Here is a 60,948-nt window from a genome sequence, read left to right on the forward strand (position 1 = left end):
AAACTGGTATACAAATTATACCTAGAGGTTAATTTAAATGCGGCCACCTCTGAGGTGACATTCGTAGCTGGTAAACATCACACAAGAATACCTAACATGAAGTGAAATGCAAAAAATACATCCCACATCCAATTGAATCTATAGAATAAATTTGTGGTAGGCAGGATGGTGATATCTTAATTGGAATCTGGCCAGAGGACTAAGACTCACGCCCCTGCTCTGGCAAAATGACCATTAGCCCAAACCTCTAATCAAGGCATCTTAATGACCATGAGTGGTTAGGACCTCCATTTGGAATTTCTGAAATTCAGTATCTCCAGCTATAGTGTTGCTTGTTACAATGCTGGGTCTTTGGTACAATACTGACTCAGATTTCCCCATTTCACATGTAACAATGTCATTTATAATCTCCTAGTTTTTCCAAAATTTGGGAGTGTTTGTAGTCTAGTTATTTGACTAGCATCTCTTAGATCCAAAGTCTCCTGTGTTGCATTGTTACAATGCCATTGATTAACGTCTGTAAACTTCACTGAGACCCTCAGGGGGATGGAGGTGTTATTATTAATTATTACATCATGTCAAAATAAGTGGATGAAGGGAAAGTAGTTGTAGCAGGTTCTGATTATAATAAAGCATATGATGCTGTGTCTCATATGAAAATTCATAGATTCCAAGGCCAGAAGGTACCATTGTAATCATTTACTTCAGGGGTCGGCAACCTTCGGCATGTGGCCCATCAGGGTAATCCGTTGGTGGGCCGCGAGACATTTTGTTTACATTGACTGTCTGCAGGCACGTCCCCTCACAGCTCCCATTGGCCAGGAACGGTGAACTGCGGCCACTGGGAGCTGCGGGAAGTGGCACGGGCTGCAGGGATATGCTGGCCACCACTTTCCGCAGCTCCCTTTGGCCGGGAACAGCGAACCACAGCCACTAAGAGCTTGGAGGGGCCATGCCTGCGGATGGTCAACATAAACAAAATGTCTTGCAGCCCGCCAATGGATTACCCTGATGGGCCGCGTGCCGAAGGTTGCTGACCCCGATTTAGTTCTATATAACACAGGCCAGAGAACTACCCCCAAATAATTCCTAGAGCTGATCTTTTAGAAAAACATCCAATCTTGATTTAAAAATTGTCAGTGATGGAGAATCCACCACCACCCTTGGTAAATTCTTCCAATTATTAATTACCCTACCTGTTAAAAATTATGCCTTATTTCCAGTCTGGATTTGTCTAGCTTCACTTTCCAGCCATTGGATCATGTCATATCTTTCTCTGCCACATTGAAGAAACCATTATTAAATATTTTCCCCATGTAGATACTTATAGATTATAATCAAGTTACCCCTTAACCTTCTCTTGGTTAAGCTAAATAGATTGAGCTCCTGGAGTCTGTCACTATAAGGCAGGTTTTCTAATCCTTTAATCATTCTCATGGCTTTTCTCTGAACCCTCTTCAGTTTATCAACATCCGGTTTGAATTGTGGGCACCAGAACTGGACACAGGATTCCAGCAGTGGTTACACCAGTGCCAAATACAGAGGTAAAATAACCTCGCTGCTCCTACTCGAGATTCCCCTGTTTATGCCTCCCAGCATGCCATTTGCTTGTTTGGACACACAGTCACCCTGGGAGCTCATGTTCAGCTGATTATCCACCACAACCCCCGAATCTTTTTCAGAGTCACTGCTTCCCAGGATAGAGTCCTCATGGTGGAAGTGTGGCCTGCATCCTTTGTTCCTAGATACATACATTTACGATTTAGCTGTATTGTAATGCATATTGTGTGCTCGCTCCCAGTTTACCAGATTGATTCAATTCCGTTTGGAGATGTAATGACAAGGACTGATAACTGACGGAATGATTGTAAACAAACTATAGTACAATGGTTATGTATTCATCTGCTACTTCTTCCCATTGCCCAGCTTGAGAAAGGCACATCACACACTAAGGTAGGGTCTTCTTCTGGCCCCTGACTGACAATCAATCATTCTATGCATGTCCTTGATTGCAAAACTGAATGACCCAAAACTCTGCCTACGCCATATGATGGGGGATACACACTCAGGACGCCGTCAAAGAGAAATGGAAATGTAGCCATATTGCACGGCACAGACTAACTCTGCAATGAAAGGCCACTGCCCTTCCCTTCAGCCCAAGACTGGCTGAGAGGCCTAGAAAATCCTGAGGCCCTTCAACCAACAGCTCCTTGGGAAGAGCACGCTCAGTGAGTAAAGGGGAAAGGACCAGGGTTTGAATGGGAAGAGTGTACTGAGTGTTATGGGTCTGATTCTTCAGCGCTGCCTTGCACCATGTGTAGTCGTCTCTCCTGTGCCAAGTGGGGGTGAATCACTAGCGGATGCAACTGGGAGCATTTGACACCCACAGCTTTGCCAACTCTCATGATTTTATCCCCGCGAGTGACACCATCTTGCCTGGGGCTAGAGCCAGTTTGGCCATGATCGAGAAGCCCCAGCCCTCTAGCAAATTTGAGCCCTCTGATTGGTTGCCCACCCTATTTGCCCTCCTCGTGGGGCAGAATAACCAATCAGAACTGGCACAGGTGCCAGTCTCTCTCCTCCCCATAGCAACCTGAAGGAGGGAGCAAAAATGCCCAGCAACTCAAGCCGGCTCCTCTCCCTGCTTCTCCATCGCCTCCTATGAGCAATGGGGACAGGACAGTGCCAGGAAGGAGCAGAGAGGGGTGAGGAGCTCCTGGAGCTGCCCCCACCCCAGACCTGGGAGAAGGGGGTGAAGAACCTAGGAGGAACACAAGGGAGGATGTTGGAGGCCGAACTGATGTGGGGAGAGAGCTGAGGGGGGGTTGAACTGATGGGGGGGGTCAGAACTGATGTGATGGGGCCTGGGTAGGGGTTACATGAAGTGCTGTGCGGGGGATGAGCAGATGTGGGGGAGAAAGAGCTCCTGCCGCAGAGGCCAAAAAGTAAATTTGGGAGAGCGGGCAACAGTAATTGTCAGCAGTGCATGGGGTACAGCAGTTCCACTGCAGTATTCAAGTGTAGACAGTCCCTGAGATCAATGCCCCTGAGAATGAGGGGCGATCAGCAGGTTCTCTCAAGTGCTTATATACGAATGCACAAAGCCTTGGAAACAAGCAGGGAGAACTGGAGGTCCTGGTGATGTCAGGGAATTATGACGTGATTGGAATAACAGAGACTTGGTGGGATAACTCACATGACTGGAGTACTGTCATGGATGGTTATAAACTGTTCAGGAAGGACAGGCAGGGCAGAAAAGGTGGGGGAGTAGCACTGTATGTAAGGGAGCAGTATGACTGCTCAGAGCTCCGGTACGAAACTGCAGAAAAACCTGAGTGTCTCTGGATTAAGTTTAGAAGTGTGAGCAACAAGAGTGATGTAGTGGTGGGAGTCTGCTATAGACCACCGGACCAGGGGGATGAGGTGGACAAGGCTTTCTTCCGGCAAGTCGCAGAAGATACTAGATCGCAAGCCCTGGTTCTCATGGGTGACTTCAGTCATCCTGATATCTGCTGGGAAAGCAATACAGCGGTGCACAGACAAGCCAGGAAGTTTTTGGAAAGCGTAGGGGACAATTTCCTGGTGCAAGTGCTAGACGAGCCAACTGGGGGGGAGCTTTTCTTGACCTCCTGCTCACAAACAGGGAAGAATTAGTGGGGGAAGCAAAAGTGGATGGGAATCTGGGAGGCAGTGACCATGAGATGGTCGAGTTCAGGATCCTGACACAGGGAAGAAAGGTAAGCAGCAGGATACGGACCCTGGACTTCAGGAAAGCAGACTTTGACTCCCTCAGGGAGCGGATGGGTAAGATCCCTTGGGGGACTAACATGAAGGGGAAAGGAGTCCAGGAGAGCTGGCTGTATTTCAAGGAATCCCTGTTGAGGTTACAGGGACAAACCATCCCGATGAGTCGAAAGAATAGTAAATATGGCAGGCGACCAGCTTGGCTTAATGGTGAAATCCTAGCAGATCTTAAACATAAAAAAGAAGCTTACAAGAAGTGGAAGGTTGGACATATGACCAGGGAAGAGTATAAAAATATTGCTCGGGCATGTAGGAATGAAATCAGGAGGGCCAAATCGCACCTGGAGCTGCAGCTAGCAAGAGATGTCAAGAGTAACAAGAAGGGTTTCTTCAGGTATGTTGGCAACAAGAAGAAAGCCAAGGAAAGTGTGGGCCCCTTACTGAATGAGGGAGGCAACCTAGTGACAGAGGATGTGGAAAAAGCTAATGTACTCAATGCTTTTTTTGCCTCTGTCTTCACTAACAAGGACAGCTCCCAGACTGTTGCGCTGGGCATCGCAACATGGGGAGTAGATGGCCAGCCCTCTGTGGAGAAAGAGGTGGTTAGGGACTATTTAGAAAAGCTGGACGTGCACAAGTCCATGGGGCCGGACGAGTTGCATCCGAGAGTGCTAAAGGAATTGGCGGATGTGATTGCAGAGCCCTTGGCCATTATCTTTGAAAACTCGTGGCGAACGGGGGAAGTCCCAGATGACTGGAAAAAGGCTAATGTAGTGCCAATCTTTAAAAAAGGGAAGAAGGAGGATCCTGGGAACTACAGGCCAGTCAGCCTCACCTCAGTCCCCGGAAAAATCATGGAGCAGGTCCTCAAGGAATCAATCCTGAAGCACTTACACGAGAGGAAAGTGATCAGGAACAGTCAGCATGGATTCACCAAGGGAAGGTCATGCCTGACTAATCTAATCGCCTTCTATGATGAGATTACTGATTCTGTGGATGAAGGGAAAGCAATGGATGTATTGTTTCTTGACTTTAGCAAAGCTTTTGACACTGTCTCCCACAGTATTCTTGTCGGCAAGTTAAAGAAGTATGGGCTGGATGAATGTACTATAAGGTGGGTAGAAAGTTGGCTAGATTGTCGAGCTCAACGGGTAGTGATCAATGGCTCCATGTCTAGTTGGCAGCCGGTGTCAAGTGGAGTGCCCCAGGGGTCGGTCCTGGGGCCGGTTTTGTTCAATATCTTCATAAATGATCTGGAGGATGGTGTGGATTGCACTCTTAGCAAATTTGCGGATGATACTAAACTGGGAGGAGTGGTAGATACATTGGAGGGCAGAGATAGGATACAGAGGGACCTAGACAAATTGGAGGATTGGGCCAAAAGAAACCTGATGAGGTTCAATAAGGATAAATGCAGGGTCCTGCACTTAGGACGGAAGAACCCAATGCACAGCTACAGACTAGGGACCGAATGGCTAGGCAGCAGTTCTGCGGAAAAGGACCTAGGGGTTACAGTGGACGAGAAGCTGGATATGAGTCAGCAGTGTGCCCTTGTTGCCAAGAAGGCCAATGGCATTTTGGGATGTATAAGTAGGGGCATAGCGAGCAGATCGAGGGACGTGATCGTTCCCCTCTATTCGACATTGGTGAGGCCTCATCTGGAGTACTGTGTCCAGTTTTGGGCCCCACACTACAAGAAGGATGTGGATAAATTGGAGAGAGTCCAGCGAAGGGCAGCAAAAATGATTAGGGGTCTGGAACACATGACTTATGAGGAGAGGCTGAGGGAAATGGGATTGTTTAGTCTGCGGAAGAGAAGAATGAGGGGGGATTTGATAGCTGCTTTCAACTACCTCAGAGGTGGTTCCAAAGAGGATGGTTCTAGACTATTCTCAGTGGTAGAAGATGACAGAACAAGGAGTAATGGTCTCAAGTTGCAGAGGGGGAGGTTTAGGTTGGATATTAGGAAAAACTTTTTCACTAGGAGGGTGGTGAAACACTGGAATGCGTTACCTAGGGAGGTGGTAGAATCTCCTTCCTTAGAAGTTTTTAAGGTCAGGCTTGACAAAGCCCTGGCTGGGATGATTTAATTGGGGATTGGTCCTGCTTTGAGCAGGGGGTTGGACTAGATGACCTCCTGAGGTCCCTTCCAACCCTGATATTCTATGATTCTATGATTCTATGAATGCGTGCAGCAACTCACAAGCACTTCATAGAGTCTAAACGCTAAACACGTTCTGATTGTTCTCATATCTCTTTTAATAATCCTAACGCACAGGTTGGCCAGACGGGTTCCAGCCACGTAGTTGTCAGCGTTCATTTGAGACATAGAGGCCTTGGCATGAGCTGGCACCTGGTCTGCCAACGTCATAATGGCATCTGCAAGAAACCAGCCAATCGACGATGGCTAGTTGTGGAGATAGCTATTATTCATTTACTGATAGGTTACCAAAAACCATTATAAAAACTAGGGGTGGGCAGGAAACATTTTTCCCAGCCTGCAAGAATTTTTGATATTTAAAAAAGAAAAAATCCCACCCCAAAGCGGTTTGAAAAGTCAAAATCTCAGAAATTTTCATGAATCAACAAACCAAAAACCCTTTGGTATTGGTCAATAGAGGTTCGTGGACTTTGGAGAAAGTCATAGAAACCTTTCCATTTGATCATTTCAGAATGTTTCATTTCAGTGTTGACTTTTTTCTTTTTTTATTAACCTATCTTAGTATAAAATAAGTTAGAGTTTGAAATGAATAGCTGGTTTGAACCAAACAAAGAGAAATTTTTCTTTTAGAAAATATCAGAATTGATCATTTCAAATATTTTGAACTTTTTTTTTTAATTTTGAGAGGGGAAATTTGTCAAAACCATCTTTTTCCCAAAAATAGCTTTGGTTTTGACAGATCAGCAATTTATGGTGAAAAAAATATTTCATTGAAAACTTTCAGACCAGGTCTAACAAAACCTCTTTTCACATAATTCAAAACTGTCAAGCTATATAATAACCTATGATCTCATGACTGTTACTTTCCTCTTCCCTTCTCTATTCCTTATTTCTGTGGCCTGGTCTACACTTAACATTTAGATTGTCATAAGAACATAAGAATGGCCATACTGGGTCAGACCAAAGGTCCATCCAGCCCAGTATCCTGTCTTCCAACAGTGGCCAATGCCAGGTGCCCCAGACATGTCATAGTTATGTCTCTCGGGGATGTGAAAAATTCACACCCCTGAGTACTGTAGCTATTCCAACCTAACCCCTGGTGTAGATGCAGCTAGAGCCAGTGGAATAATGCTTTTGTTGATCTACGTTCTGCTGATCAGGGAGGTGGATCACCCAGAGGGACAGAAAAACCCCTCTGTCACTGTAGGAAGCATCTGCACTACAGTGCTACATTGGCATAGTGCTATGGTCCGCTGTAGCGCCCGTGGTGTAGACATGGCCGCATAATCCCTTGTTGCATCTATTTTAAAATTAAATTGTTAGCTTGTTGGGGCAGGCACTATATTGTCCTATCTATTTGTACAGCACCTAGAACAATGGAGCAGTGATTCTGTTTTGCATATTTTGGCACTTCATAGTATCTCAGGGTTGGAAGGGACCTCAAGAAGTCATCTAGTCCAACCCCCTGCTCAAAGCACCCAATTTTTGCCCCAGATCCCTAAATGGCCCCCTCAAGGATTGAACTCACAGCCCTGGATTTAGCAGGCTAATGCTCACACCACTGAGCTATCCCTTCCCCCACTTGTGTACTAGAAATTAATAAATATAAGGATTTATAACCTACTAAGCGAGACTCTTCCCTGAATGTTTAAAAACTTTCTTTTTAGCACGTCCAGTGCAATACCTACCAACAGATGATTTCCTTGCTTCATATACAAGCATGGCTGCTTTTTCAGCTCTGATCGCTACCATTTGAGTCTGGCAAGCATTCCCACAAGCTCTTCCAGGATCGTGGTAGCATTCATACTCCCACTGTTTCTGCTCTGCCTGCCAGTTAAACTTGATTAATCAAATGCTGCCTTTATCCACTTGTAGCTATTGGTGTAGTGGGAAACCCAAGTTGTGTCTGTACAAGACTGACTATCTGCATTGTATTTTTGGTGCAGGCTGGCTTAGTCCTTTCTGTTGCACTGGGCACAGTATTTGTGCTATATTTCAAAAGAGATTGACATTAGCGGACCCTCCCCTCACTCACTTGCTTCATACCCAGCAGCGTTGTAACACAAACACAGGCGTCCTCATTACTGGCATTAATTGGGGATTGCTCCCATGTGTTTGGTGAGGGCTCAGCTGCTTGCTCTGGATTTTTTTATTTTGGTGTTTTGCATTGTTATTGTGTGGCCCTTAGGTGTCGGGCAATCAATGCCCGTCCCAGGGCAGCACTGGCCCTTTATGAAGGCAGAGGCCAGGGCTCATGTGACTGGTCAGCTGACCTTCACTTCGGCTTAAAAGAGGGCCCAAGAGGGAGGAGATTGGCAGGTGCTGTCTGAAACCAGGAGAGGCAGAGACCTGGAGAGTCAGACCCTGAGAGGACTCTGAGAGAGAGCAAGGCAGGGGCAGGGGCAGGGGCAGGGGCAGGGGCAGGGGCAGGGGCAGGGGCAGGGGCAGGGGCAGGGGCAGGGGCAGGGGCAGGGGCAGGGGCAGGGGGGAGCTGGCAGGTGTTGCTTGGGCATGAGCTGAGTTTGGAAGGAGTTTGGAAGTAAATGTGAGTTGCCAGTGAGGAGCTAGGAGGAAAGTTATGGAGGCAGTTCTCTGACCTGTGTTATACAGGAGGTCAGACTAGATGATCAAAATGAGCCCTTCCGGCCTTGGAATCTATGAATAAACAGCAGCTGGGGAGACTGGTCTGATGAATGGAAGGCTTGGGCAGTGATCTCTGGTAAAAGTGGAAGATCCTGCTTGGTCACGGGAAGCCAAGCCCGGAAGCAAGAGGTTGGATCCTGGTGGGACCTGCCCTGAGCAGCTGTAGACTCAAGGCAGGGAGGCAGGGGGAGTGGACCACTCTGGGGAGCATTCTTGCGGGAGCCCTTACTTGGGGGCTGAGATAAGAGTCAGGAGGGTCCTGGCCAGTGATGAGCTGCCAAAATCTTAACAACTGGTTCCCTATGAAGAGTTCTGATGTAAGGGATGTGCCACAGTATGGCGCAGGGCTGGCTGCGTGCAGAGGGTATGGGGATGGCTGGAGACGGGCTGGCTGCGGGCAGGGCAGGGGGTGCGGCAGGGGCTGGAGACATGGCAAGGGGTGCGGGGGTGGCTGGAGACAGGCTGGTGCGGGCAGGGGGTGGCTGGAGACAGGCTGGCTGCGGGCAGGGTGTGCAAGGGTGGCTGGAGACGGGCTGACTGCGGGCAGGGGGTGTGGGGGTGGAGTCACTCCACTGAACTCAGTGGAGTTACACCGAGAAGAACTGGATCCAATGCATACATGGTGTTAGTGACAATATGCATTGTTGGGGTGGGGGTTAGGGTTTGTGAGCTCTGCAAAAGAAGTTAGGTCGATAGGAGGGATTTAAACAAGGAGAGAGTGAGGACACTGGGATTGGGAAGTCAATCCGAGCCACAGAGGACAGCATGGAAGAAGGAATGGAGATGAGGATGAGGAAAGAAAGAAATAAAGGAAGCAGTGAAGCAAATCAGGTTGCTGGAGAGGTATGGGTTAGGAGGGATGATAGAGCAGAGATATGGACAGGAATGGAGCTGTGTAGGGCCCTGAAGAAGTGAATGAGAAGAAACCAGTGGAGCTAGTCAAAATGGAGAGTGACTTGGCCCAAGTAGCAGATGAGGAGGTGGATTTTAGCCACTTCAGTCAAGATCAGTGCTTCATTTGTGCTGGGGCTCATCCCCGGCACCTCTAGGCTTGGCAGTTCGTAGCCTCAGCACCTCTGGGTTTGCTGCATCAGTTATGAAAGTAAAAAGATGGTTTGCACCCCGGCACCTCTCCCATTGCAAATTAGGCACTGGTCCAGATAGACTGGAGCAGAGCGAGATGGGAATGGAAGGTAGGTGTGGCAGTACCTAACGAAAGACAGGATGGAGTCTTGAGATGTTATGGAGGAACAACTGGCAGGGTTTAGTGATGGGCCTGTATATTTGGGGTGAAGAGGGAGAGGAGTCCAAAATGCCACTGAGGCTACAAGTCTGGCTGAGTGGGATGAGTGGGCTACTGTCTAATACAATAGAGAAAGGCGAAAGGGAGGAGGACCTCAGAGGAAAGATGACAAGCTCAGGTTTTGCCATGTTTCACCAGGCACGTAGAGCCTCCACTTAATCAAGGAACTACATCTCAAAAACTCCTCAGCCTGGCAGGAAAGAAGTTGCTGGGGATATCCTTTAACAGAGTATGGATCATAGAATATCAGGGTTGGAAGGGACCTCAGGAGGTCATCTAGTCCAACCCCCTGCTCAAAGCAGGACCAATCCCCAATTTTTGCCCCAATCCCTAAATGGCCCCTTCAAGGATTGAACTCACAACCCTGGGTTTAGCAGGCCAATGCTCAAACCACTGAGCTATCCCTCCCCCCGATCACCACCCTGAAAGTAATCTCCGTGGCTGGATTAAGAGTCTGGCTCCTGGGAAGTCTAAGATGGCTGTGGTGCTGCTTTCCTTATCCTCCCGGGCCACTCTCAGAGAAACCGAACCCCTGCCTGAGGCAGCCACCACCCCGTAACCATACAGAAGTCACTGCTGTACAAAGACAGCTGTCCGTTCTTGCTGGGACATCCCCTTACGGCTACGTGTTGGAACAATGACCTCCGGTGCCACGAACTCGGTGCATGTGGCCCAGTGGTGAGCATTCCGAGCACAGCGGTTGCTTGCAGGGGAAATGAATTGCCTAATTGCAATAGCCTGCACTAGCATGTCTGGCCTCGGCAGAGGGGAAACTCATGCCAATCAGGAGCGAGAGCATTTAGTCTCTTCCGCTGATCCTGTAAATATCTCGGCGGGAGAGCATCCTGCGCATTTTCTCCATAGATTTTTTTTTTTTTGGTCATTATCAAGGAGCAACATAACAGGGAAAAAATGATGGTAACCCAGTGTAGACTGAGGTCTGATGAGTCCTCTTATTCAAACACAGAGCAACACAGCCGATCAGACTCAAGCTTCTAAATTGCTTCTCCTTGCCTCTTTCCCGCCATATGCATTAACAGCTACAGGTGTCTAATGTTGTCTCTAAGAGGTCTGCAAGGGTTTCCTTGGGGAGAAAAGTGAAAAAGGAGAAGAGTAAATAAGACTGAGGCCAAGACCCTTAGTTGGTGTAAACTGAAGTCGCACTGTTGACTTCAGTGGAGTTATTCCTGTTTGCTGCAGCTGGGAAGCTGGTCCTTAGTATTATACTTATTAGCTCATTAATCCTCACAACCCCCAGTGCAGTAGGGGGAGAGTTAATTCTCCCCATTTTACAGATGGGGTCACCAAGGTCAAGAGGCTCTAGTGACTTGCCCAAGAACAGAGATGAGATTAGAACTCTGGCATTTCCCAGCCACACCTCTTTCTTCTGTTCCAGGGGACAGAAAACCGTGCTGCAGGTAAGAAATGTCCCTTATTTGGTGCCTAATGTTCTCTAATTCCCTACTGATGGGATCAAGAGGCTGCTTTCAAGCAATAAACATGCAAATGACCAGATACTGATTTTCTATTCTGAAGAAAACACAGTGGGCTGATGTCCCTTAAAAGCAAGCTTTGCCGTAGATTTTTTTTTTTAGACAGGTGGTCGCCCTAATCTAGAGTGAAGACTCCTAATGAGATTTCCAATGCCCTTTTCTGCAGGTAGACCAACTGAATATCCTCTCTGGCACTTTGGAGCAACTATTGCAGATGACTCATCCCAATTCCCACACAAAGACCTCCCGGGACAGCACGCTTTGGGAGGAGTCAGTTCACTGAGTTCAACGTGTTCAATCCAAGCTGCTGGTTCTTTACCTTAAAAATGAGTCTTCGTGCACTAATACCAGACCCCTCCCCAAGGATATACAACAGTGGGCTGCTGGTGACCCTGGGGAAAGCTGTCAAAGCTACAGAACTGCACTGGCAGAAAGTTTGGCGGATGTCTCCTGTCAGGCCTGATGTTCTGCCATTCCCACTGTCTTTCAGTGAAGAGCTAGAGGCCTGCACCGTGTGTGGTGTAATGTACCAGCCAATGGGTGTATTTGCCATGTGCTTTACCAGCATAGCACAACCGTTTGTGATTGTGTGGCCCTCTAGCCAAAGACAAAATGATAAAAGCCTTAGCACTTGCAGCAGCTAGCAGTGAATCTACTTTAGCTCATATGTTTTGGGTTGCTAATCCTAACTAATTCCTCCCATGGAGGGTAGGACTCTGCCGCCTGTGTCCATTTGTAGCCACAGATTTGTTGCGTTGTCTCTCTGTGCTGCTGTAATTTTGGCACTAAACTGCACAGAAAACAGGGCTTACAAACACCCAATTTTCCATCACTGCTCAGAGAGAGGAAGAGAGGTTGGGATGTTATTTTTTGGGGTGATATAAAGTGAGTGGTGGAGGGAGAGGAAAGGCTCCTGGCTTGATGTCAGGTCTCAGAAGAAAGTATAATGCAAAGTCTGTATAAAATTTCCTTTTAAAATAAATATATATGTAACGGGTTCTGTCACAGAGCCCCTCTTGGGACTGTCACCTGATGTGCTCAAATTACCGCTGAGCCCATTTTCCCTGCCAGCCTGGGACTTGCAGAACCCTGTCTTGTTGAGCCAGACATACTAGCCTGCTGCAACATAGACCCAGGGTCTGGACCATGCCCCCAAAGCTGCAGGCTTTAAGTGAAAACAGCTCAGCAGGTTACCTGCCTCCAGCACCCTGACATCCAGCCCCCCAATGGGATCCAAACTCCAAATAAATCCGTTTTACTCTGTATAAAGCTTATACAGAGTAAATTCATAAATTTTCTGCCCTCTATAACACTGATAGAGAGATATGCACAGCTGTTTGATCCCCCAGGTATTAATCACTTACTCTGGGTTTACTAATAAACAAAGGTAATGTTATTAAGTGTAAAAAGTAGGATTTAAGTGGTTTCAAGTAATAACAGCCAGAACAAAGTAAGTCACCAAGCAAGATAAAACAAAACACGCAAGTCTAAGCCTAATACATTAAGAAACTGATTAAAGGTAATATCTCACCCTCAGAGATGTTCAAATAAGCTTCTTTCACAGACTAGACTCCTTCCTAGTCTGGGCCCAATCCTTTCCCCTGGTACAGTCCTTTTTAGCTCCAGCAGACATCTTAGGTGGTAAGCAGGGGTTTTCTCATGGCTGGGGCCCATTTGTCCTGCTCCACCCCCTTTTATAGCTTTGGAACAAGGCAGGAATCTTTTATCTTTCTGAGTCCCCACTCCTCCTTCTAAATGGAAAAGTACCAGATTGAAGATGGATTCCAGTATCAGGTTACCTGATCACATGTCCTGTGAGACCCCAGCCTCCATTCTTCCCTGGTTGGCCCACTCGTACCCAGGAAGGTTTGCAAGTTAACAGAGTCATTGACTCCGAAGCACCCTTAATGGCTTCCACTTAATATGTTCACATCAGTAATACGAGTTTATATCTTCTTCTCCTAACTCTGGACCTGGAAATAACACATGCAAACAAATCAGATGAACACACTCAGTAGATTATAAGCTTTGTAACGATACCTTACAAGAGACCTTTTGCATAAAGCATATTCCAGTTACATCATATTCATAAGAATATTTTCATAAAGCATATGGAGTGCACTGTCACAATATATCTTTGTTCTCTGACCAGAAAAGGCCCTAAAAACCTGTTCCTGCAAAGCTCAGGCAGATTTCACAGCCAAAGCAAGGTCATTCGGAGACCGCTGCCAGGTCCAGCTTTTTACTTTGAACATTTTCACTATTTAAACTCGTCCTCGCTTCAACTATGAGAGGCAAAGAAGAGAGAGAGAGGTGTGGGAGAGGGGAGGGGCGTTCCCTCTTTTTGGTAATTTGTTTACCCAGGAAAACTCAGCTTCTGGGGTTTTGGTAAGGATCCTATTTATTTCCCCAAATCTCCAGCTCTGCAGAGCTCAGGCGAGTCAAGTGACTTGTCCAAGATCCTAGAATGAGTCGGTGGCTCTGGAGAGATTAGAACCAGGATCCTCTTGTCTGCTCGTTCTTTGAACTCACCCTGGCTAAACTGCACAGTGTCCTCTATTTTAAAATACATTTCAACCCACGGCTCAAGACCCAGGTGAAACAGAATAGTTTCCAGGCTAAAACTTTGGTGGAGCTTTAAGATGGACATGGTCAAAATGCAACTTACAATAGTTCTTATTGGATTTTTTTTTAATTTCTTCTCACTGTTGTTCATAACAGCCACCGGGGACTCACGAGACTGAAATCTATTTAATTACGAAAGGTGTCATCTCCATTGTGTGTACACAGCTGGTTTGTTGTTATTATAGGGATGCTTGTGAGAAGTGGGTCCTGTGCATTGGTTGTCATTTTAGGGATGCTCATGGCTGCACTGGGGGGAGGAGTTACTCCACGCAGGCAATGGAAGGGTTAAGGTAGACCCGAGAGGTCGGTTATGTTACTTGGCTGCTGTTACCTGGAGGGTGGGCCAGACTTAATTAAAAATGAAGCGCAGCCGGGGAAGGGAAATGCACATTAGAAGGCTTCTAGAGAAAGGGAGAGCACATTAGAAGGCTGCTGGGAACAGAGAGTGGAGACACCAGGAAGAAGCCTAGGCAAAGAGTTGGCCCTTGTGGGTGGAGAAGTCTGGCAGGAGGCCAGGGGAAACACAGAGCAACCACTGGGGGTGGAACAGGTGCTGGTGGTGAACCCTGATAGAGGGGCAGGATCTGGCTGTACAGGGAGAGAGCTCTGGGAGAGATGGAAGGTCAAACCCAATGAAAGCAGAAGGTTGTTGAAGTCTATAGATTTGGTTTAGGATTTCCGGTTCCAGGGCAGGCCCTGAGAGAAGGGTGGACATAGACAGGCTATGGGAGAGATCTGCTGGCGGGCTAGGGTAGGAAGAAGTCCAGGAAGGCAGCAGCGAGGGGTCTGAAGGAGCAGAGCTTGGTAGTTGGTTATAGCATCTGTCAGGGTACATCCGCCCAAATCTGAACTCTGGGGTACAGATGTGGGGACCCACATGAAGGACCCCCTAAGCTTATCTTCTACCAGCTTAGGGTAAAACTCTTCCAAGGCGCAGTCTTCTGCCTTGGACAGATATTCCTGCCACCGCCAAGAGGTTTTCACAAATATTCAGGGAAGGGTCACTTGGAATCCCTATCCCCCCAAAATATCCCCCCAAACCTGTTCACCCCCTTTCCTGGGGAGGCTTGAGAATAAATTACCAACCGGTTGCCTTAGCAATGTGAGCACAGACCAACCCCTTGTCTAAGGACTTTGGAATCAAAGGATTCTTTAAAAGAAAAGTAAATTTTATTTAAAAAGAAAGAAACACATCTGAGAACCCAGGCTTTAGGGATTAAACACCAAAAATAACTTTATTGGGGTTCAGCTTAAAGCTTACAAGCAAAACAGAAGCACCTGGGGTTAGCACAGAGGAATCCACAAACCAAAACAACCAAAAGAGTTCCTAATCGCATCTGTCTGAACTTTTCCTGTGCTACTTACAAATCTGGGGTTCCAAATGAGGAGTTTCTAGGTATGATGCTGATGATTTCCCAAACCTGGCTTAAAGCTTTCAGCTTGTTGCTGCCTTCCCCTCTCTCCAGCCCGAGAGAGAAAGCGAAACCCCCCCACACACACACCTGGCAGTTTTTCCGATTTGAAAGGGTACAGCCTCCCTATTGGTTCCCTGGGCAGGTGCCTGTCTGGGTACAGCCTGCAATTCTTACTGATTTGTTCATCCTTCAAAATGGTTCAACGGCTGTTTCATAGACCGACTTCTCAGCCGACGTTACGCTCAGGTGTTTCCGCTGAGTCATCCTCGAGTATTCACTCTTCAGTATTTGCTATGTGAGCTGTCATCACTCACCTGAGTTCCTGGCTCATGCTTCTGCCTCCAACTGGGTGACCCGACCTTTCTAGAATGATCTCCACCTCCTCTCTAAATTAATTCCATGCAGTGATTATATCACTCTCGCTTCTGGGCATGAGATTCCTTCCACAAACAACACCCCCACTCGCACGGTTTTTCAGGAGAAGGAAATACAAATGGCTGTGAACATGATCAAAGCAAGATTCTGTTTAGAAACTGCTTTACATGTTTGCAAAATATTTTTCTCACTATCTAGAGACATAGATTTTAAGGCCATAAGGTACCACTGTGATCACCTAGTCTGAGCTCCTGCATAACACAGACCACAGGATTTATCTATATTAATTCCTGCTTCAGGTCCAATAGCTATGCTTGTACTAAACCATATCTTTCAGAAAAACAACCACTCTGTCCAGGTCTGTATTTTGGTTTATTTTGGTAGGGTCGCTCATGAGCACTGGGCTGCGTGCACTGGTCGGTTGTTGCAAAGTTGTTCATGGATGGTGAGGTCTTTGCAGTCATTTATTAGAAGTTTCAGAGTAGCAGCCGTGTTAGTCTGTATTCGCAAAAAGAAAAGGAGGACTTGTGGCACCTTAGAGACTAACCAATTTATCTGAGCATAAGCTTTCGTGAGCTACAGCTTATGCTCAAATAAATTGGTTAGTCTCTAAGGTGCCACAAGTACTCCTTTTCTTTTTATTTATTAGAAGGTTGCTCATGAATGCAGCTCTGAACAGAATGAATTATTATTGTAGGGTTTCTTATTAGCACTAAGTAGCTCTTTCTAGTTAGACACTGTAGCATTGTTTGTAAATGGTGGGTTTTGTGTGCTGACTCGTACAGGATATTCATGGGCACTCGGATACATACATAATGGTTTGTTGTTGGGCTGGAGTTTGCTGAGCTGCTAATATTTATGTGTGTGTTTGGGTGGGTGGATTTAGTTTATTTAGAAAAAAAGAGAATGAAGCTTTTGGTTTGGGGGGCAAAATATCACACACAAAAGAAAGAGACCAACCATGCAAATGCTTCTGTCAGAGCAAACGAGAAGGAGATCCCATTTTGGTTCTCACCAACCTTTTAAATAATAAACCAAAGGAAGCAAAATGATCAGCAGGGCTCTTCTCGCCAGAGTCCAAGGAGCCACGTTCTGTAAAACAACAGAAGCCTGTTAAAGAAATAATCTCAGTGTCCTGACCTCTTATCCTTTCACGGGAGTTGTTTTGGAGAACTCTGCCATATGACCCGGTGTAACCCACACACTTCTTGAGTGTGTGTGTGTGCGGGGAGAGAGAGAAAGGCCGATAACCGGGGTCTGTCGATGTTACAAGTAGGGGCTCATCCGAGATTTCAACTGGGAAGTCTGGCCTCTGTTTGCCAGAAGCTGGGAATGAGCGACAGGGGATGGATCACTTGAGGGGGGGAAGGGATAGTTCAGTGGTTTGAGCATTGGCCTGCTAAACCCAGGCTTGTGAGTTCAATCCTTGAGGGGGCCATTTAGGGATCTGGGGCAAAAATTGGGGATTGGTCCTGCTTTGAGCAGGGGGTTGGACTAGATGACCTCCTAAGGGTCCCTTCCAACCCTGATATTCTATGATTACCTGTTCTGTTCATTCCCTCTGAAGCACCTGGCACTGGCCACTGTCAGAAGACAGGATACTGGGCTAGATAGACCCTAGGTCTGACCCAGTAGGGCCATTCTTATATCTCTGAAGCTTGAGACGTTCTTCCTCAGCTAGGGGAAGTATGTAACCCATATACCTTCTGGGTGTGGTGTTCTGTCCCATCTAGTGGCACTAAGACCACTTAGAGAGAGAGAGAGATTAATGAGTTTGCTCTACAGCCTTAGCTAACAGCCAGTTGGCTTTTATCTCATCTGGTAGAGGCTCATGCACTGAGGTCCCAGGTTTGATCCCGCCCGCCAACGACTGGGATCTGTCTGTTTTACACTGGTATTCTGGAAATGTCTTCGTTAAACAGATCTAAGGCCCGCTCTCAGTTCCACTGATACAATCCCATTGACTTCAGTGGAACTGCACTCACAGAACTAAGAGTAGAGTGTGAACCCCTTCCTCTCACATCTGGTCCCACTTCTATTGTATTTCACGTTGTGGTGCACATTGGAATTTTATTCTTTTAATAGTTTGTGCCGTTATGTGGAGTTCCTTTAGAAGGGGGTCAGGCCTGTGGGGAATCAGTATGTGTGAGCTCTTTGATCTCTTAACTCGTCTATTTCCTTAAATGAGGTTCTCAGTTAGCCTCAGTGTGCTCATGGAAATTGCTCCTGCTGGAGGAGAAAGAAGCTATGAATTTTAACTCTGCAGCCGGATGTGCGGTGAATATCTTAAACCACATAAAGTTTTGTCTCTGTCACCAGCAGAAGTTGGTCCAATAAAATATATTACCTCATACACCTTGTGTTTCTAAACCACGTGCAGGCTGCCTCGGGAATATAGCTAATGAGTCATGAGTCACCAAAACCACAGCCCAGCTACCCCCGGGGCTAACGAAGAAATCTTTCTTACTACAGCCGGTCGGGGATTTTTCAACCAAACGTTATTCCATCAAAAATGCTGATTTGCCAAAACTGAATCTTTTTACAGGAAAGGGTCGTTTGGGTGACTTTCCCATTTTGAAAAAGTTTTGGGGAAAAAGGTCAAAATTGTTGAAACAAAGTTCCATTTCTCCGTTCAAAGTGCCTTTACATTTCAAAATGTAATTGACAGTATTTTTTTAATTTTAAGAGGTCACAAACAAAACATTTCAAAATTATCTAAACAAAATGTTTTGACTGACCTCAGATGCATTATTTTTAGGATTTCTGATTTGGAAAATATTTTGAGATTTTGACTTTTTGTCCCAATTCTTCAGGACTGGAAAACGTTTTGCAATCTTGAAAATTTTCCCAAGACAGAAAAAGCATTCCCCTGCCTGCTTTATTTCTGAGTCTCCTACTAGAGGGAACTAATATTTCCATGAGCAAGTCTAAAACATTTTGCTCAGCAGAGGCACGCATTCCCCTGAAGCACTGGAGGAACTCAGGGATCATCTAGATGACTGGATGAGCAGATGAAACATGTAGACATATTGGTATGTGATTTAATTAATCTGAGAGGAAGGATCCTAGCTCAGGAGCATGTGATGAAAGAAATGATCGCCATCCAGCGATACTGCCCAAGGAAAGAAAATGGGTGAGATAGGGAAGAAATCACTGAAACCTTCGCTCAGTGCACACCTTCAGTAAAATAAGGCAAACAAGGTACCAGGTTGTGTTGGAAGAGGGGCTGAATTCAGAACAAAAGATGAGATGTTGTGACTTTACAGTACAAGGCACTTGTTGGGCCCTGTCTGGACTTCTGTGTGCAGTCCCACAAGAAGGAAGTTTCTGATTTGTAAAAGGTTCCCTGGAGAGCAAAATACACAATACCAGGTCTGAAGAATCTATGTTCTGTGATGTTCAGAAGGTTTTGCTTATCGTTCGAAAAGATGAGACTTGTCGAGACTTTTCAGATTAAGGCAAGAAATGGAATAAGTGAACAGAAGTGTTGTTATCATTGAACGGGCCACAAACTAAGGGGCATCATTTAAAAACTGAGATGCTAGCAGTAAATGGAAACTGCGGGCAGACCTATATCATAGAGAGTACAGACAGGAACCTGTTACCTTGGAAGCCAGTTGAAACAGAATATAAATTAGATCAGGATGGCTTGAGGGATTTCTGTAGAAGACGGAGTGAAGGGGGGCTGGTGAAAAATCAGGAAGGGGGAATTAAAATGAACCATAGAAATGAAGGCAGATTGGGGTGTATGAACGTGCTCTTTGCCTAAAATTGCGTACGGCCTTATGATCAGCAAGAAAGCTTCATTCTCAATTATATAAATTACAGGAAAGCAGCATAGTCCTGAAGATCTCCTGGGGTACTTGCTCAGTCTGCAATGTTCCCAAAGTGCAGTTTCACTACAGAGTAGGGGCTCTCCAGCTTTCTCCTTCCACAAGCCATTTTGAAAGAAAAAGATCATCTCATGAACATGCTTCCCCTCCCAGCACTGAAATCTTGCACTGCCTGGTTCTCAGTGTATTTCATTCTAAGGATTCCTGGTGACCAGGGGTCAGTGTATGAGAACCATTGCTCTAGAGAAGCTCTCTTGAAATCCCTTTCCTGGAGAAGGGTTTAATGTCGTAAACCCTAGTCATCCCTCCTCTTCTCTGACCAAATCAGTCAAAGAGAGACCTCCAGAGACACAGACCTCCCTTACCAGTTGAGCAAACTCACAGTTAATTTTTCCCCAAATGTTGTGAATCACAAATCTGGGATGGCCACCTGCCCTGATCTTCTTGGGGTGAGACTCACTTTTCATGGGTAGATTGTGAATGCTGCAAGGCTATTTTGCTGGGCATAAAAACAAATACATGGTTAATTTAGTTCGTCTAGGGAGGAAAACACCTCTGCTTTCTTCCCAGCGTTGTAATGTTGCATCGTATTGGGATGCTCATGCAATGTCTTTATGTTGTGGCATCACTTTTGTTATGTGCTGTGGGAGAAATCTCCACAGTAGCAGGCTTCATAAATGTTTTGTGTCAACAGAAGTGAGAACTCCATTTTTGTCAGACCTTTTGGGGTCCCTTAGTAATAACAATACAATAATAACTCTGGCAGAGCAGTTTTCTTGAGTAGCTGTTAAAGTGCTTTACAAAGGAAGTCAATATCATTATCCCTGTTTTACAGATGGGGAAACTGAGGCACAGAGAGGGGACATGACTTGCCCAAGGTCACCTAGCAGGCGCGTGGGGGAACCTGTTAAAGAACCTAGGGCTCCAGAGTTCCAGTCCAGGGCACTAGCCTCTAAGCAACACTGCCTCCTTGGGAAATGCACCCTTTGTGAACCGTCCCCTGAAAATACCGTCAGGGCCTGTACTGAAGTGCTCTCAGTCTCTCTGGCATCCTGCAGGACCAGCTTGGTGGGAAGGTAAAGAATCCTGAATTAATTTCAGCTGTTGGTATATTGCATCCCTACATGCACAGTGCCATGAGGATGCAAAGCTGCCCTGCACTGACCCAGCTCAGGGACACAACATCGCAAGAATTGCAGTGGTCTCTTGATGCAAATGCACAAAGCTGACGGCCTTGCCTGAAAGCACCATGTGCTCCCTTCACCCCACCAGCGGCTTCAGCAAAGTCAGTACTGTTAACACCAGGCATCAACTTGTCCCCCTCCCTCACCATGAGTTTCTCTCAGGGCCCATCATAGCTCTGAAAGCAAAGGAGAAAAGTTGAGAGAGAGCAAAGCGCCTGCCCCCAGGTTGTGAAACTTTTCTCATGGGCCTAGGGAAAAAAACAAACAAAAAACCATGGCTTGGACCCAATTCGGGCCTTTGATGTGCGCTCTGAGTCTTGGAAGCTTAGAGACGATTGTATGTTTAATGCCCCACTGTTTTGGTGCTTGGCACAGGCTCCTTCTTCCCTCCCTGCCTCTTGGATTGCCTTTCAGTTCATTACTTCTCCGGGGAGGGGGCGCGTATTTGGTTTTATTTTATTTTATCAAATGAAGCAATGAGATATTTTAGGGGCCAATCTCAATTTTTTTCCAGACTGGTGCACTCCGGGGGTTGCTTGGATCAGGGTCTCTATAGTCTCAGTGCTGCTGAAGCTGCAAGGCATTAGCTGGTGCCCCGATGAACAATGCAACCCACTACAGTGTGCGGTGGGAGCACTCCTCCTACACACTACCGTACATGGCTTCAGAGAGGGACCAGGCTCAAGCTAAGGAGAGAAGGGAGACTTCACAGCGAGAGCAGGCAAGTCCCTGGGGAGGAAGCGGAGAATTCTGTGTACATGGGGTAGCACAGATGAAACAATGACTTATTCAGCTCCATGAATGAGTCCTGCCTCCTGCTCCCCCCCCACACACACATTTTGCACACTTACTGTACCTGGAGAAAGGGCCAAATTCTGTCCTGACTTAACACCCCCATGAAATTGCCATTGAAGTCAGTGGGATTGTACAGGGGTTTGATGCAGGTCACTCCTCTGACCCTACTCGCACCCTCCCACACACACACCTACCTCATCTCATCCCAATGGTTGAGTCCCCTGAGCTTGCCCAGTCTGGAGATCATGGTTTCCCCTGAACCCTGCCCACCCTTCCAGACATCATTCCTGTCATTTCAATCATGTCCCTTTGCTCACCTGAATGTCAAATCCACAGACTCCTTGAGAAGCGCGAGACCTCGGACATATGTATTAACTTGCAAAAGGATCCAGCTGTGGCAGAAGTTATGGCCGGATGGCAGAGACCTCGTGGTAGGCTTACAGTAAAGAAAAACTGTGACTGTAAAAGGTTTTGCGACAGGTTGATAAGACAAGTGTCTGACTCCTTATTTAATCTTTCCAAGGCCCATATGAACCCACAATGCAATGCAGGGTCAAACCGAGCAAGCACAGCATAAAAATCAAACATTGAACCTGCCATAGGGTCACACAAATCCTCCCTCCCTAAGACCCTGGCTGTGTTGCAACTTTTAACTGAGTTTTTAACCAGTTAGCAAGACACTGATAGGCTCTAAAGTTGGCTTGTGCCTATATATAATGCAGTTAATACTCACCATGGCAGCCAGCTATGTCACGCCTAACACCAGCCTGGGCGTGTGAAGAACCTGAGAGCTATTTGCATTATTTTCGTTAATATCATGTGTGCCTCTGTTTATTTGTTGTTATGCTGTTTGCTACCTGGTTGCAAAGGGTTAACTCCTGCAGGAGCTCACCTCACAACCACAGGAAGGCAGACGATGGCTTTAGATATCCCAGTCACCAGTACAAAACTGACAACGCACGTGTCAACGCCTTCGAAATGTTGCTTCTGACCATGCTGGGCCCAAAGCCCCTGGCTTGGGACAGGGGAGGAGGCCTTCAGAAGGGAAACATGAAACAAAGAACCCTAAAGGAGATAAAAACCTGGGTCTTGAGCCTGGGCAGAGAGAGTAGGTTGTCAGGGACCTGCTCAAGGAGGAGAGAAGACTAACGCACAGAGACAGACTCTGAAAACTGGATCTTAAATAGCTGTCCCTGCCTAGGCTTTGAGGGAAATGCTAAATGTTCAGTAGGATGTATGCATGTAGGCGATTTATTGTTTGACACATTTTCTCTGAATGACATGTTCCTATGGTTAAATAAACACTACTTTGTTTGGAGGAAGCCATTCAGAGTCACCGTATCACGGGCTGGTCACTGCTTCCACACAGAATCCGTGCAGATGGCCAAACACCGTCAGGCGTGAGGAGCAATCACAGTCGAAACACTGGGGTGCTGCAGGCCCAGTCTAACAGTAGGGTGAATTGTGGGATTCCACCAAGGTAGAAATGAAGGCATGGGGCCTGTCATCTGAAACGATGCACTTGAGAGAAATCTGAGAGGGGTCAAAGGGAAAGCTAGCCCAGTAACTATGAGAGAGTGTTTTCCTGTCACCCATTCAGCACTCTGGTTTTTTTGTTGTTCATAGAATCATAGAATATCAGGGTAGGAAGGGACCTCAGGAGGTCATCTAGTTCAACCCCCTGCTCAAAGCAGGACCAATCCCCAATTTTTGCCCCAGATCCCTAAATGACCCCCTCAAGGATTGAACTCACAGCCCTGGGTTTAGCAGGCCAGTGCTCAAACCACTGTTTTTTTGTAGTGTGGGAAATCTTTCCGCCTATGCCTGTGGAACGTTTTTGGCCCGTCCTCGTTCCATCCAGCTCCCTGGACATCCCAGAATACATTGCTGGTGCTCTTTTTGAATATTCTCCAGGCACTGTATTCCCTTGCTGAAGCACTATAGGATAGCAGCCCAGAATGCAGTGTGACAAATACCGTCAAGCAGTGTGGAAGATGCAGACACACACAAGTGGTCATGTTGGGGGGGACCGCTGCTACATGGGTACATCTAAATAGCATTTGCTTTAACCCAGTCAGGTGAGGGTGTCATGAACAGGTTAATGAAATGTGGCAGCATGTATAGCAGATGAGGAAAAGAAAATGCATAGTTTAGAGTATATAGCTAGGGCCTATCTGTACTTCCTAGTCATGATGCATATTAGGTGATAACATTCTCCCGCTCCGGGACATCTGCATTATTGATTCCAGCGAGGCTGCAGAAGCAGATGGAGAAATGGTAGCAACCCCTCCCAAGTGTAGTGTCAACTGTGTGTTCTGAGATTTTAATCTTTGAAACAAAGGAAAAGCACAGCTACAAAGGCAGATTTCTAGGCATGGGTGAACCCTCCAAATTGTCAACCTCCCAGCTGGCTGGAAAACTGTGACTATTATAAATTTAATTCATAGTAATCTTGGAAAATTATAACTTTTTTTTTTTTGGTTTAGCTTTTTTGGCAACCAAGAAAGGTAACTCAGTGAAAACGCTGGCCAGAAATCCAGCAGAGCTTGAAATGCTTCAAATGAGGAGGGGGAAAGAAGGGGCGTGGGGTAATTGCTTAACAACGGCTCTTGGAAAAATACCATAGTCATATTTTCATTACTCGGGAGAGGAAGGAAACAAGAAAGAAAATAAGTGGCAGGATTGTCGTTAGAAAATAATTGTGATGAATGTTAGAGATGTGGGGCGTGGAGGTTTCTGGGAAATAGTTAAAGGGCCCGCACCCAGCCTGTGTTAGTAGGGACTGAAAGGAGTTAGTATCTGACAGTTGCTCCATGTCCCATTTGGAATGAGTTGGTAGGTCTCAATCTAATTCCAAGTGGGCATGTGTCCACATCACAGAAGCCAGCATTAAGGTTGGTGCTAACTGGACCTATGATGACAGTCTCAGCAGACTGGCCAGGATTTGAATGGGCCATGAGGACTAAACACCGTTCTTTCTCCTTGTTGGTAAACGTAGGTGGACATTCCATGCCCACTGCCAATGTTGTACTTGAGAGACAAGATGGGTGAGGTAATATTTTTTATTGGACCAACGTCTGTTGGTAAAAGAAACGAGCTTTTGAAATTACACAAGGCTCTTCTTCAGGACGTGAAGCTCTGTGTAGCTCAAAACCCTTGTCTCTTTCACCAACAGACGTTGGTCCAATAAAAGATATTACCACACCCACATTGTCTCGCTAATATCTTGGGACCAACACGGTGAAGGCATTCTGTACTTGTACAAAGGACTTTTCCCTTTCGGGCTTTCAAGCCATGTCATTCACCATGGCAACATTTCACAAAGTGCTCTACCAATAATTAAGCCTCACAGCTGCTTTTTGAGGTGGGGAAACATTATTCCCACTTTAGAGACAGGGAAACTGAGGGTCACAAAGTGGATCCATGACACAGGCTGGAACAGAACACTGCTTTCCTGATTTCCACTCATGTGCTTTAACCACTAGACAGCACTCCTCCTCTTTTACACTTAATAAAGGATGGATTAAGAGATGCTATGAAGCAGCACTTAGATCCTATAGAAAACTCTAAGAGAAAGTGATTAAATAGAGCAATAGATAAGAAAGAAAGGAAATAAGCATATTTGCTTGCAGGACAAAATTGTAACCTAACGTAATGTTTCTCCTAATGGACATTTTTATTTTAAAAAGTCAAATCCACTGTCACGCTGTTGCAGAATATTTCAAAGCAGACTGACCACTGGTTACCATGGACCCACAGTATTTAGGCACCGGTGCTACACAGCCAGGCAGGTGGCTATCAAAGGAAGCACAAATTAACTAGCAAAACCTGGCCCCAGAATCATGCTGACATCTCTGAGAACTTCAGCAGCCATCCTAAAAAATTGACTGGCTGGATTTCAAGCAAGGTTGCTCTTCTGCAGTCACATACCTCAATGGACATGTCTCCTACTCAGTGCAACCTACTTATTCATGCCTCTATTTAGTGCACACAAAAACCCACGCACCTTTCTTCTGTAGGGAGATCTCTACTCTCAGTGACCTGAAGTACTGCTCCGATATGCTCCGGAGAGTGGAGGCTGGTGGTGGAGTTGATACTTCAAAGTTGTGCCCAGCCAGGTCTTTGACATGACCAATGGGAATGCTCTCCGCACCCCACCCGCACAAAGCCAGTCCACCCCAATCATGCTACAAGCAACAAGGAAGTAAAGCAGGCAAAGCCATGTCAGCTGACGCGCCATGATGACCCAAGATGGCAGAGGAAGGATCCATGTTTGTTAAATGGTAAATGACCAAATCAGTAAGGGAAGAGAAGTTATTTTCAAACTTCTCAGGGGTTATGAAATGACATTGCACAACAGTCTGGCATATGGGATGGTATATGAAATTCATGGCCAAAATCAGCAAATGGACATAAAAAGGAGCCATCACTTAGAGAGAGAGCTGGATGCTTATTAGTGAGACAAGGGAGACTCAGTACAGTGCAGGAGTATTCCCTGGATTCAGGAGATCAGCACTCTTCTTCTCTCTTGACTCCTAATGTGCCCTCTCTTGCTTACATTACTACGACACATCTCAGAATCTGTAAAAATGTATAGGAATGGTAAGGAAAACCCAGAAGGTGCCAAGATCCTTTAAGGAAGCTTGCTTATCCAGAAGCTGCTCTCTGATTCCATCTACTGTAACTATCTGGCGTATTACTGGTGCACCCATCGCCATGGTATCTAGAAGCTGCAAAGGCACCATGCTTTGTAACAGTTGGCACGACAAACCCTCTGTATTTCATTGCTCCACAAGGTAAATAATTGCATAACACCTATAGAATGCAGCAGGCTGGGGCATCTGTTCAAGTTTCCCAGAGACAGCTTGAATTTATACTCCTTTTATTTATACTCTTTGCTGGATGTTGATGATGTTTCTCTTTGTTTTTATTAGACGCAGGTGTTTTCTACACTTCAGCTGGGAGCACTTTCACTTTGCAGCCAACTCCAGCCTTGCGTTAGCGTCTTGGTCACCTTTTGAATGTGATACTGAGAGAGCAACCGATCTTTTTTTTTTTCTTTTTGCTGCCTCAGCAGATGCTTGCACCCCCACCTTTTCACCATTAAACTTCAGGAGAGAGACAGTCCGTGCCTCTGGCTGGGGCCAAAGAGGCATTGTTTGAATCTAAAACGAACCGCAGTGAACGGCTGGCCTGCAGGGAGGGAGGGAGAGGGAGAAGAGAAAGAATATTAAAAAAAAAAATTTTTTTTTAAACTCCCTGAGCACACTTTTTGAGGCACTCCGAGCACTTTCAAAGATGTTCGTTAGTTAAGCCTCACGGCTCCCTATGATGTAGGTCAGTTTTGTTAGCCCTGTTTTGCCGATAAGGAAACTGACACCCGGAGCAGTGAGATGACATGGCCAAAGTCGTACAGCGAGTTCTGGGAAGAGCAGGTAACCCGTGGTCTTGTTCTCCACCACGTGACTCCCACTCGGGTCTGATGGGGTGTTGCCTCATGTCCTACCAAGAGAGAATTGGCTCCTGCTTCTCAGTCCCATGCACTAAGCAAAGGAAAGAAAAATCTCTATAGCCCTTTAATTATGAAATAACTGTCAGTCAATCCAAGAAACTTGGGCCAAGTTCTCTGGTCACCAATCAACTTAGATTGTGGAATGTTGCCCCTTAGCGGTTTCTGCCCATGGAATTTAAGCACCCTTGTTAGACTTAAATTTGGGCAAGATTTTCAAGTGACTAGTGATTTTGGATGCCTCTGTTTTTTGGGGTGCCCCATTAGAGACTGCTTACATGGGCCTGATTTTCAGAGGCTGGGTACTTGGCATTTTCTGAAAATCATTCCTTTTTACTAAAACCGAGGTACCCATAACCGCCAGGCACTTGAAAATCTGGGCCAAAGATCTTACATAATACAAAACTCAGGTAGCGTAGCACCTCCAACGACCAATGCCTTGAGCTGGTGTGGTTTAAAATTAATACTCCCAAGAATCATGTTAGGAACCAAAACACTGATGCTGTCTTCACTTAAAGCACTGAAGTATTTAAGTTTTTTTAGTGAGAGAGAAAACTGCTTGCAAAGAGATCATTTCATTCATCGGTGCCCAAACCGTGTGTGAAAGGATGTCCCTGGAGGTAAACATCCAATGTATCCACTATGCCACCTAGTCCTCACAACCGCTATTACACTCACCACTCCAAGAATGCTCTGCCATTGTGTTTTGTGTACTGGTATAGAGCTGGTTTTAAAGTTGCTCCGTGCACAGAACTGCAGTGGTTTCTTAAATTATTGTTATGATTACAAATCAGAATGCTGTTTAAAGGGACACTGTCGAGAGAAAAATAACGTATTTGGAAAGAAAAAAAAAAGAATGTTTTACACAAGATACAAAAAATACCTTACAGTCAATAGGAAAATAACTTGGAAATCAAAATCCCCTTTTGTTGCCTGTTTATTTTTTGCACTTCTCTCTGATTTCACTTGTTATTGGTCAGTTTTCTGTCTCTGGTTCTTGTGCCCTAGCACCATGCTCTTGAACCCTGTGAAGAGATGCTCAGATTCCAACATAGCTGTTGTCACTGGCTTTTCTTTAATTGCATGAGAACACGTCTTTTCATGTTTATAAAACTGTATTCTCCTTCACAAAGCCTACATTTTGGGCTGAAACTAATTTGACAGTGTTCCCTGAGGAAAAAAAAAACAAAACATCCATATTTGTGAGTCACCTCTGAACTTGCTGGATATTCCAAGTGGCACCAAAATACACTGATGAGGCCAGACTAAAGCATACGCTCCATCTCTTTTATCACATCCTTGAAAGCCAGAGCTTTTACACATTACAGAGAGGATTATAATGAAGTGTAACATAGCTGAAAAGTAAAGAACAGTAACCATTTTCCAAAGAGATCTTTTGTAACAAAGAGCCATGTATAAAATGTGCAGTGTATAGAATTAAAGTATATTAGAAGAGGCTAACAGAAACATGGATGCTTTCTGTTCACTCCCCAAATAAGAAATAGGTTTATATAAATTTAAAATATTCTCCTGCTACCCCCTTGCAATGTACAGGAATGGAGAGATATGATCTTTGCTAGTCACAGGTTCTCTTATGCTGCTAACTGGCTGGTTTCTTTTTTTCCATTCTTTTAAAGTGAAATGGTTTCTTTCTGGCTGGTGAAAGATGCCAGATTGACAGCCTTGGAGAGGAGTTCAGACTCCATTCACTGGCAACTCTGTCAAGACTACAGACAAGGGGACTGTTTAATACCCACTCTTGCACTGCAGCATACAGGACAGAGGCTGGTCTTATCATTTTGAAGAGTCCTCAGTTGAGAGGCTACAGACAGGATCAGCTTATGGCTAAAGGTTTAAGGCCTACTGGCTTAAGACTTCAGACTGCCTCTTGCCATGGTCTTGTGGTTAGAGGACACAGCTGAGAATAAGGAGAGTGTGCTAGGCCTCGGAGAGGGGGGCACAGCATAGAACTTGCAGCCCAGTAGGAAGGAATTTAGGGTATCTTTAAGACAGCTTTGCTCTCGCCCCTGATCCCCCGGTTTAACCTAGCTCTAGGGAACTGTCTAAATTAGGGCAGCCTCCCCAGCCTCTCCACAGTACTGTTGGGAACCTCCACCCTCATACACACCACCCACTCCCAGTCCGGCTCCGGCCCCCTGTGGCCAGGCTTGCGGAAGCATCCTCGGAAGGCAGGCCTTACACCTGTCTTCCACAATGCTCGCATCAAGGGAGTCCTCCCATGAGTGGAACTGGGGCTTTATTCATCACACTGGCCATTTTTATACATTGTGCAGGGGCTGGAGTGGGGTGAAATCTCACCCCTGTATTGTATGGCTGTTTCTGCCCATGTCTTGCTGTCTGCAAGCCATTTAACTTCTCTATGCCTCAGTTTCCCTGGCTTTAACCATGAGGGGGGAGGAATGATCAACCACCTTAATCACTCCTGCAAAGTACTTGAAGATCTTCAGGTGCCAAGTGCTATATAATCACACAGCATTGCTGTTATGACATGCAAAACACCCCTTAAAATCAATGGGAGAGTATCACGAAAATCAACGGCAGAATATTTGCAGTGTTGGTGTAGACTCATTGGTCCTAGGACGTTGCAGAGACAAGGTGGGTGAGCTGACCTGAAGGAGAGCTCTGTGTAGCTAAAAAAGCTTGTCCCTTTCACCAGCAGAAGTTGGTCCAATAAAAGAAATTACCTCCCCCACCTTGTCCGTCTAAAAGCAGGATATGACTAATATTCCATAAAAATTATCAGTGTCCAATGTAGAATTTATATTTAAATACGTCGTCTTAACCCTATCTATCTATCTATCTATCTATCTATCTATCTATCTATCTATCAGCTACCAAAGGGACAGCCACTTGGAAATAACTAAGTGTGATCTAAACAGATAGTTTACAAGAAAACCTATGAAAACCCTCCTTGTAGAAAAACAATTGTCAACATTGTAAACTTTGGCACCATTGTTCAGAAAAAAAAAAGGGAATCTCACATTTAATACAAAATCCATGTATATGGTGAAAACATGAGCAATGCATTAAAACAATGAACCCCAGAGATGACTAAGGCAGGCTTAAGGCTAGGCAATGTTGGCAGAAAAAGAGTTAACCTTTTTAAGCAGCAGACCCAATGTCTTATCATAGATAAGGGTGCATTCTAGTGGCAAAATCCATGCAATGCAGGCAGTCACATTCTTTGTGAGCTGAGAAGCAACCTAAGAAATATGGAACTAGAAGGGGCAAGGGGGGGCTCTGATATTTAATTTAAATCTCATGAAGAAATGGTCGATCCCTTTCTATTTCTTCCTTTGCCTGAAGGCAGCATCACTTAGTTGACTTAGAGAACACACAACCAAGCCCCCCAAACCTGCTTTTTGTTGCCATTGTTGCTCAAGGTGTACTGTGTCTGCTAACAGCGGTTCTGGAGTGTCAGGGGATCGGGTGACGTATTTATTAGTGGAGATTTAGTGCTACAAAAGTTAATCTTTACAAATAATTAATAAGCGCTGAAGGACTTTGTTGTATGCTAGTGTGAAGGGATGTGGCCTGACCATTTGTGTTTAGGAATGCTGTGTCCCTACCAGACGTCTGGCTCTTTTCAATGAGGGGGTGGGCCGGGGAATTTATGGGGTAGAACAGGATTGAGATAAAATGTACAAATTGTGCTTCGCGTGGCAAAATTCCCCTTGCTTTCTGGCATCCTGCAACACGCAGCTCACTTTTCCAGAGAGGAATCTAACACAGTTCTTGCAGTCGGCCTATCCCTGCCTTATGTCATGCTCATCCTTCAGTTTTATTAACTCTGTGTGTTTTCCGTGCAAGGAACTTGTGTCATCGGCACAGGTGTGCATGCAAAGGAGAACGTATTTTTATCAGGTGTACAGCTGTGTACTGCACCAATGCAGAGTTAGGAATGTTCTCTGCTCATTCTGTAGCTACAGTCCTGAATAAGTGACTGCGTTAACACGTGGTACATACATGTCATACTTACAACTGATGGGCTCCTATGCACATTATCGCTCTCATTTAGGGCCTAATCCGGGGGGGGGGGGGTGTTCATGACGTCTGAGTGCTAAGTACTATGCCTGATAGCAAATGTTTGCAGGATTGGGCCCTGCGTGATTTAAAAAGTCATTAGAACTTCAGTGGGAAATCAAAACGACAAAGCACTCTGCGATATCTCACAGACAGACATGCCAAACCCACGAAAGAAACGCAGAAATTGGGCTTGGTTTTGGCTTAATTGGCTTGTGAGTTGCTTGTTGGCTAGTTTTTGGCTTGTAGCTTGTTTGGCTTGTAGCTTGTTGCTTCTTTTTTGTGATCGGCTCCCGGCAAGGGGGGAGGCAAGTGGGGATAAGGGGGGGGAGAGAGTCAGGGGTGCACAGCCGACCCACCACAGTCCCAGGCTGCACGCCGGGGGGATCTAGTCACATAGAGCTTTGGGGTTCTTGTTTTGAAATGGGATTAGCTAGATTTTTGGCTCATTGTGAAAGTCGGGGTGCTTATTTACCACGTGAAAGTTGGCAACTGTGCTCACAGAGCTTCCCAGACAAATCCTCTCTCTGTCTCTCTCTCAAGCCTAGCCAGAGCTGCCCTCCTAACTGTCCAGTGTTATTGGGAAAATCGGAGCAATTTGTTTTCGTGACCCTCCCTTCTTCCCCACCCCCAATCATATATTATCCTTGATCGTTGCCCGGGGTTTGAAACCTAGAAGTCAAAAGCTGCAGCTCCCACCCCCACTCACTCTGAGTGTGCACTGACATTGCTCTAGTTCTGGCACCCCTCCAAGCTGAGGTGTCATTGGGATCTCAAATTGCAGCTAAGGGCTGGCAGGCAGCCAGGGCAGTCTATTTAAAAGACAAGCCTGCTCGGCAGTATTCAGTCTCTTTAGAAACTTCTCCGGGGGGAAAGTGTGGAGAGATCTACAAAGTGGAATTTTTTTCCTCCTTTTTTTCCCCCCCCCTTCAATTTTCTTTTTCTTTTTTAACTCTTCTCCTGCAGCCTTTGCACACACACACACACACACACACACAAATCCAAACTTTTGCAGAAAACTTTTATTGACAGCGCTGGAAGAGGAGGGGGGAGGCAAAGCGACCCAATCAAAACACAATGTGCTTTCAACCAGCCTCTCCAGCCGCCTAGCACTACCTGCTCTGCTGGGTTTCCTGATTCTTTGCAGCCCTCCTGCCAGGAGCCCCTTCCGCAAATAACTTTGCTCCCCACTTGCCCTCCTCGCCAAGCGTTGGAAACCTGCTGGGGGCAGGGCGGGGGTGGGATATTTGCTGCCGGTTTAGGGAGCCTTCACAACCCAGCTCTTTGCTGGCTTGTGATTTATTTAACACCCCCCCTCCCCCCAACCTGTTGCAGCCAGGCTGTGCACGCTGGTTATTTTGAGGCCAAAATCATCATCATCATCATCATCATTCCCGGGACTTTTTTTGGAATTTAGAGGGGGATTTTTTCCCTCCCACCCCTCCCCCTCTTTAAAAGCCAACTTTGCATCCTCGCTCCTGCCTGGAAGATGCTCCTGACCCTCTGCCTGCTGCTGGGCACGTGCCTCGGCGGCTCCCAGGGCCTGGGCTCCTTCGTGCACTGCGAGCCGTGCGACGAGAAAGCCCTGTCCATGTGCCCGCCCAGCCCGGCGGGCTGCGAGCTGGTGAAGGAGCCGGGCTGCGGGTGCTGCCTGACCTGCGCCCTGGCCGAGGGGCAGCCCTGCGGGGTGTACACCGAGCGCTGCGCCCAGGGGCTGCGCTGCCTGCCCCGCCAGGGCGAGGAGAAGCCGCTGCACGCCCTGCTCCACGGCCGGGGCCTCTGCCGCAACGAGAAGAGCTACCGGGAGCAAGCCAAGCTGGGTGAGTGGCTGCGACGGACCCCCCCTCTTGCTGCAGCCCCTGCGGGGGGGCATTGCACCTTCCCCCCTCCCGGCTCACCCCCGCCCCCCATGGCATTGCACCTTTCCCCCTTTGCTTGCCCCCCCGGCTCACCCCTGCCCCCCATGGCATTGCACCTTTCCCCCTTTGCTTCCAGCCTCGGCTCACCCCCACCCCCCATGGCATTGCACCTTTCCCCCTTTGCTTCCAGCCTCGGCTCACCCCCACCCCCCATGGCATTGCACCTTTCCCTCTTTGCTCCCCCCCCCCCGGCTCACCCCCACCCCTCCATGGCATTGCACCTTTCCCCCTTTGCTTGCCCCCCCGGCTCACCGCCCCCATGGCATTGCACCTTTCCCCCTTTGCTTGCCCGCCCCCCCGGCTCACCGCCCCCATGGCATTACACCTTTTCCCCTTTGCTTGCCCCCCCCGGCTCACCCCCGCCCCATGGCATTGCACCTCCCCCCCCCGGCTCACCCCCGCCCCCCATGGCATTGCACCTTTCCCCCTTTGCTTGCCCCCCAGCTGACCCCCCCCATGGCATTGCACCTTCCCCCCCACCCCCGCCCCATGGCATTGCACCTTTCCCCCTTTGCTTCCCGCCCCGGCTCACCCCCACCCCCCATGGCATTGCACCTTTCCCTCTTTGCTTCCCCCCCGGCTCACCCCTGCCCCATGGCATTGCACCTTTCCCCCTTTGCTTGCCCCCGGCTCACCCCCACCCCTCATGGCATTGCACCTTTCCCTCTTTGCTTCCTCCCCACCCCCGGCTCCAGCCGGGCTCACCCCCCCCGCACCCCCTTAGGGCATTGCACCTTTTCCCCTGCTCCAGCCGCGCTCACACCCCTTCCTGTGCTCCCCTGCTGTGTCCCGTCCCCCGGCATAGGGCATTGCACCTTTCCCACTGCTCCCGCCGTACTCACACCCCTTCCTCCTGCAGCCCTTGCTGTATCCTCCCACCCCCTTATGGCATTGCACCTTCCCCCCCCCGACTCCCCCCTGCTCCAGCCGTGCTCACATCCCCTCCTGTGCTCCCCTGCTGCAGCCTCTGCCGTGTCTCTCCCCCCATGGCATTACACCTTTCCCCCGGCCTCCCCCAGCTCCAGCCGGGCTCACACCCCTCCTGCTGCAGCCTCTGCTGTGTCGTCCCCCCCCCCCCACCCACCCATGGCATTGCACCTTTCGCCCTTTGCTTCCCCCCTCTGCTCCAGCCGGGCTCACACCCCTCCTGCTGCAGCCTCTGCCGTGTCTCTCCCCCCATGGCATTACACCTTTCCCCCGGCCTCCCCCCAGCTCCAGCCGGGCTCACACCCCTCCTGCTGCAGCCTCTGCTGTGTCGTCCCCCCCCCACCCATGGCATTGCACCTTTCGCCCTTTGCTTCCCCCCTCTGCTCCAGCCGGGCTCACACCCCTCCTGCTGCAGCCTCTGCCGTGTCTCTCCCCCCATGGCATTACACCTTTCCCCCGGCCTCCCCCCAGCTCCAGCCGGGCTCACACCCCTCCTGCTGCAGCCTCTGCTGTGTCGTCCCCCCCCCCACCCATGGCATTGCACCTTTCCCCCTTTGCTTCCCGCCTCTGCTCCAGCCGGGCTCACTCCCCCCCCCTTAGGGCATTGCATCTTTCCCCCTGCCCCAGCCGCGCTCACACCCCCTCCTGTGCTCCCCTGCTGTGTCCTGTCCCCCTTTAGGGCATTGCACCTTTCCCACTACTCCCGCCGCACTCACACGCCCTCCTGCTGCAGCCCCTGCTGTGTCCCCCCACCCCGTTATGGCATTGCACCTCCCCCCCTTGATTCCCCTCTGCTCCAGCTGCGCTCACACCCCCTCTTGTGCTCCCCTGCTGCAGTTTCTGCTGTGTCCCGCCCCCTGTAGCATTACACCTTTCCCCCTGGCCTCCCCCGCAGCTCCAGCCGGGCTCACACCCCTCCTGCTGCAGCCTCTGCTGTGTCCCCCACCCCCCCATGGCATTGCACCTTTCCCCCTGCTCTCCCACCCCCTGCTCCAGCCGCGCTCACACACACCCCTCTCCGTGCTCCCCTGCTGTAGGGCATCAGCTCCCCAGCGCCCTGCAACATCTCGCCTCCCCCCCCCCCCCGCGAGGGATCCTCCCTTATCCCCTCTCTGTTCCTCTCATCCTTCTCATCTTGCTGCACCCTCTTCCCCTCCTATTGTACCCCCTACCCAGCTTGGCTCCTCCCCCAGGGAATCCTGCCACCGGCCCCTCTCCCCTGATCTTCCACCTCAACCCATCCCCTGAAAGCTGCTGGTTCCCTGGCTCCTCCGTCCATCCTCCCCGAGCCCTCCCCGAGCCCTCCCCTCCTGCGCCCTTCTCCCCTTTTCGTATCTACCTACCTCCCCAACCCCTCTCCCTTGGCTTGGCAGCTGACTTGCGCTTTGGAAGTGAAGCAATACAAGCCAGAGCCTTCCATGCCAAATCCCCACCCATCCAACCCTTCAGTTCAGCCCCCAACGCCCCCACAACACATACCCCTCTGCCCCCGCCACTTCAAGACCAGCTTTTCCAGCTTGGCTGCTGGAGGTCTTTGCTGGGCAAGGAGCGGGAGCAGGTGCATCGGGGAAAGGAAAACCCAGATGCAAAATGAATGCAAAAAAAAAAATTAAAAGGAAGCCAAGGTGGTTTCGCCTTTGTACACTGCAGTTTGCAAAGGCAAAAAGGGAGCTACATTTCCTTTCATTATCTCCAACTTTGGGATCCTCTTTAGAGTGACCACCTGGCCCTTAGTTCATTGATTTCTCCCTTAGGGTGACGACCCATCCCTCGTTTTAAGATGTATTGAAATGTATCAGAATTGATCATGAGAACCATTTTAAACGTGACACTGGAGCTTATGATAATTACACTGTATACCTGAGGGCAGTCGCAATGTACAGCTGATAGAAAAAATACATGATATGCTGAGGGAAACACTATTTCCCTAAAATGTCCCTTTAAATAAAGCATTGTCCCTTACTGTTCACAGGGTTTTCCCTTATTTCCATTATCCCTGTCTAAGATCCAGTGGGATCCTGTTCTATTTGTCCCGTTTGTGCACCTTCAACCACCAAAGGGAAGGGGAGGGTGGGAGGAGACCCTTATAAAAACCCCAAACTGCTTATGCAAAAGAAAAAAAAAATCCTTTTTTTTTCTTTTTGCCAAGCCGCTCTTGCATCCGTGCATTGGCGATTTGCTCCTTATCCCTTCTAACGCCCAATAAATCTTGCCACTTTTATTATTTTTCCCCCCTTCTGCTGCTGCAAGCGTGTGCTGCTTTTTATTTGTCTTCCTTCATAGCAAAGCCAAATATATGTATTGGCAAAAAAAAAAAAAACAGTCAGGCTGTCTTTGGAGCAGTTTAAAGGCACAGGCCACTTGCCTGGATCATGCAGAAATGTGGATTGGGTCTGTTAAAGTGGAAGATGGTAAAAGAAGAGCTGATTTCCTGTCTTGGAACCCAATAAACTGAGTAATAATCCGGTAACACTGAAACCACGTGAAATGTCCCCGTGCGCCACGCATGTCACCCATAGCATTATTTACTCTGTGTGTGTGTACGCCCAGCGCAAGAGGCCGGCGGTGTGGTCAGGGCAACAAGTAATGTGGCTAAAATGCAACAGACAGTGCGCTGAGCTCGGCTCCCTACCTGCAGTTCAGTGTAACAACAGTGCCCCTTGCAGACAGATGGCACCAGTAACACTTTGGCTTTCCACTTATTTCTCAGCGAGGCTGATTATTCTCTTTCTCTCTCCACCCTTCCCAAGGAATCCAGTCCTTTAGCAGGTGCATAGATATGAAGCACTTGGCCAGGCTTCCTTTAATCGGCTTGGTTTTTTGTCCTGTAAGGCACTTTCTGGCTCAGTCAGGAATCCAGCGGATGAATGGGGTGGGAGAGGTTGGGTTGAGGAGTTGTTTTACTGGTCCCCTACTGGCCTTCCACTCAAATCTTGCAGGTGGGCCCATCGGGAGCTCTGTTGGTTTCTCAGATTAAGTGAACAATTCTGAACGTCTGAACTGAAATTTAGAATAAAACAACCTTCTTGAGCCAAGAAATGTCTGGATTGTATTGGAAGGGAGCAGCAGAGTTAGCTTTAGACTTGCGAGGTTGTAAAAATCAGGAATTTCTGAGGACAAGGAGAAACAAAACAAAACAAAAAACTCCTCGTGGCTTTTGAGTGGTAGAGGGTGAGAACAGCGAAGTATATTTTCATAGGCATGTTACTAAGCAACTGGGGAGGAAAGAAAATGAAGTTTGACTTGAACTTGCTGGCCTCTGCCAGTTTGGCCAGAAATCCAGGGACAATGTGTCAGGGAAGCTGGCCTGGGTTACAGTCTCTGGATGTCCAAACTTGGCCCTGAGCTGAGAACTGCTGCGAAAGAATCAACCGTGTATAACTAAGTGACAGTCAAGAGGGATGGATTCAGCTGCATATTTATTTATTCATGCTCTTGCAGCAGGTCTGTTTAAATCCACTTCTCAGAAATATTTTTTTCCTCCTCGTTGTTAAGGTGGATTATAGCATAGGACTGGAAGGCAAGGGACCTGGAGTTCTAGTGCCAGCTCTGCTATAGACCCGCTGTTTTACTGGGGCGCAAGTTCACTGGCTCTCTCTGTGCCTCAGTTTCTCCAACTGTAAATTGGGAATAATGATATTGAGAAATTAACCTACCTATGTACAGGCTACATTCATTAATGTTTATAGAGAACTCTAAGTGTCTTGAATGAAAGCCGCCACAGAATTGCAAAGGAATATTATGTTGTTCGTTATTAATATTACTGGTGCTTAGATACCCGTGTGATGAGTACCCTGTAAAAATACTCTATTATCAGCGGGATCCTGTCCTTACCTTCAAAGCTGCAGTGAAATTTACAGGACTGTAAAAACACAAGCAGCATCATTTGTGTAGCTCGGTTTTTAAAATGTGCCTGCTCTTTCCGTTTTTCTTTCACGGTTTGCCACATCACACCACCGCCTGTTGACCTCAGAGACAGAGAGGTCGGAGACAAGAACCAGAGTGGAGTTTACTGGCCAAATACAAGTCTACTGACTTGAAAAAGTTCATGGAAAAACAAATGTGGCCAAAAATTTCTCTCTCTCATTCCTTCTTTCTTTCAAGAAAGAAAAAATAATCTCTGGCAAGTTTCCTTGTGAAACTCTGAGCCAATGATAACTGTAGCTGCGAGGGAGAAATCCAGAGCTAGCTTTAAGAAAATGCTTTTTGCTGTGTCAGCTTAAACAAGACAGGAGAAGGAGTGGGTGTACCTAAATTCCCTGCAGCTAGTACCAGGTTTAATTCTTTATCATTCCCTTGACAGATTTTCCTCTCCCTCTTCCATGCTCTCAGTTTAAGTGTGCTTTACCATGCGGCTGGGTTTAACAGACACACAACAGCTGTAAATGAGTGACTGGGATATAAGACGGGCAGGTGTGCCGCTATAGACTGGAGAGCTGGGGTGAACTGGGGTTAGATCTAAGGGTCAGGGTTAGGGCAAGGGTCATGGGAGCAGGGAACTATGTACACACTACAGTTACGAACATGTGCTGTCCAGGGGAAAACCGGCATAGTGATCTGTGCTGAGTGGTGAGTTCTTTGTGTGAAGCTGAGACCATTAAAACCCTTGAGATCTGAAAGCTAAAGCTAGTAGGAACAGGCTTGGAGCTCTCGGAGCAGAAACAGGAAAAACTCCATTTTTCTTTTTGAGCTAAAGTTTAAAAAAATGGTGAAATCCATCAGGCGCAAGCAAGAAAGTTGGTTTTTGTGGTGTGGATCAAACAGGAAGGGATGGGGGCCTCTTGACGGGCAGATTCTGCCACAGCCTTTGTTTTAGAGCAGGAACAAGTTTATTGAGTAGTTGATCCAAAATAAATGTCTGCCTAATCCCACCAGTGAAAAGATGCGTGGCTGTGTGTGTATTATGTAGACCAAATTCTGATCTGTCTTGCACCACTGTTAATCTGGTATAACTCCACTGACGGCAATGGAGTTACTCCAGATTTATACAACTGTAACTGAGAGCAGAATCTGACCCTATATAAGTGAGCCTAAGCAAGTTTGAGGGAATCTAGAGGAAAGTCAAGGGCCCTGGTCATGCAAAGACTTAAGCACACGCAGACTTTAACCACATGAGTAGTCTTACTGTCATGTCAATCTCGTGAATAAAGTCAGTTATATGCTTTAAGTGTTTGTAGGATCAAGGCACAAGAAAACATACATGGGGACCGGAAGAAGGGGGAATAGACACTGTTGTAGGTTCTTTGCTGACTTAGGTTAGGCTCCCCTCTGAACCTTTCCTAAGTATATTGTAGATTTAGTTTGGCTATAGATCTACATCTTCCGTCTGCACTGATAAAGAGAAAAGAAGCCCCAAGATGGCCTAATCTGCTCCATGGAAGCCAGGCATCTGTCTCACAATACTCAGCATTCTGGTTTCTCCTTATGTCCACTGAACGTTTTGCCTGACGGCAGCGACGGGGTGTATTTGTGGGGCTTCCCATTTTCCTCGAGGGTCTCTGTCAGGGGCAGGAGAGCAGGTGAAGAGGCCCATTCTGGGGCGGCAGTTCCTATGTTCTTCAGTAGGATTTCTGAGGCTCCCTGTTCTGTTAGGGAGTAAAGAGGAAGAAAGGAGTCACAAGAGCCTGACGGTCGTTTCTGCTTTTGCTGAGGAGGACAACTGGTGAGCTGCAGCGGCTTGTTGCCTGAGGGTACCAACCTGCACAGCACAGCCAATAAAAATGCCAGATTCGGCCCTCACTTACCAAACACCTTACAGCCCCGTTGAAGTCAACAGGCAGCCACAGAGGTGTAAAGGAAGCCAGAATTCACCCAGAATGCTCACATACGTATGTGTCTACCTATATGTTATTAGATTATTACATATGTAAAATGTGTGTTGACATGCCCCCACGTATGTATAGCTACTCAGATATGTATGGGGCTATGTAATATACTATAGACATACGCACATATACACTCACTCGTATATGCAATAAGACGTAAATAGAGAAGCACTGTGTGCGTTACTATTAACATTTAATACGTGTACTTAGGGTAGCCCCCGGAAGCCCCTGTTGAATTGGGGCCCTGTTGTGCTAGGCGCCAGGTGCTGTGCAAATGCATAGGAAGAAGAGCTCCCAGCCCAAAGTGCTTCCAGTCTAGTTCAAGGCAAGACACGAGGGAGGGCAACGAGCAACAGAAGGGCAGGGGGAGAGGGGCTAAAGGCGGCAACAGCAGCAAAGACCTTGTGGTGATGTCCTCAAGCTGTGTGCAGAACTGGATGGAGCTGAAATCATGTAAGATTTTTTTCCTTCGCTAAATAAATAGCACTGATCCCCTGTTGGCCTCTCTCTCTAGCCGCTGCGAGGTTGGAGGTCTGACAGGAAGGGGGTAGGTCGAGGAGAGGGATTCGTGGAAATGAGTGCAGGTGTCTCTCCAGGGAAGTTGTTCCACCCAGAAGGGGTGGCAGGCAAAAAACATGGAGACAGCTGTGGTGAGGGAATCTTGACCTCGGCCGGGGAGCTGAGGGGGCCGGGTGCTGCAGCAAGAGACAAGTGCGGGGAAGGAAGGGAAGGGAAGGCTGTCGGGCTAGGAAGTGAAGCCACGGAGCTTGAACTCGGCATGGGGAAGCCAGCCGAGGGATTTCACGACTGCAGCAGATGCATTTGTATACGGGCCAGAGGGCAGCGATGGGGGTGCTGAGGAGGAGGATGTCAGCGTCGGGGCAGGAAATGCTGAGGGCTGGGATGGGGCGTTTAGCCGTGAGAACAGAGAGCTTAGAGATGCTGAGGAGGAAGAAGCGAAGGTGGCCCGGAGGAACCAATTATACATTTGCCAGCCAGAATAATCTGCGGCTGGATACGCAGTAATAATCTGCAAGGGAATGTAATGCAGGTAAAAGATGTCACCGAGAGACTGAAATTGTCTCTTTAGCCTCAGGTCAGGTCCTGTGCGGGCAGCAACAAAGCAGGCATCCGCTGCCCCCTCAGCTACGGAGACCACGTCTAGCTAGGAGACGGGGAGGGTCTAATCCCAGGCCTCTGAGCTCGAGTGCCAGCAAGGGCGGGCAGCTGATGTCAATACCGGTCCTTTGAGACCGCCAAGCTCATTGAACATTGGCCAGGAGATGGAAAGGATTTTCAGTCTCTCTCATCATGACCTTCCTTCCCTCCAGCGACATGGAGGTGAAGTGCACCAAGGCTTGGAGCCATCCGGGGCCGTAGACCTTCAGCAGGCATCAGTGGCCAGGGCAAATCTCAGCCAATGTTACTTTTTAGGTGGCTCTTCGATGCTAGTGATCTAAGGGGGCGCTGGTGTTTATTTCAGTTCAGCTGCTTGTAATTTGTTCCCGCAGGTGCAGGATAATATTTTCGCTGAAATCCAGGGCCCTCTAGAGTTCTGCATGGTCAAATTCACCTGCAGAGAGACTGATCTTTCAGAAAATGTCTCTGAGTTCCTTGTCGCTTTACGTTTTCATCAGTGCCTGCTACAGACTAGTTCTGCCGGGTAAGCAGTCACCAGCTTCCTGCTGAGACCGCTCTACAGACTCAGGCTGAAGCAAATAGCAAGCTTTGAACCTCAGCTGCATGTATGGCAAGAATCTGGCCATCAGGTGACAGATGCTGCCCGTGACAGGTTAAGTTCACCGCTTGGCCTCCAAAATTTGCATAGGTAGAATTTGCAGGCCTGCCTGTTTGTTCGTGCAAATCCCTGCTCTGTGCACACAGACACAGAGGTCGGCAATTTATTAAATTGAGCCTGGGTGTGTTCCTGAAAGATCTGCCCTAGGAATTAGCCTGAGAAAGTTCTCTGGGCTGTGTTATGCAGCAGGTCAGTTCTGATCTTGGAATCAGGGGCGCTGGAACAATTTGTATAGCGCGGGTGCGGAGAGCCATTGAACCAAACTGTAAATCCTGTATATAATGGAAACTGCTTCAAGCCAGGGGGGGCGGCAGCTCCCCTAGTTCCAGCACCTATGCTTGGAATCTATGAATCTATATGCAGACAGGCACAGCCATAATATTTTTAAAGGTAGGCGCCCTCTTGGAAAATAGAGCCCTTTAATGGCTGGATGCCAGTAGATAACGTTCAGAACTTAATTCCCTTCCTTTGGTGCCCCCTCTAAGTGACTCCTGGGGAAGTCAGTGGGAATTCCACATGCAGAGGGCTTAAAGGATCAACCCTATTTGCAAACAATACTCTAATAACGATACTTAGCTTTTCCCTAACACTTTTGTTCTTCCAAGGATTTCAACTGGCTGTTCAAACATTAAATAAGGCTTACAACACCCAGTGAGGGGTGAAACTTCTATCCCAAGAGAACTGTGCACGGTGTGATTGCTTTAGCTTTGCTGATGGGGATGACCAGTCTGGGTGTTATTTAAGGTGGAGAAGGTCAGTCTGATAGGTATTTAATGCAGAAATTACTGAGCTAGTATCATAGATTGAGCTTAAAGGGCACTTTTTGGTCAAATTTGGTCCAAAAAATTGATTTTATAAAACCAGAACAAATGTTTCCTTTTGTTTTTTATCATTTGTTTGTTTAATTCAAGTGGAATCTGTTGTTTTTTTTTAAACAATCCTTCTGCTCACTCTTAATAACCCAAACACCACTGCCTTGCCTTGCCTTAGGACCTGAGAACCAGACAGTGAAACTGAAAATGTCTAGAAGCAAAAGTGAAACTGACTAGTTGGTTTTCTTGTTTACTTTTTGCATTTTGTGGGGCTTAAAAAATGAATCTTAGTGAAAAAAGTTTTGTTTTAAATTTTCTAAAAATGGTTTTAACAAATTTAGGTGTTGCTGGTAAAATCTGTTATTGTCATATGATTTTTGATCTCATTTAGAGACAGTGCACGTGGATAAGCTCTTTGTACACAATTGTGTAGCACAGATGCAGTCATACAAACTAGTTCATGGCCTCTAAGGTCATAGAAAGAGGCACAGTTTGAACATAAAACACTAATTCCAAGAATTTATGCAGATTTTTCTGGAGGAGCAGTATAGAAAAAAAATGTCCTTTCCAATCGTTCTGTTGGATAATTTTATGACCAATGAGGGCCTGGTAATAATATATGGGTGTTCCGTTCTCAGGCTTCAGGGTATAAGATGCTCTCCTCTGGACACCAAGAAAGAGTTCTGTTTCTAACTATACAGCCTGGTACAGACAGCTAAGTGCATTATGGATTGTTGGGGTGCTGGGGTTTAGGGGGGACAGGGATTGCATTGCTGCAAAGTATCAGACATGAGTCACTACCGGAGGCAGGCAGCTGACCTGATGGACCAAAACTCTCAGCTAGTATTACTTCTCCTTTGTTCTAATTGGCCAAACAATGTGTCTTGTTACACAGCGGTAGCCTAGTGAGACATTTTCCTACCTGGTGTAACAGATGACTGTGTGTGCTTAAGGGCAAATTATGGCCATTTCTGTGTGGGTTCACTAGCCAGGAGCCCACAGCAGTATTTTATGGATTGGCCAGCGCCTGGCATAGTAAGGGGAATGCATTTTGCCACACCATGGGAGCCACTCACAATCTTTGATCTCCCAGGGGAGTCTCCATCCCTGGCAGTTTTTTAATCAAGGTTGACTGTTTTTCTAGAAGACCTGCTCTAGTTCAAACAGGAGGTATTTTGGGGAAGTCCTATGGCCTGTGCTATGCAGGAGGTCAGACTAGATGGTCACAGTGGTCCCATCTGGCTTTAGACTCTGTATTCATCCTCACAACACCCCTGGAAGGGAGGCCCGTGCTGTTGTCACAGGGGAATGGAAGGGTGGAGAGGGTAAGTGACATGCCAAGGTCACACAGGGAGTCTGTGTCAGAGGAAGGGATTGACTCCATGTCTCTTACATTTTGGGGGGTTGTAGCACAGAGAGGGAAAGTGCTAGGAAGGATTGGGGGTGCAGGTTCAAATCCAGCTTGGGAAGCAGGGGTTTCAGTCTGCCATACAGGAAGGGGGGAAGCATCAAGCTGGGAGAGGAATTGCCTAGGTTGGCAGCCAGGAGCATAGTGAGTAGTAAAAGGATTAAATTGGCTGATCGATTTCCTGCTGATGAGATCTATTAGAGAGTAGAATCGTTTCCCAAAGGAAGTGGCAGAAAGCCGATCGCTTGCAACGTTTAATGCTGAGCAGCACACTGTGTTGTAGGAAACAATCTCGCGCTAGTGCAGAGACAGGAGCAGATGGTCCAACAGATCTTTTCCACCTGACTCCAGGGACATCCTTAAGAATCAGGCTGGAGTCATAGAATATCAGGGTTGGAAGGGACCTCAGGAGGTCATCTAGTCCAACCCCCTGCTCAAAGCAGGGCCAATCCCCAATTTTTGCCCCAGATCCCTAAATGGCCCCCTCAAGGATTGAACTCACAACTCTGGGTTTAGCAGACTAATGCTCAAACCACTGAGCTATCCCTCCCTGTCCTAGAGTTGAGTGGTTTAGATGTGTGGTTTAGATGCTGAAGGCACAAGTCACTAGGTTAAGTTTCCCGTTGGGTTTTACTTTGTCTCTTCCAGCGCATGCATGCCCACGTTTCTTCTGCGGGTTGATAACGATTGTGCTCTCTTTTCTGTTTTCCCTTTTTCTTGATAGTGCTGGCGAAAGGTGACAGATTGACAGTGCGAAAGACTGAAATCCTCCCTGTATTTGTCCCCAAACCAGCACAAGAGGGGAGGGATAGCTCAGTGGTTTGAGCTTTGGTCTGCTAAACCCAGGGTTGTGAGCTCAATCCTTGAGGGGGCCATTTAGGGATCTGGGGCAAAAATTGGGGATTGGTCCTGCTTTGAGCCGGGGGTTGGACTAGATGACCTCCTGAGGTCCCTTCCAACCCTGATATTCTATGAAGATTCCTCCATGCAGTCCCCACCCCCCTTTAGGGATGACACAAGAGTTCAGTCTCCATGGCCCATTGAGTGCTTGGCTTCTCTGCTTAGGCTGGCTACAAGGGCCCAAATGTATTAGAAATGGTGGATTTTGTGATGTAGAGACCTGTCCACCAGGAACAGGCCGGTGATTCCCCACCCACCCCCTCCTCTACCTCCCCTGCTCATTTCTACTAGGCCACTAAACAGCTGTCAGATTATAACAGCTTTCACTCACTACTTGCCTGCCTTGGAGTCAAACCAGTGTCCTGGTGGTGAAAGGCTCCCTATCCTGTTACCAATCCCCAGAGCTTTTTCTAGACCAGGGGTTCTCAAACTTCATTGCTCCGCGACCCCCTTCCAACAAAAAAATTTCTACGCGCTCTCAGGAGGGGGGGACCGAAGCCTGAACCTGTCCGAGCCCTGCCATCCCGGGTCGGGGGACCAAAGTCAAAGCCCGAGGGCTTCAGCCCCAGGCTGGGGGGGGGCCTGTAATCTGAGCCCCACCGCCCAGGACTGAAGCCGAAGCCTGAGTCCTGCTGCCCAGGGCTGGGGCTTCGGCCCCGGCCCCCAGCAAGTCTAACGCCGGCCCTGGTGACCCCATTAAAACCATTTGAGAACCACTGTTCTAGACTTTTGTGGCTACCTCTCATGCTGCTGTCTTTAAAAGGGAGCTTGGCATCTGTAATGGGGCAGATCCCCTCCTCTAGAGTCCCCTGCTCTAACCACTTGGAAAATAAGAAAGATCTCCCCTTTATCTGAACATTGCCCTGGGGCAAAAACAAGTCCCCTATTCTACAACAATAGCCAAAACTACTGTAATCTCACCCCTGGAATCTCCTCACTCCTGAATACTACTGTATTTACCAGACCTTTACCAGAAAATACCACTGTATTTTCCCCTTAGCTTCCAGGCCTGTCCTTGTTATGCTCCGTCAGGCCTGGCTAGGTTTTGTTTAGTTAACTCTGATTTATGTTCTAACAGTGCTGTCATTTCAGCAGAACATACATGCACGTTTCTTGCAGGCTGCAGCAAACTGAGCCGGGCTCCAGCTGAGCTTTAGGGAAGGCTCCGGCTAGCCAGAGAGCAAAGTTACTAACCGTCCCAAATTGACAGCTCCTCCCTTTGCCTCTCCTGTTGAGTCATCTGGCACCAGGGCCTGAGGAATGATTTCTGACCCTTGCTGTGTGATATTCGTTAGGGTCCTGTTCCAGCCTGCCGTACCTCCTTCATAGCAATGCAGCTGAGATTTCTTAGGGGAGCTCATTTCCGCTTTGGGGTTGTCTCCTGGGGCCAGACCCCTGGCAGCTCAGGGCCTGGAGTGTCAGGACATCCTCAGGGAAAAGAGTCTCATGTTCCCATTTGTCACATAAAGTTTTGCAACTTTTTTGTTACCAGTAAACACGGCCATGACGAGATGTTGGCACCTCTGATTCTGGCCTTCTGGCGCCCCGTTACCACCAAGCAATTCATGGGGCTGTTTACAAATCATTTTCTAGAAGGGTGTTTCTCTCTCTTTCCCCATCTCCCTCCTTGCTGCTTGGAATTCCTTGGGGGATGGGTAAGGGAAGGACTTGTTACTTTCTCCACCTGTGGTCTGTGTCTGGTGGAAGGGGGTGCAGAGAGTTTTAACCATTGTAACCTCTGATCATGGCAACAAAAATACGGGTCCTGACAATATTGAATTGAGCTGCCTCTCTACTCTCCCTTTGTTCATCCCTCTGCATCTTCTGTAGTTCCAGAGGTCATGGAGAAATCCCCACCATCTGGAGAAATGCTAATCTCTCCATCATCAAGACTGAAGCTACTGCAGCTTCCCATTGTAAGCCTGATTTTGAAACAGCTCCTCCCCCACAGCCCACTGTAGCCTCACCAAATCCAATCCAACCCACCTGCCGTTCCCTTGTGTGGTCTGGTGCCTGAGTCAACTTGCTTGTAGAAACCCATGCGAATGAGCCAAGGCAATTCAGAGAGAGGATTATTTGCATTAGAGGCCAGATCCTCAGCCGGTGTAAATCCGCACAATGTGACTGAAGTCAATGGATCTTCATCGCATTACAGCAGAGGGAATTCTTGCCCTCGGAGTTTTCATTCCTTGGAAAGTTTCCTAATTGTTTTATTTGTTTGATATTTGTGGCTCACCCTAGCTCAAAAATGGCTTGCACTAGGGACGCCACATGGGTTTTTATTTTTTGGCCTCACTGAGGACTAGCACCTGTGACAGCTTTAGGAGCGTTCGGTGGCCAATACTGCAAACACTTACTCATGAAGTCAGTGGGACTGTTTGAGTAAGTGCATGGATTTTTCACCTGCATAAGCATTTGTGGGACTTCTAAGTTATTACAGGCAGTTTAAGTAGTTGTGTGATTGAATAAAGGGAATTACAGCACTCTCTACCACTGCATCCCTACACCTCCTATAACAAAAGTATATTGCAGGGACTGTTTTATCTCTCCCGGTGACGGAAACACATCAGCATCACAGTCAGATCATGCTAAGCTAGTGATCTGACCCTCTGCCCACACCGATCGGGCCTGCACTTGTCGTGCAGGCTGAAAAATGCAGGTCTAAATGAAGTCGTTCCCCTGGATGCGCCTTTCCCAGGCACTAAACTAAGCTTCTTTCTTCTCCAGCTCAGCCCAGGTGCAACAAGGTCATTGGGTTAACGCACTCCCAGGCCTGCATTTCAAATCAGTGCCATTTGTTTTAGAACAGCCCAGGTGGTATAAAACACCTTCCTGTCCCTTGTCCCAAATAGTCACTCCCTACAGGCGAGCAGCAGCTGACTCAGCAGAGTCTTCTCCTGCGTGTTGGTGCAGAGGAGACACGGATCAGGTGAGAAGGCCCCAGTGCGCCACTGGCCCAAATAGCTCCTCGGGAAGGGGAAGGGGAAGCCTTTTGAGTCACCGCTTCATCCAGCTGGACTTGACAGATGGCTCAGCCTGGTTTTCCCCAACTGGGTCCAGTGTGCTAGAATGTTGGTGCCCAATTCTCAGCTTGTGGGCTCATCGGACTAAGAGATGGAGAAGAGCTAGTAGATCCTCCAGCCTTTCTCCAAACCATCGCAGGGTCATTCCCTACAGTACCTGCTCCAGTGCGTGACTCTAGTCTAGTTCTAATAGTCCGAAATGATGACTCGGGAGACGAGGTCACACATCACACTGTCCGAGAAGTATCTGTGATATCTAGCCTAAATATTACCTCTTCATCACACCTAGTTAGACCCCCGAGAGCCACCTGAAATCATCCTCCAGCTGTTTACGCTGCGGATATTTGTAGGCTGCTACGGTGTGTACTGTTGATTCACCACTTGGCTAAAGTAGGCAAAACGTTGGCCCATAGTTCAATGAGTCAGAGAATATCGGGGTTGGAAGGGACCTCGGGAGGTCACCTAGTCCAACCCCCTGCTCAAAGCAGGACCAATTCCCAATTAAATCAGTCCAATAGTTCAGTCCTTCCAGTCCCCTGACCACTTTTGCTGCTCTTCTCTGAGCATCCCCCTGTTGAGCGATATCCTTCTCTTAAGGGGATGCGCCAAACAAAGCAAAACATCGCCGGAGGAAGGGACCGTCGTCTTCCTGCTCCAGGATGCGCAGCCTATAATTGAATTAGCCTTTTCTGCAGCCACATGTCACGTTGCAAACTTGCATCGGATGTGTGCACCACTTGCACCCTGGGCCACATTCAGCATCACTATATCTCAGCTTGCTCCCTCCCAGCAGGGACTTATGTTGCAGGCTGTATTCCCTAGGTGGCTTTGCGTCAGTAGTTCCAGCTGAATCTGCCCGTTTCTAATCCGTCCCCCCCACCCCCTTTGGGGGGGATTCTGTCTGCATCGCTGCGTGCGACTCCTCCCAATTTAGTCTCATCTGCAAACGAACCTCACCGATGTGCTCTACACGCAGTGCGGCGGATCCTGCCCCGACCCTTGGCAGTCCCCCCAAGTGCCCCCTACAGCCCAGAACTCTGCCACTAACTCTTACCAAGCCCAAAGCCCATGGCAGCTGATCACGTCCGACTCAAGCCGTCGCTCTTGCTTAGAAGGACGAGGTCCCTGAAAGCTGGCTCGAGCTCAGGCCCTGGCCGCTTCCGTGCCTGCTTGTGCCAAAGGATGCTGAAGCTGAGCTCAGTGTGCCTGGCTGGAGATCTGTGGGGGGGTGCTGGGGAACTGAGATCACCAGCTGACCTCATCGGGGCGTTGGACCTGAGCGGGAACCCTAAGGCGCGAGGCCTCATCCTGACCAGCCTCCCTGTCTGCCACCTGCCCGCCTCTCTCCTGCAGCTCCCTGATGAACGGGGTCATTTGTTCACACAACTGCTGGCATTAGAGGGCCTGTCCCTCCTGCCAGGGTTTTCCTAAGCAGCCCGTTATTGTTGAGGCGTTATTATCTGGGTGTAAAAGTTCCCTCTCTCGAACCAGATTCCAGCAGGCTCTGTGCAGTCCCTCACGCCCTTCGCTTTCACAGCAAAAGGGAAAACGCTGCCAGGCGGTTGGATCAATATGTAACCCGCACGCCTCCTGGGTGTGGTGTTCTGTCCCCTCTGGGGGCACCGAGACCACTTAGAGATTAATGAGTCTGCTACAGCCTCTGCTAAGGGCCATGTGGCTTTTAGCTCATGTAGTAGAGGTTCATGCGTTTAGCTCCAGAGGTCCCAGGTTTGATCCCACCTGCCGCCGACTGGAGTCTGTCAGTGTTATACTGAGATAGGGCCTCATGCTCCTGTACCTCAAACACAGGGTCAGTTCCTGCAGCTGGGTTAGACCAAATGGCTCAGGGATGTGGTGATGGGCTGCAGAGCCTTCCTTCCCCACCCCCCCCCAATCATGAGCACGGGTTCAAATCCAGCCTGGGTTGGAAGCGACAGAAAGTTTGTCAGCTGTGACGGGTAGCTATTAAAGTCACAGCTGCATTGCTCTGGGTGGGGGTGAATGGGCAGGGCTGTTTACCACCATCCACTGCAGCTAAGCCATGTACCCGGCCAAGCAGGACCCACAAAAGTAATAAATACAGAGGAGGGTGGGAGCCCCTCCTCCCCAGGGAAGGGTCAGCAGAGGTCCCAATACACTGGATGAGACACAGCCAATAGTCATTGTTAGTGGGGGAGACAGTAGGGCTGAAGTCAGGCAGGATCGACGCAAACCCGGTCTCGGTAGTTAGTCTATCCTCCTGTCTGGGCTGTGCTCCGTGGAAGAGTGTGCACCTCAAACGCAGGCCAGCAGGGTGGAGCGGGAGGCCACCATGGGGCTGCCTGAGGGGAGATTGTGCAGCTGCCCTGCGCTTGGGAATTACTAGTAAAGAGGAGCCCAGGAGGGCTGGAATCTGAAGGGGTTTGGGTTCAAGGCCAGGTTTGGCTCGTGTATAATACAGGAAATCGTTTACATGCCGCTGTAAGGCGTGCGTCGATCCTGGGTGCTGGGCACAGGACGGGATCCCTGCCCCCAGGCGCTTGCAGAGTAAGGGGACGATCCTGCACGCTGCTGAGCTCCCTTCGCTCCGACTGAGTCCCTGGTGTGCTCAGCGCCTCGCCGGGTCAGCACCAAACAGCCCAGACACACGCCCCAATTGCATGGGCCACCCTCATGGGCCCAGCAGGTGGAGTGGAAGAAGGAGCTGGCCCCAGGCGGATCTGGGGGAAAGGGTCCTGGGTCTGGAGGCACTGCAGAATCAAAGCCTCCGCTTTGATCGCTAGCCCAGTCCAGCTGGGTGCTGCCCACCCTCCAGCCCCAGTGAATTCACTGGCGCGGGGGGTGGGTCACAGCACTCAGGATCAGACTCCACGTGCTTGAGGGGCCTCCCTCCCAGTCCCCTATTGTCCGTAGAAAAATCCCAGCTCCCCTTCCTCTTTATTCCATGATTCCAGAGTGACATGAACTGTGGGCCCAGCATAGCCAGTGCCTCTACTTTGTCCCCCATGAGAAGGGTCAAAACATGACAGAGCTTGGAAAACATTGTGGTGTTGTGAGCACTGCCTCCCGCAGTTCTGGGCAATCAGACCCAGCTGGGCAGCTCCTGCCACTGCCGGTACTGTAGCCTCGCTGTCTTGAGCAAGGGTCCCGTCCCACGAGCTGGGAATGCTTAGACGCTTTGAAGGGGCTGCAGGGAATGGTGCTGGAAACCAGTAGGTGGCGCTCATCCCTTTGAGTCAGTCTTGGACCAATGCAGTTACAATAAACTGCATGTTCCTGCCTTAAAATTCCTACATCGGTTTCAGCTTGATACATGAGTCTACTTCATTGCCAGCCCTAAAATATAATGTCTGATTGCTGTGTGCTGTTAAACAGCTGCCACATTCCACGCCAGAGGTGGCTGCCTTTCAGTGCTGGGTAATGTGATCCTTACCTTTTTCCCTGTCTGACCAGCTGGTTGGGAGGCTGAATCAAGTAAACCAGTCTGTCCTCCTCCAGCACCTTTCACCTGAGAAGCTCAAAGGATTCCTTATTCTTATTAGTTAGTACTTACTAGAGGATTGCACGTGTTATTGTTTACATAAGCTGAACTGTGTCTTATCCAACTTTTTAGGTGCAAAGGCTTGTTGAGTTTTCCAAAACACCATAAACAGTGAGTTTCTATGGCTCGACAACAATGCAGTCGCATGTTATAGCCCCTATTTCCTGGCCTCCAGCCAGCAGAAAGCAAGAGACCATCAGAGAAGTTAAAGAACTGCCTCGTGATCAGGAATAAACTCACGATGGCCAGTGCAGGGAGACCGTCAGAAGCTAGTACACCCCAGTAGGGGCCTGATGCACATCCCAAAAATCAGCATCGCTGTAGTTGCCCAGAAGCAATGAAGAGAGAGCTTTGCCCTGTGCTTAGGAAGATGCATGTGTAGTGGTAAGTGCTAGAGGGCAGCAGATCTTGTTAGGGTTGCTGTAACTTTCACTTGCATGATTTGTTTCTCCCCAGAAACTGGGTTTGATTCTTAGCTACTCCAAGGCTCCTTTACATTGGTCGTATGAAGGGGGGGGTGGAAAAGGCCCCCCGAGAAACTCCCTTATGAAGAGATCCCACCCAACACCATGTTCTATTCCCAGCACTGCCTCCGGCCCTACTCGGTGATTTTGGGCAAGTCACTTCCCATCCCGTGCCTCAGTTTCCCCATCTGGAAAATGGGGACAATGATGCTGACCTCCTTTGTAAAGTGCTTTGAGACCTACTGATGCAAAGCACTATAGGAGAGCTAGGGATTATTACTGTTGTTAAACTGGTCCTGCTCTCAGCCCGCTGCATAGGGGGCAGGCTGGCGCATGGCTGGCGCATGGTTATTCTCTGCTTACCAGGGCCCATGGGAGATTAAGGGAAGCGGAGCACAGTTTAGAGCAGCCCTGAGGCTGTTCTAACTTGTGTCAGTCACCACACAGCCCCAGAATTCAAGCTGCGCAAAGGTTGCTTAAAGCAACTTTTGCCCCCCTACCTTTCCTGCCCCAAGGAGTAACTAAGACTGGGGCCCACTGAGTGCATTGGGTTCCCAGTGGAGATGGGGCATAGTAGGTGATGCCCTACTCAAACTCCACCCACCGTCCCAAGCTCCGCCCACATTTCAGAAGAGTTGGCGCTCTCCGCAGTAGTCCACAATGTTTGTGTTTAATTAAGCTGCCACCCTGCACTGGCAACCTCTCAAGGAGCCCCAACGAGGAGCGAAGAGGCCAGTCCTTGCCCCCAGCAGCGACTTCCTCCCCTGGGTCCCGACGGCTCTCTCGAAGGGTAAAACGGTGGAAAGGGTTAGCGGTTCCTGCTTCTGCGAAAGGCAATCCGACTGTAACTGCTTAGAGGTTCGCCCGGGCTGCTGCACTGCGGGTGGGGCGGATCCTGATGGAGGAGGAGGCAAACTTCAGTCTCCTTCCTGAGCCACTAGGGCCCTGCATGCCCAGCTGCAGACGCTGACTTGGGAGGTTCCCCCCGCCCCCATCTGTATTCTGCAAACCCCCTGGGTCTTGTTCAGCCCCAGCAGCCCCGACCTGGCCTGTCTGGGGGTTAACGGAGCAGGTTTGGGGGGCGGAGGCTTTCGGCAGGCGTTAATGTGTCGCTGACGTGGGCGTCTTACCCGATTGCAAAGCCCGGCTCAGGTTCTCTCGGCCGGAGCGAGGAGGGGGATTGGGTGACAGCGAGAGGCTGTATCGGTGACGCGGCCTGGGCCGGGAGTGTGCACGCCGCCGGATACAAGTTGCTCCCTAATGTTCCAGCCAAGGAATACATGATCCCTGGCAGGATCCCACCGAGCTCCTGTTTGGGGAGGAGAGGAGAGGGGGGTCTGGCAGCTATCCTTGCCACCCTCCCCCAACCCTGGGCACCGCTTGGCCCTCCCTTCCCAACTGGGACGCCAGCCTCATGAGTAACTCTAGCAAAGCAGGAGCAAGGGAACTGTGGTTGGATTTCTGGAGCTGGGGAGCCCCCTGCCGTAGGCCCCGAGAGGTGGATCAGTGGATTGAAAACACAACCAGCTCTCCCGGATTTATAGGCCCCCCCCATCCATCCCTCTCCCTCTGGCAGGCAAGGACTCAGCTAAAGTGAGCCCTGGTGTCTTTTGTAAAAGCTTCGTCAGCTGGGCTGTGGTTTTGCACAAACTAAGCCATGTCCGGTTTTCCCCCGATCCCTCATTTCACATGGTGGGAGGATGCGGGGATAGGAAGGCGAGGCCGATGGAGTAGGCTGTCGTCACTGTGACCGCTTCAGACCCAGCTTCGGGTGCAGTGGAGATCAGAGGACGTGCCAGGGTGTTGATCGGAGCGAGATAATGCTCTGGCGAATACGGAATAACAACTCTAGGGGTAGCGGGAGCTAGACAGGTGTAAATCAGTTTGGGAAATACCAGCCCCCTAGCCACGCACCCCTCAAATCCATTCCCTTTACAGGGCGTCTGCTCACACATTTTCTGTCTCTCCTACCTCCCGAAAGGGATCGGAACTGGGCCATCCACTCGCTACTCATGATTCTGGCTCGCAGATAAATTCCAGGTTTGCAAAATTACAAATGACGGCAAGCGGGAACAAAGAGCTCTGTTTGCATCCTTATTATAGGCCTTCTCCCTGGCCATACCTGCGCCGCTCATGGCCCCTTCAGAAAAGAGGAACTGCTGCATTCAAGCTGGACCAGGCCATTTTCTTGAGTGCCCAGCAGACCCCCAAAAAACAAAATACACACAGCAGAGTTTGCGAAGATCCAGGACCCAGGCTTCCAGTTCATGATTATCTCTGTAGCCGACACTGTACAGACAGTAGGGGAGGCTGGCCTGAGTGCTGGGCTGCACATCCTGGTTTGTTGTTGTAGGGTCGCACAAGAGCAGTGGGCTGCACATCCTGGTTTGTTGTTGTAGGGTTGCACAGGAATGCCAGGCTGCATACCCTTGTTTGTTATTGTAGGGTTGCACAAGAGCAGTGGGCTGCACATCCTGGTTTGTCATTGTAGGGTTATTTATTAGGGTTATATGTTTCTAAAGGAAAAATTCAATCTAAACTATTCATTCTAAAACCAGCCGCATACCAGGAGAGAGATGTTAGTGCTCAGCTGGCTCTTCCGCCCATAGAGCTTATACCCTTACTGTTAGAGCTGAGGCTTCCGTGGGCATGGGATCTTGGCACTCTCTCATTATTCCAGCAGGAGCTGAGCACCAGTGCCTGGGCCCAATGTCCAAACCAAGTTTTTAAAGCTGACGATGCTGGAAGAGCGAGAACAGTGAAGGCAATAATGCTCTTCAGCCAGGGGCATGGTGGGGGTTTCCTTCTGTCCTCTGGAGGATCAGGGCTTGGGCACTGCCAGAGGTAGGATGCTGCACCAAGTGGATCTGGCATTGTACCGCCTCGCTTCTTACCTGCCTTCCAAGGCTGATGTTCTGTGGTCTATGGGCCCGATCCAGCACCTAATGCAGTCAGTGGGGGTGGCTTGAGGTTGAAGACGGGAGAGTTATGCTGGGGTACATACTGCTTTTCTGCCCGGCTTTTCAGTTGGCCTGGCGAGGGGTTCACTTTATATAAAAGGGGCGTCACTCATTTATGCCCAGGGCGTAGGTTTGGTTAATACAGCTTGGCAGAATAGGGCATTCGTTTCAATGATCTGGCGAATGAGAAGATTTCAGGGTAAAACCGCGCCACTTCCAAACACCAAGGCCTTGCACTAGTGACTGGTGGCTGCTGGCTGGTCATTGTAACTGACAAGACACACACCATGCAACTGACCGGCTCCTGATTCCCAACTGGTTCATTCTTCCAGGCCTGATCTTTTCCTGTTTTATTTAATCAATACATTTGTTTCCTCCAGCAAACAAAGAAAGCCCTAAAACACACATCGTCGGCACCTGAGAAAACCCGAGTGCACAGATAAGCCTGGGGCCTCATGAAATGAGAGAAAGGGAGGATGGCTCAGTGGTTAGGGTGCAAATCTGGGACTTGGAAGACTTTGCATCAATCCCCTGTTCTGCCAGAGACTTCCTGACTGAGCATGGGTAGATTTCTGTGCCTCAGTTCCCCCATCTGTACAATGGGCATAACAGCACTGTCCTGCCTCCCGGGTGTTGTGAGAATAAATACTTTAAAGGTTGTGAGGATGTGAGGTACATCAGGCTCTGTTGGACCCAGTGGGTTTGAGTAAGATCCTGAGAGGCTGTAGTAGGATTTGCTCAGCAGTGATCAGGTTCACTGCATGGCTTTGGATAATGCACGTGAGTAGCTGCTAGGCTGGGACACTTGACTTTGGCAAGTAGCGTATTTGGGTTTTCTCAGGGCTGGGAGAGGAAAAGTTCGACTTGGCGTTGATTGAAATTGTGAATTGGGGTTGGGTGAGGGGGGCTGGACTGACAGCTGTAGGGACCACGGGGCCTGAGCTTCCACCCTCCAGCACACCAATTCTGAGACCCTCCCGCCCTTATGAAACCCCCTGTGATGATTTTGCAGGGTTTTGCCTGGTGTTAAGTGGGAACTAAAGGCATGTGCTGCCACCTGCTGATCAACAGGTGAAATGCTTCCTTTCTGTAAGTGCAAGTACCCAGGGGCAGCGATTGCAGGACTGTTATTTAGCTATCTGGCTTGATAGATTCCTGGGGGCCTGTGAATGACACTCTAAAAGATAATATAACAACTCCCATTACATTCTGCCTCCTGTAAAACTTCCCCTCCTATCCTACATGCTGTTGCAGTGTTCCCATGTGCTGTTAAACACAATGTTCCCCCCCCAGAGATGGCTGCATTAGGTCCTGGTGAAAATCCCTTGTTGGCCTTTTCCTAGCATACACCTGGGCTAGGTCAGAAAACAATTTTCTTTACGTTGATGGATGTCTCTGCTTGTCACAGAGTCGTCTTGTGTGGGGCTGGTGTCCCCTCTCCCCCAAGATCATCTGCAGGCTTATTCCTTGCCCGAGGATCGTCCTTTGCACATGTTGGGGTCATTGTGACCAGATTCGAGTCAGGTGCTCTCATGGTGGTGGTGGTGGGGGGATAAGTAGGTGGATGTCTTTGTATTCCTGATTCCGTTCCACTCTTCCCCCTGTTCTCCTCCTCCCCAGTGTTGTGCATTTGCCATCTCTTTCCGTTGCTTCTGCCAGAGGGGCCCCTACAATAGAAGAGGCCTGGTAGGAATATGGCCCAGGGCTCCACTGTCTCTGGAGGGGAGAATTATATTCACATCTAGAACCGAAAATAACCCTCTTTCACACCAGTGGCTGTATTAAAGGTCACAAGTCAGCTAAGTATAGGCTGTCACCGGCTCACTCCTATATATAAGCACTCGGGAGCCCTGCTGACATCCCAGCTGTTAAAATCATATTGGCTGGGAGCAAAGTGTTCAAAAGGTCTCCCAGCATATATGGGGGTAACTACAATGGATGAAACAGCAGATGACTTAGGCACAGACACACACACAGAGCTTGAGGCTGATCATACCAACAATAACTCATCCAGAAGGATCCCCCCAGCACTGCAGAGACTAGATACATACTGTACAGGGATGACTTAGCCACCACAAACATGCATTCCCCTCCTGGTGGGCTGGGACACCCATTCTTCACCAGCAATGCGACACACGAGGTTTTAATGTGGACCCTGCGTTCAGCTACCTAAAAGGAACCTTGCAGCTCTGCCAAAGCTCCCAAATCCTGATGCAAAGCATCTCCTGCTATTCCCCTCCTGAGCCCTGTATATCCCTGCCAGCTGCCCCCAGACATGACCTGCAGGGACATTGACTCTCTCAAGCTAAGTCTGCCAAACCCTGAGGTGATTTTGCCGTGGGGGCAAGTGAAAACCAGCAGGAGAGAAGCAGGCCACCCCACCACCATCTCCTCCGCAGTGGGATTGGCCCTCTGAGCCCCACGCCCCAAAGAGACGATGGTTTTTCCACCCAGCCTGAGCCGATTGAGGCGCTGTGCAGAAACCGTTCGTGGCATGGCGTTGCCCTACAGATACCCGGTCTCCTGCTCGTCCCAGCGTCGGTCTGGGCGTGTCAGTAACATACCTGCACCTCTCCTGGCTCGATGTAACGATACACAGTGGTCTGTGTCTATGGGGGCCACTCCTTGGCCCAGTGCGACTTAGTCTTGTGAGAGTCGCAGAGGGATGCCCTCGTGGGGAATGGCACTGGAAGGAAAGGTCTCTCCTTTATGGGGAGATGGTGCCCAAGGCACTGCGATACTTGGCATGGCTCTCATTAGGTTATTCAGCCCTCCCTCCCTCCCCCCATGCCTGCTGGAGAGGTGCCAGGCAGTCAGCAAGAGGCGTACATAGGGCTGGCCCTGCAGGTTACACGGGTTGCTCACGGGGAAGTCACTCTGCTTTGTCCCTTCCCTCTCCAGAGCGGGAATCCCGCGAGCACGAGGAGCCGACCACTTCGGAGATGGCGGAGGAGACCTACTCGCCCAAGGTGTACCGGCCCAAGCATGGACGCCTCTCCGAGCTCAAGGCCGAGGCCCTGAAGAAGGATCGCAGGAAGAAGCTGACCTTGTCCAAGTTCGTCGGCGGGGCGGAGAACACGGCGCATCCCCGGGTCGCCGTCCCCGAGCTGAGGCAGGAGTTCGAGCTGGTGAGTGCTGGATTCCCCTCGCCTGCCCCTGTCCTGCCTGCCTGCCCCCTAGTGCCCCCAGCAGCAGGTGCTGAGAGAGATGGGCATGGTTGCCCGGGGGGGGGCCATATTGCCACTCAGGAGATGAGGCTTTGCCCTGCTCTCTCCTGGCCCCGCGCTGGGGAAATCCATCCCTTCCAGGAGTCCAGCGGGTCACTGACTCGTGGGGCGTGTGGGATTCCCGGCTCTTGGTTGGTGATGGGGCCAGGGCTTGCTGGGCACCGCCTCCTCGCGGTGCCTCTCGCTGATCCTCTCGCTCCTCTGGCAGGGCCCTTGCCGCAGGCAGATGGAGGCTTCGCTGCAGGAGATCAAAACCAGCGAACGAATGACCCCCCGAGCCGTTCACCTTCCCAACTGCGACCGGAAGGGATTCTACAAGAGGAAACAGGTGAGCTCCCCCACGGGAAACCAGCATGGCCCCTCCCCACAACAAGGGTCTGATTCTGTCAGGGCCGCTCTCCCCCCGTAGCTCAGTGTTGAACCAATATGGTGCAAGGGGACGTTAATGATGACCCCTAGCTCTTACACAGCACTTCCCGTCCTTAACTCTCAAAGTGCTTCACCAAGCATTGCGCCTCGGTTTCCCCATCTGTAAAATGAGGGTAGAGCAGTGACGCGACCTGCCCACGCTCACTGACAGAGCCAGGAACAGAACCTGACCTAGAGCCCTGGTAGCCGCTAGGCAACACTGCTGTCAGGCCACTGGGGTTGCCCTCTTTCAGCTGAGATGTAAAACTGGGACCAGGAGTGGCACGAGTCAGGGCGTGGGTTCCAGGGCTCACCAGTCGGGTGCGCAAACCGTGCCGTCGGTTCGCCGGTTCTCTCCCACAGTGCTCTGCCCTAGACACGCCCTGCAGGGTTCCTCTGGTCGTCTTAGTGGTGGGCGGTCTTATTACCCACCCTCCTGGGGGGTCGACCAAGTCAAGTGGCACGAGGCACCCCAGGCAGCAGCTAGCAGGAAGCTGCCTCTTCCCTGAGTCATTTATGAGCAGTAGCACCCGGAGGCCCTGTCCTTGGGAATCGGGGGCCTGGGGTCCACTGTGCCAGGCATGCTGCACACCGGGAGCAAGAGACAGAGCTCACAGCCCACCTGGAGAAGCCGGGCAAAGGGTGGGAGAAAGGGAGGATTACTGACCCCATTTCACAGAATGGGAACTGAGGCCCAGAGGGTTGAGCTGACTTGCCCAAGGTCGCACGGAGCCAGGAACTGAACCCGGTTCTCTCCTGAGTCCTGCACAGCACCTGAGCCCTGGGGCTAGCCTTTGGCGAGGTCGAGGGCTGGTGCCAGGTTGCGCCCCATTAGACGTGGCGGCTGCGTCTCGTTCCCGGCTTGGAGCCACGCAGCACTGCGACCTGGGCTCTGCTCCGGGCACCGTTACTTCCCCGTGACGCGCCCGCCGCTGACCTCCCTTTGCGTCTCTCCTCGCTTCCCCAGTGCAAGCCGTCCCGGGGGCGGAAGCGCGGGCTGTGCTGGTGCGTGGACAAGTACGGACTGAAGCTGCCGGGGACCAATTACGTGGCCGGCGACCTGCAGTGTCACAGCTTCGACAGCGGCGTCACCGAGTGAAGGGCCTGCCCCGTCCCCTGCCCCCCGCCCCCACGCCTCCCCACGCCCCGGGACTCCGAACCCTTTCATCTCATTTCGAAAAACGGAAGAAACTGAGGACCTCGGAATCTGCAGCCCGTCCTCGCCTGCTCGGCGACGGCGACTAAAGGAGAAGAGGAAAGCAGAAGTCAAACCGGCGCCGCCTTCCCAGTACAGACCCCCCCGAGATGCCCCCAAACTGCTCTCGACTCCCCATGCAGGGACGCAGCCAGCGCCAACGTAGGAATCGACTTGGGGGCTTTTCTATTGTGGGTTTGGTTTGGTTTGTTGATATGGGGGGGGTGTCTTTTTTTGTTTGTTTTGGTTTTTAGACTAGCCAGCAACTTTCTAAACGGTCTCCAGCGAAACCAGACAAAGCCCTGCGACGGGGTACACGTCCACCGCTCAGCCCTTGCGTTTGAGTGGCTTGCTTGGCACTGCCAGAGCTAATATTGCCCTCCACTGGCACTAAAAGTCCTTTGATTGATATCTCTATGGAGATAGGGGCACAGCTTTCTGGGCAATCGGTGTCTAGAACATTGTTGTAAATGGGATTGCATTTCGTTAGGAAACGAGGCTGGGGATACCAGCTCCTGCCAGCAAAAAATGGTTATGGTTCCTTTAAAAAAAAAAAACCAAACCAGCCAAAAGATAACCAATCACCTTTCAGTTCGATCGGGGATCGTTGTCCCTGAGCAGCGTCAGGAATCTGATTTCCTGTCGCGTGAGATTATTTTAAATGTTGTTGGCCATCGGTGTGTGGCAATTTATGTTCTGTACGTTCTGTACGCCTTGCAAAAGTGGCCCCAGTCCTGCCGTCACGTGTGCTGAACTTTACGCACGTGAGCAGTCCTGGCATTGGCCACTGTCGGCAGACAGGATATTGGGCTAGATGGACCTTTGGTCTGACCCAGTCTGGCCGCTCTTGTGTCCTGTAGATATTAACGGGTCTTTTCCCATGCTTAAAATCCTGCACTAGGTCAAGTATTTGGAAAATCGGAGCCCAAATTCAGGCAGAAGGACCCCCCCCCCCCCCCCCCCACACACACACACACACACACACACACAATCCTGCAAACAATTTAGCATGTGTATAACTTTACTCACGGGTGCAGTCCCACAGACAGCTTTGCTTAAATGGCTGTGGGATCGGGCTCCAAAATCTTTACCACCCTCTGTCATGATGGGAAAACGAATGATATTGTCCTTGCCCATCATAAGAATCGTTTGCCCGGGGTGTGTGTGCACACCCACCCACAAATGCAAACCTCTCTCTTCTTCTGTTGCAATGGTAAATTACAAATGTCAAGTCTCTCCCCCTGCAATGAGCTCCATAGACACTTAGGCCTGGCAGAGCTTATTGTGGAATCGGTGCCCTAATTTGGCCAGAACCGTTTGGCCAGCTTGTCAGCTGTTGTGACTGACACACGGAAGCCACTGATCTGACCAACTCAAGCGGCATCTTCAGGTGTGGCCAGATCGCTGCAGCCTTTGGACTTGTGTATTTTTTAACTCT

General features: G+C 49.2%; 1 protein-coding gene across 1 annotated transcript; it reads left to right on the forward strand.

Annotated features, from left to right (window-relative positions):
• The first annotated feature begins 32,548 nt into the window (after positions 1-32,548).
• Positions 32,549-60,480, forward strand: IGFBP5 (insulin like growth factor binding protein 5). Its single transcript, XM_074967036.1, has 4 exons — positions 32,549-32,944; positions 57,582-57,808; positions 58,116-58,235; positions 59,283-60,480. Exons 1-4 carry the CDS (start codon positions 32,614-32,616, stop codon positions 59,412-59,414), a joined length of 810 nt encoding a protein of 269 aa, XP_074823137.1. The 5' UTR covers positions 32,549-32,613; the 3' UTR covers positions 59,415-60,480.
• The last annotated feature ends 468 nt before the right edge of the window (positions 60,481-60,948 follow it).

This window comes from Natator depressus, chromosome 11 (genome assembly GCF_965152275.1).
Source record: "Natator depressus isolate rNatDep1 chromosome 11, rNatDep2.hap1, whole genome shotgun sequence".
In the NCBI taxonomy this organism is placed as follows: Eukaryota; Metazoa; Chordata; order Testudines; family Cheloniidae; genus Natator; species Natator depressus.

Bases quoted from the DNA above. Each gene is read 5' to 3' on its own strand.
- IGFBP5 (XM_074967036.1), top strand. From the start codon at position 32,614: ATGCTCCTGACCCTCTGCCTGCTGCTGGGCACGTGCCTCGGCGGCTCC. The intron at 57,809-58,115 runs GTGAGTGCTGGA...CTCCTCTGGCAG, and splicing joins TGAGGCAGGAGTTCGAGCTG to GGCCCTTGCCGCAGGCAGAT. The intron at 58,236-59,282 runs GTGAGCTCCCCC...TCGCTTCCCCAG, and splicing joins GATTCTACAAGAGGAAACAG to TGCAAGCCGTCCCGGGGGCG.